General features: G+C 36.4%; 1 long non-coding RNA gene across 1 annotated transcript; it reads left to right on the plus strand.

Annotated features, from left to right (window-relative positions):
* Window positions 28,630-55,958, plus strand: LOC110392573. The gene is made up of 3 exons (XR_002434486.1): window positions 28,630-30,784; window positions 41,551-41,609; window positions 55,592-55,958. It is a non-coding gene; the product is annotated as an uncharacterized LOC110392573 (long non-coding RNA).

Consider the following 72,089-nt stretch of genomic DNA (forward strand, 5'->3'; position numbering starts at 1 on the left):
TCTTTTTTTTTCTCAGAACACACAAGTCTTATTTTTTCTTATCTCACCATACTTTTGGAGCTGGAATCCATCTTTAAGGCAAGAATGGATCATATGTTCTAAGCTGTTATGTTCAGGTTTTATTGCTTCATTTCCATCTCATCTCTTGCTTTCTGCATAAAATCCTGCACAAAGTTTATCTTGGTAAAAAAATTTAAAGCAAAGAGATGGCAGTAAAGAAAGAGAGAGGGAATATAATAAAGAAATATCAGTCTGACTTTTTTCCAGTTCAATAAAGAAAGCTGGCATCCTAGTCATATCAGGCAATTAATTCTGGCAACTACTTTACTACTTTTATGGTCTTCCTGCTGTGAAAATATATCTTCATCATATGTTGTGAGCAGTAGCATACAATTCCAAACTGAACTTGGTTTCAAAGATAGATAACTACTGCAGCTCCATATCTAAACATGTCATTTTTGTTTGGAGTCTGCATGCATTTTTATTCTCTTGCCCAGCTTAGAAAATGGAATGTTGATGGGACTGTATCATGCACACTACTTTTCTGCATCTGCCTATTGCAAAAAGCATGAAATGGAATGCTCTGTTCTATCATTGATTTGTTGCTGGTGTAATCTGCTTTATTCAAGTCACAGTCCAACTATTTCTCCAACACCACATTATTTCACAATTTCTCTTTCCCAAAGCTGATCATGCATTATGAACAAGTCAGATGTGTTCATTCAGCTTCGATTTTTATACCTCTTTTAAATCAATGCTTCAGTGATTGATCTAAAATTTAAGAGTCAGTGGACTGTATAACTGAAATGGCAAAGAAGGTAGGTGGAGGATTTTCAGCTTTGATCGAAATGAACATGAGGTGCTATGCAGTGATTTTAATGATTCACAGAAATTAATTAAATGTGTTGCAATATCATTTATTATTGTACCTGTTCTCTTTAATTAAATAATATATCAGGCCATTCTTACTTCTCTGTCATACTGGGACATGCTGACAAGGTGGCAACAAGAGCATCTAAACACTTATTTAGACCATGTTTTTACAGTAAGTTTATTTCAGTTAGAAATGCAGCAATCCTTTTCTTAAGCTATTTTCTCAAATTGATTACTTGTGTATTGTGGCCACTGATACCTAAACATAGAGAGAGCTATAGCAGAACAAACCAACACTCTACTAATCCAGTATTTTGTCTACACTAGATAATGCAGAGGGAGATTAAATTCTTCCAGTTGAGTAGTGGTATAACATCAAGGAAGATAGGAATTCTTAACCCTGAAAATTATTACTTAACAGCTTGAGAATTCATAATCTGTGTCAATTTCCTGAGCAGCTACAGAAATTCAATCATATTGTTCCTATTGGATGTGTCAAAGTTGGTGGCAAAATTTCTGTCACTCTATCTGATTCACAAAAAGTTCTTTACATGTGTATTTGTTTATTGTATTTATAAAAACAGGAGCTAGAAGAACCTAGCTCAAATTTTGTTTTCTCTTTATGTTATCTATACATGTTATAGCCCTTCTTACTCTTTTCTAAATGGAAATATTTATTCTAAACTAATGCTCTGATCATAATGATGTACCTAAAAGTACACAGATATATTCTGTTTATACTATGCTTCCCTGAATAGAATTTATAAAGCTAAATTAAATAATTATCTCTCTTAAGATAAATGTTTCTTATGAGAGGATTTGTTGTCAGTATCTGATTACTCTCTTTTGATGTTATTATCTCTTTCTTAGACATAGAATTATGGAATTGCTTGGGCTGGAAGGGATCTTAAAGATCAACTAGTTCCAATCTCCTGTCATGGATGGGGTTGCTACCCACTAGATCAGATTGGCCGGGAACCCACCCAACCTGGCCTTTGACAACTCCAGGGATGGGGCAACCACAGCTTCTCTGGGCAGCCTGTTCCATCACCACATCACCTTCCAAGTAAAAAATTACTTCCTAACATCTAACCTAAATCTCCCTTCTTTTAGTTTAAAGCAATTCCCCCTTGTCCTATCCCTATCTACCCATGTAAAAAGTTTGTCTCCCTCCTGCTTTTAAAACTCCTTTTGAGTACTGGAAGGCTGCAGCGAAGTCTCTCCAGAGCCTTCTCTTCTCCAAGCTAAACAAGGCCTGATCCCTCAAACTTTCTTCAAGGGAGGGCCCTCTGATAGCCCTTGTGGCTCTCCTTTGAACCCACTTCAACAGCTCCACATCTTCCTTATGCTGGGGACCTTGTATGCAGTACTCTGGGAGGGCCTCGCAAGAGCAGAGTAGAGGGTGACAACCACCTCCCTCACCCTGTTGGCCACTGCTCTTTTGATGCAGCCCAGGATATAGTTGGCCTTCTGGGCTGTAAGAGCACACTGCTGACTCATGCCCAGCTTTTCATCCACCAGGAACCCTAAGTCCTTCTATACAAGGCTGTTCTCAATGAGTTCTTCTCCCAGTCCATGCATATTTGGAATTGTCACAACCCAAGTGCAACACAGTCGACTGGGCCTTGTTGAACCTCAGTAGCCCATTTTTCAAGCCTGTCCATGTCCCTCTGGATGGCATCCTTTCTTTCAATAGTGTTAATTCCACCACTCAGCTTGGTGTCATAAGCAAAACTGCTGATGGTGCACTTGATCCCACTGTCTATGTCACTGGTAAAGATGTTGAAGAACATCAGTCCCAAGACTCACCCCTGGAAGACACCACTTCAATTTAGAGATAAGGATGTGATATGGAACCATGTTAAAGGCCTTACAGTAGTCCAGGTACTCGATATCAGTTGTTCTTCCTATGTCCACCAATGCACTATTATAAAAGACATTTTCATATCTGTACCAAGACTGTGTTTGTTGTTGTTGTTTTTTAATATTTTGTAATAATCTAATGAAATATAGTGTTTGTAAAGGTACAAGGAAAAGTCTTATAACACAGCGAATGTTTATTTGAATGACATAAATGTAAGTCAGGAACAACAAAGCACTTCTTATTTCTGTGTTCAAAAATATTTACTTAAAGCACTTATGGGAACCTCTTTTTTTCCCATGAGATTTATTTTTTCTTCAACAAATTATTGTATTAAGTAATACCTTCTAAGTATTTTCTTTCAAAACTTGAAGTACTGCTGCTTTGTGTGTGTACTTTCTAAATGTTGGAAGAAAAGAAAACTAGGCACTCTCCTCAGTTGAAGATCTTGTTAACAGATATCCCACAGTTTCTATTTTGTCCATTTAATGGCTCTACTGCAAGAATAATTCGCTGATTGTCAGGTTTTGGCAAGAGATCCTATATCTGATAATATGATGAATATTGTTTTCTAAAGGCTTGATACATCATTGTGCTTTTCCAGTGCCATCTGGAAGCCTTGCCTCTGGGAAACCTATGGATAGAAAGCTATGTTTTAAAAGTTCTCAGACTTATTGTATTTATATGGTCATGTCCCAGTGAAATGCTCTGTGAAACAGAGCTTCTTTATAATTCGAGATAGCCTTATATGCACCTGTTTTTACACCTTCAGAACTTCAGGTAGTCTGAAGAAAGCTTTTTATATATGCAAAATTCTTTTACTTCACAGCTTTTTAATCTATATTATTCTTAGCAGCTTGTTCATTGTTTTACATAGCTGAGGTTTCTCTATATGGCAAACTAGAGAATAGTTGGAATATATGAATAAATAGCTTTTAGAAAATATTGTGAACATCATTTCAGCCATAACATAAGCAGATTCTGAATTTTTTTGTACTGCTCAAAAGAAATGCATTAGATCACTGTACCAGCTGGCAGACACAATGCAGACACTTTTGCTGCAAAAGAATAAAATCTGGTCTTCTCTTATCCCAGGAATATAACAGTGTTCTCATCGGTTACCTGAGGCAGTCACCCATCATGTAGACTACTTACTAAGATGGATAAATGCTTTATAAGTAAAACATATGCAAAATCAGATACTGTTCATCCAGTATAATTTAGAAGTACTGAGATTGCCTATTACCAGCATCTCCTGACATTTTCAGATTTTCATTGCATTCCAGGTAAGTCATGACTGTGGACCAGATGATTTACAAGGATGAATACAACAGTGTACTGAATTTTTTGGGAGCTAGTTTTGGGAGCTAGACATGGAGTATGGAAGCTGACATTAATTTACAGTCAAGAAAATAATCTTTAATAGGTTTGAGTACTGAAGTGAAAGATGCTTGTAGATAGTATATAAAAGGTAAATATAATTAACAGTAATTATGGCTGAAAAGTATGCACAAATCATTTGTAACCACAACAACAAAGTGTGCTTCTAAATAATTCAGAAGAACATTTCAGGATGACATTTTCTCTAGATACCTGTGCTCACAGTGCAATCAAAGATTGGACTTTACCATTTCACCATTTAAGAAGATGGCAACTGTCAACATTATACTGCATTGTTAAGCTTTCCATATTAATTGAATAGATGTCTTTTGTAGTGATGTAGATGCCACTCTTGTTCAGCATCTTCATATCCTTTTTGTCAATTTAACTCCCAATTGCTGCCCTCCCAACCCCTCAAAACCCTTTAGACATTTTGTATTCTTTTATTTTCAAACTTTGCTTGGAATAGAGCATTCATCAGATGCCAATAATCATCAGAACATATATATATATAGTTTTATCCTTGTAATACAACAGAACTGTTTGTATATACATGTATGTGTGTGCATACATATATAAATAATATATATAAGCAAAGGAATGACTAGTGCTGTAAAAAAAAAATCCTAAATATGTAACTTATTCTAATTGAAATTACTTGAAAGGCTATTAGGAGTGTTAACATGCTCTTCAACATTCTTTGGTAGTGATCTGGTGTGCATTTTTTTTTCTTTTCACAGTTTTTCCTTAAAAAATGATGATTTTTTTCCACACATAATTATTTTTAAATAACCAATGTAAAGTGATTGTAAAGTGATCTTCTTACGAATAATGTTTTTATGTAAGTTTTGTCGAAGCTAGATTTGTTTTAATGACAGAAATCATCAGATTGATCACTATAAAGGGCAGTGGCAGAAAAATGTTAAATTCAGATGTCCATTTCAGACTAAAGAAAGATATTTATTTTTAGTTTTACTATGATGGCATGAATATATAAGACATATAAACATAAATCTGCTACCTATGAAGTAATAACAATGCTGTATTTTATTATCTGTTTAAAATTGAGTGATGTAAGAATAGTGTTTTATTGTTTCCTGTCTAGCATCATAATCAAAATCATAATGTCCTGTGCTACTAGCATAAGATAGTTTTCTTCTTGGAACTTAATTCTGTAATAAAAGAATTAAACAGGGAGTAGAATGAGGTATTAAATTCAGTATATCAATAAGATGGAGAAGGAAATGCAAGACATACTTCCTTATCTATAAATGAAACAGGATGTGCTGCTTCTATATTTCTCTGAAATCCTTAGAGCTATGTGGTGGGAGAGCTACCTGAGGCCAGGTTTACTGTAATACAATGCACCACTGCAATTAGTTTGTTAAACTGGCTCAGGAGAAATAAGTTCAAGAAAACACTCAAGAATAAGATCTTATTTAAAAGAAAATCTTCTTAACAGAACAAACATCTGTAATCTATTTATTTCCTATTCATCTGGCTAGCCAACAAGCGCAATTCATTTGAGAAAGGTTTTATTTTCTGATTTCCCTTATTATGATTCTATCAAACAACTAGTCTTCAGACACAAATACAAAATCACTAAAAGAAATTCTTTACCTCCTGTTAACATTCCTCTGCAATCCAGCTAGCATGTCTCTTGTAACATATTCATCTCTTGCATCTAAAATAAACCTGGACAATTCCATAACTAAAGAGACAATTACTTTTCCTCCCTTCCAGCCCATGGACTGTTTGCTTTTGTCTTTTTTTTCCTCCTTTTTATGCTTAACCTTACTGAAAATATTTTTTCACTGTCTAAACAGATTACTGCAATCACTTCTCTCTTGGCTATGTAGAAACTGATATTTAGAAAATCTCCCAAGTAGGCACACTGATTTGCTTACAGCTCTTTTGAACATAAATGCCATGACTGCCAAGTTAAACAGTTTGAATACTATGCAACCATTATTATTCTTTTAGTCATTCATACTACTTAACCTAATCTTATTTATCTTTCCTACTCTGTGCTTCAGTGCAAATAATTTCATAACATACAGTGAAACTCTTAGTTGACTCTTCAGTTCCCTTGGAAACAAAGGTCAAAAGAAAATATGTCTGATTTTGATATCCAGTTTCTGTTATAGTTCTCTTTTGGCACAGAAATTCACATTACTGTGCTACTTACAAGCAGCAGATGAACCAGATTTGTATACAGTCTCATCTGTTCATCTCAGCATCTCCCTTGTATGCCAGGCTTGTGAGAATGAATGAATAAATTAATCCATCCTTCTATCACAGTAATAGTTTAACAAATGTAGCATCACCTTCAGTATGAGCACATGGAGTGAAAGTCCAGGTGAGAGAAACTACTAGAAGTTATCTGGGAATCAGACTTAAAAAATGTTTGAGATCTTAAGAATATTAATGAATATTAACTATTACATTTGAAACAAAAGCAGATATCTTACAGAGATTTCCAGGATTAGCCTACAGATAGCTGCTGCAATTAGAATAGAGGTAACAAAAAAATCAAATTCAGGTCAAGGTATCTGCAGAGCAGAGCAATTCAAAGCTATCTTAAAGAAAGCATTCCTGTTGTAGGATTTTTTGTTTTGTTTTGTTCGTTGTTTTTTTTTTTCCATTTAAAATCTTTGTAGAAAAGGATGGAAAATACTTTTCTAACTGTTTCTGGTTTTAAAATTACAGAAATTATTCCTAAATGTGGCTCTACTAACAAAAGTAACGGATTGTAAGTTTTTCATCAATTGTTAGAATGTGCATGCAATCTCTTGTGGATTTGTGATCCAAATACCTATTTAGCAGAGACAAAATGATAAAGCAGTTCTTTTCAGAAAAGAGTTGTATCATTTACTCATGTGTTTCTGACATCTTTGGCACTCACAACTTCCAGAATAAATTCCCTCTTGTTTATGTAGAGAATTCTAACCTAGTAGATGCCTAATTCCTTTGCATTTTGTATCTAGGCTAATTTGGATGTCAGTCATTGCTGTGCACTTTATTGACAGAATTGAGTGCCGTAGCTCAAGCTTTGCAGCGCTCAGCATCACAAGCCTGAAGGATCTCTTTTGGATTCCTGCCACTTAATGCTTATGGTAAGCACGGGAAACCTGCTGATTCCCACACCATAGGTGGAATACACAATTGGCCTCGACTCATGTTCTTTCACAGCTATTTCATACAATGTTAATGCGGCTTTTACCTTGCCCCGAATTCAAAGGTAAATTGCCAGCTTTCACTGTGGAGGAGGTCATGGAGAAAGAGATCAAGCCAGTCTGGCAGGGCTTGATCTTCAAGGAATACGGGGTATAACTGAAAGCTAACTCCACAGCTACACGGCATCCCAAAACATGACTTAATATTCATTACTGATTTAAAGGCTGAGAGGAACAAATGTCTTATGGTCTGAGCTTCTTCAGAAGTACAACATACCTTTAGCATTTGTCTCTCTTAGGCTTTGTAGGCCCATGAGTGAATGATATGCTGATATGCTAGAGTGAAAAGTGAAAATGCAGGAGTACACTTTTAGACAACTATATTGTTGCATTGCTTTTTCCCTTAAAATCATGACAATGAACATTGAAATCGAAATTTTTTTTCTCAAAAATAATAATTGAATGTCCTCAGTTTGTGTATAAGTATGATGGAGCAATCTTTAATTACAGGGCTGACTAATTACATGGCTGACTGCTTTTGAATTTTTTTATTTTTTTTTTTCAGGAGTTGATTGGCTGAAGTGTTCTTGTGGATTTTTTGTTTGTCTGTTTAAGTATAAAAACTTTTCCTCAGTCAATACATAGGATGGATGCTAGATTCTTTTTAGTTCACAGCTATCCTCTTAATGAAATTCTTGCCTTATTTGCAGCAATATCTTTGATAATATATAAATATAAATTTATTTCTAGGAAGATCATTATCATATCACACGGATAATAATAATTTTCTTCATTTTCCTCATGAAGGCATCCAAACTTGGAATTACCATTTTCAGATAAAAACTAAAGAATGTACCCAAACTCTGAAATGTCTCTGTTATGCTTCAATTTCAATTTATTTCTGTCCTGTATCCCCAGATCTGTCTGATTCTTCTGAGTGTTAACAGATTTATGAGCAATACTGAAATGATTTTTCTATCATTACTGAAAAGTAAAAATACAATTGCATTTTATTCAGTGTGTTTTTGCTTGCTGCTCTAACTTGAAGACTGCCTTTCTGTGCTATTCCCTGACTCATTTACTGTTCAATTTGTAAATGTTTCCTTCCAGTTCTAGTAGTTTAATGCAGATGGACAGCTAAACATCATCACACTTCTCTCTCACTCCCCCTCCTCAGAGGAACAGATGAAATATGATGAAAAAAAATGATTGTGGCTTGTGATAATGACAGGGAGATCACTCACCAATTACTGTCATGAGCAAAACAGACTGAATATAAGAGAGAATAATGCAATTTATTCCCTACTGAAAACAGACTAGAACACTGACAACTAAAAATGAACTGCAAATGTCTTCCCCCCTTAATCTACCTACCTTCTTCTACCTCCTCCCCACAAGCATCACAGAGGAACAAGGGATGGGGGCTGTGTTCAGTCCATGCTACTTAGTCACCTGCCACTCGTTCATCTTCACTCTCTTCATCTGCTCCAGCGTGGTATCTCTCCCATGGGATGCTCTCCTTTCCAAGCTAATCCTACATGGGCTTCCCACAGGCTGCAGTTCTTCAAGAACTGCTCCAACATGGCTCCGTACCTCATGGCCCATCCTTCAGGAGCAGACTACTCCAGCAGGGGTCCTCATGGGCAGAATTTCCCTCAGCCCTCCTGCCCCACTGCAGGCTCCTCTCCAAAGGCTGCAGCTCTGGCCTAGGTCCCATGGAGGCTTTCCGTGGGCTGCAGCCACCTTCAGGCCACATGTACCTGCTCCACTGTGGGCTATTCCATGGACTGCACATGAAGATCTGCTCCACATGGTGCCCATGGTTTGCAGGCGGTCAGCCTGCTCCACCATGTGCCACTCCACAGGCTACAGGGGGACTTACGCTCAGCACCTGGAGCACCTTCTCCCTCTTCTATTTTTCACTTAAAAAATTATTTCATGTAACTTTTAGCTATTAATGAATAAAATATTAAAATATTCAAAATTATTTTTTGAAATAAATTGTAGTTGGAATAATAGTGTAGTCAGCTTACAAAGGAAAAAAGAAAACAGAATATCAAATCTTTCTACGGAATTATATATATATATATTTACATATTTTATTAAATAAATTTAAAGCACGTTGTCCAGTTTTTAAAGTAATGAACAAAGGTCAAGTGGTGACCAAATTTAATGCATCAACAGAATATTAAAAATGTTTATCAAAAATCTATCAAAAATATTGAAAGAAATTTAAAAAAATAGTTTTCAGACCAGGTGGATTCTACTGTCCACTTATATAATGTGTAGTTTACCAGCTTGTCTCTACTGATTTTATGAGGAACACAGTCAAAAGCCTTGTTAAAATCGAGGTAAACATTCACTGTTCTTGATTCTTCACCCATCATCTCATTGTAGAAGGCTGCAGGTTGATTACACATGGTTTCTCCTTTGTAAGTCTGTACTGACCACATCATTCTCCTTCTTGCTTTTCTTGTGCTTGGAAATGTTTTCCAGGATAATTCACTCCTTCCCTGACTCTGGGATTTGAGGCTTCTTGGCTTGCAGTACCCTGGATCCTTCTCGCTCTAACTGAAGATAGGAATGCTATCTTCATTTCTTAACTTTTACATCAAGTTCAGCACGTTATTTCTGCCATCAAGAAGACTGAACAAGGAATTTTCAAATCCAAAACGCATATCTAAACCACATGACCCAGAAGTTAATAGGCAGAAGTTCATTACTCAGCTTTGATATAGCTATAAACTGTCATGTCCCTCTAAGACTTAGTTCACTTAAAATTCAAATTCTTTTGATTTCAATAACCAAATTTCTATTCTAATCTTTGTAACAAATGATCTTCCAGTTTCAGTTTTCCTTCTCATAAATGGGTACACTTAACAATGTTCCAGATATGACTTTGCTACAGTCAGGTGCAACAATACATATATTTTCCTGTATCTGCTAGATACCATTTCTGATACATTCTGAGATTCTGTTTTCCACAGATTAACATTTCAGAACTCCACATTTTGATTGTGGCCAACCATTATATTAAGATCTTCTCAAAAGTTCTTTTCAGTCTGTAAGCTCAGAACACAAGTTTTGAAACTAATCAGTATCCAGAATTCCTAATATCACCGTAGTCAAGCCAGCTGACTTCTACAGCCCTCATAATGATCCTCATTTTCTTTTGTGATATACTAAATCTCACATAAAGCCTTGATGTCCTTATTTTCAATTTCAGCACTTATTCCTATTCACTTAGAAATCTTAATGATTTTTTCTATCATTAGTTCTGAAGTCTTTCATGTTGAAATCAGAGTAAAAACCCTATAGTGGCTGGATACAGTCCTATTATTAATTTGAGGTATTGCATTAGTAATTGCTAGCCAATATTATCTTTTTAAATGATATGACCTCTTATATATTTGATTCATTAAGAATACATTACCAGGTCTGTAATTCCATGTGCTGGTTTTTTTTTGGTTTTTTTTCAGAAGACTGGGACAGACTAAAATCTCTTTTTCTCCTTTTGCCTCTGCTGTATTCCATAAAGATCTTTGAATGTCTTTCTCCAGAGATGAGTTTTCATTCCACTTAATATTTTCAAACTATTTTTTCTTCTATACACATAAATGTTAAGATGTCTAGCAAATACTAAGATAAAATGTTCTTTTATTTTTGGGGCATTGCTTAGAACAACCTTAAAACTTTGTTTCCTTTTTTTGATAATCCATTGATATACCTGCCTCATGGCTCTCTGGTTTCCCTCCCGTCTTCTTGTAAGTTCATGCTGTTGTAAGTTCCACCCTGTTCCTGTACAATCTATACCCATTTTCCCATATAATTTTTAAAGCATTTTCAAAAATTCTACATATCCCTTGATGGGTTTGTTTGTTTTCTTGTTTATTTGCTTGTTTGTTTTAATATACTGTAATTATGCTGATACTGGCAAGGTTCCAGTAAGGGAGGGCTGAGGGAATGACTTCCGTGAGTAGACTACAGAAGCTGCTCCATGTCAGATAAGAGCCAGTTCCACCCAATTCCGAAAGGCTGCTGCTGGCCACAGGTGGTCTAATGAGCCATGCTGGTTGCATCCCATAGAGAATATATTTAAAAAAGAAAAAATAATGCTGCACAGCAGCATCTGGGAGAGAAGAAAGGGGTGGAGGTGTTCCAAGTGCAGAGCAGAAATTCCCCTGAAGCCTATGGGCACCACAGGAAGCATATCTTCACGTGCAGCCATGGAGGAGCCCATGATGCAGCAATGGATGTGGCCTGAAAGAGGTACAGCCTATGGATAGCCCTTGCAGGAGCAGCCTGAAGCCAGAGCTGCAGCCCATGGAGACTTGTTGCTGGAGCAGTGTGGTCCTGGAGAGTGGGCCGCGTGGTAGGGAACGATGTTGGAGCAGTGCTTGAGGAACTGCTGTTTGCAGGAAGCCCACACAGTATTAGCTCAGGAAGGAGGGCGTTCCATGGGAGGGACCCCACAGTGGGAGCAGATGAAGAGAGTGAAGTTGAAGGAGAGACAGAAATAAATGGACTGACTGCAAGACCCATTTCCTGTTCCCATGTGCTTCTTGGGGGGAGGAGGTGAAGAAGGCAGGTGGAAGAAAAATGTTTTTAGTTTGCTTTTAGTTCTCAGTATTCTATTCTGTTATCAATAGGTAATAAATTATATCAATCTTCCAATGCTGAGTCTGTGCTCCGATTACAGTAATTGGTGAATGACCTCCATGCTTAAAGGTCCTTGAGCCTTTTTTTCATTATGTTATATAGAATCACAGAATCATAGAATTAGCTAGGTTGGAAAAGACCTACAAGATCACCTAGTCCAGCCATCCACCTACCACCAATAACCCCACTAAACCATGTCTCTCAACACTTATATCTAAATGTTTCTTGAACACCTCCAGGGACACTGACTCAACCACCTCCCTGGGCAGCCCATTCCAGCGCCTGACCACTCTTTCAGAAAAGTAGTGTTTCCTAATGTCCAGTCTAAATCTCCCCTAGCGCAACTTGAAGCCATTCCCCCTCGTCCTGTCACTAGTTACAAGAGAGAAGAGGCCCACCCCCAGCTCACTACAACCTCCTTTCAGGTAGTTATAGAGAGTGATAAGGTCCCCCCTGAGCCTCCTCTTCTCCAGACTGAACAATCCCAGCTCCCTCAGCCGCTCCTCATAAGGCCTGTGCTCCAGACCCTTCACCAGCTTTGTCGCCCTCCTCTGAACATGCTCCAGGGCCTCAATGTCTTTTTTGCAGTGAGTTATATCACGGTATTCTTTTGAGGAGGGGGAGTGGCAGTGTAACATGCTGGTGTTTTTAGCCACCCATCAGTAGGAAAACATGACGATAGTCTTACACCAGCTTAATTTCTCTGGTGCCAAAGAAAAGTATTCCTTTCTAGTTTAACTGCATAAGTCATCAACATGAAAAATGCATAATGTTGGGAAACTATGCATTTTCTCTGGCTTATTTAAATAAATGTAGATCTAAGCACTTGATGTGAAAGGGAAGTGATTGTCCCTCTCTACTCTGCCCTTGTGAGGCCCCATCTGGAGTACTGCATCCAATAGAAGAAAGACAAGGAGCTGTTGGAGAGGGTCCAGAGGAGGGCCACTAAGATGATCAGAGGGCTGGAGCACCTGTCCTACAAAGACAGGGTGATGGAGCTGGGCTCATTCAGCCTGGAGAAGAGAAGGCTGCGGGGTGAACTCATTGCAGCCTTCCAGTACCTAAAGGGAGCCTACAAACTGAAGGGCAGTCAACTCTTTGAAAGGGCAGATAATGGCAGGACAAGGGGAACTGGTTTTAAGTTGAAAGAGGAAAGATTTAAGTTGGATATCAGGGGAAGTTCTTTACTATGAGAGTGGTGAGGCGCTGGAACAGGCTGCCCACAGAGATTGTGGATGCCTAGTCCTTAGAGGTGTTCAAGGCCAGGTTGGATGGGACCCTGGGCAGCCTGACCTAGTATTATATGTGGAGGTTGGTGGCCCTGCCTGTGACAGGGGTTGGAACTTGATGATCCTTGGGGTCCCTTCCAACCCAAGACATTCTATGATTCTATGATGTTGCATCAGGCAATGAATATAGTTTTACAAGTATGTTTACCTCAAAAGACCTTTCTTCAGAAAGCTGGGGCTTATTTCAAGTATTACAACCTGACTTCATATATAGATAAATGAATTACTAAGTTCAGGTGAGTACTAAAAAATCTGGCATGGCACTTAGAAACTTTTATGTCTATGAAAGAGAAATAGGGCTGTCCGGATGGCCATAACTTTGGAGGAACCATCTCACCAAAACTGATACGGAAGCTATTAACATAAGGCCCTTAGCTTCAACTCTTCACATAGATCTGTAAATGGCATTGAGGAAATGTAGTCCCTCATCCCAAAAAACCCTTTTTAGTCAAGGAAAGTAATATAGTATTTAAATTGGTATTTAATTACAATTTTGCAAAATCCTAAATAATAACTCTGTATGTATAATCCCACTTAAAATATCTGTTTTCAAAAGATCAGTATTTATAACCTGTATAACAATGGAGAATTGGAAGGAAATGAGTGTGAAGGATTTGCTTGTTTATATTTGAGAAAACAAATGAAGAGAACCTGTGGTCTTTATTAATAAGTATGTAACTAAACAGAAGTATTACATACAAAAGGATTTGTTTCTTTAAAGCATTTAGGAATACAAGCAAAATTTCTCAAGCGGATTTTTTTTCTTCACAAAAACAAGACAAAGAAACAAACAAAAAGAAACTGGTATAATCCTTTTCATTACTCTTCTGGCTTTCTTTGTTGGAAACCCTTGCATGCATATTTATATCAGTTAGAAAAATCCTAGATGTACATTTCCACTTGATTTCTCAGGGAACTGCACTGCCAGGAAAAAAAAATCAGATGTGAATTTCTGCTTGATTTCCCAGGCATATACTTAGCAGGAAACCAAATCTGCAAAAAATTCAGAGGTTCAACAGTGAGCAGATGTTGAAGGTGTGAAAAAAGAAATCCAACCCTTGTCGTATAAATTTGAGTACAGAAGGCTGCATTTCTTTGCCTGTTCATGGGACAACAGCTAGTATGGATTTCTCTCTCTATAGTGGCTCTTTTATTATTAATCTGAAACCTTCAAAGATTCTGGTGAAATAGGACTTTTCTTTTTTGTATCTTTTCTTTCAAAAAGGTATCTTCCTTAATAAAGATTTAATACACATTTGAAATTATGTTTAGAAAATAGCACTTTCTGAAGCAATGGTGACATCTTTATATCAAAGGCAAAAGAACCTGTGAATTAATTTTTTTTCTGGGGATATGGTACATTTCTTCTTACAGGCATACCATTTGCAGAGGAAACGGACAGCTGGAGTAAAGCAGAGCCTTAGAGGATCATGATAACTATACTGGGAGCTGTCAGGTAATTTCATGGGCTTTAATCTTCACCAAGAAGTATATTTAGAGAGGTGACACTGTGCACTGAAATCCCTCTGCAGCATCCTTTTCCTCCCTGACCAAAACCAAGGGCTTGGCTGATTTCCCAGGTCACCTGAGAATCCAGATTCCAAAATTGAGACCTTCAATCCACATTGCGCTAGACTCCATGCAACACGGTTCAGAGAAGCTGACCACTCTCTGAAATAAGCAGTTGTTCCTTGTTTTACAGAGTAGCAAAAAGAAGCAGACACAATGAAAGCAGTAGAGCAACATAGAGGTTTTTGGTTGCTGTGTTTGTTTTCACGAAATATCAATTACTCAAAGCATCGATGAGAACAGTGTCTGCTGTTAATCTTAATGGTCTGGGGAAGAATAACCTCAGTGTGTTTCCATTCATTTTTCCAACAACAAGAGAGTAATATAGCCCCAGAAGTCGTTTCTGACCGTTCAGAAGCCAGGACAGTGTTTAGAAGCTGATTAGATAATAATGATAATTACAGAAAAAGACCCATATGGCCATTATTATATCAATTTTGCTGCTAGTAATTATGGTAACTACTGCAACAAACCTACCTTATGTAGTCATACAAACTAATTAAAAAGTAATTTCCACATCTGCAAATGTTTTTGCCATTGGCTAAATTTCAATGGATTTTCTGAGCGTACTACAAGGAGTCCTAAAGCTTGGAGAAATCACTGTTTTAATACTCGAATTGTGCTTCAGGCTCTTCCACTAGCTCTATGTGCCTTTCAGCAAGTAACTACCACTGTGACTGAATACCCATCTGAAAGAAAGAACTTGCTGTATTCAACGTTTATAAGAGAACAAGGCAAGTGTCTGAAGCCTAACAAATCTTAGTCAATAACAACCAATACTTTCATACATCAGTGTTTCAAATTTAGGAGTTTAAAATACAAAGGGAACTGGTTCTCAGTAGCCCACAGCTAATCTTTCTTTATTCTAAGTGCAAGGAAACTCAATTTTGAGAAGTATTAATTCACTGATGTGGTGGTTTCATCCTGATGGACAACTAAACTACATCACAACCATTCCCTCTCTCCTCCTCCTGAAAGGAAGAGGGGAAGAAAATAAGATGGAAAAGAGTAAAGGATTCAGATGAAGACAGGGAGATTACTCACCAGTTACTGATAAGGAAAAACAAACTCAGCATAGAAAGATTAATGTAACTTATTGCCTATTGATAACAGTAGAGACCACTGAGGGACTGAAAGCAAAATAAAAATAGGTTCACACTCATATGGTTTCTTCTACATCTTCCCCACAAGCAATGCAGAAGAAAGTGAAATGGGAGTTGCAATCAGTCCGTAAAACTTTACCTCTCCTTCATCTGCACTCTCTCCCTCTGCTCCCAGTGTGGGGTCCCTCCCTTGGAATGCAGCCCTTCCTGAATTGATCCTACACGGGCTTCCCACAGGCTGCAGATCTTCAAGCATTGCTCCAACATGGCCCTGTACCACAGGGCCCATTCTTCAAAATTGGAATGCAGCACATGGGTCCTCAAAGAAAGCAGCTCCCCCAGCCCTCCTGCCCCACCACAGGCTGATCCCCACAGGCTGCAGCTCCAGCCTGGGCCCTGCTCCTGCAGGTGCTCTCCATGGGCTGTACCTCCTTCAGGCCTTATCCACTGCTGCACCATGGGCTCCTCCATGGCTGCACGTGGAGATCTGCTCCACACAGTATCCACGGGCTGCATAGGGACAGCCTGCTCCTCCATGGGCCTCTCCATGGCTACAAGGGAACTTCTGCTTAATGCCTGTTGTACTTCCTGCCCTCCTTCTGCACTGACCGTGGTGTCTGCAGGGCAGTTTCTCTCCACATTTTCTAACTTCTCTCTCTCAGCTGCTGTCATGCAGCATTTTTTTTCCCCTTTCTTAAATATGTTCCCTCGGGGATGCAACTAGCACTGCTTTGGTCAATGACAGGTGCATTCTGGAGCTGTCTGAAACTGGCTTTTATTTGCCATGGTGCAGCTTCTGGGCTCTCCTTACAGAGGCCACCCGTGCAAATCCCCACTGTTATGTATCAGAAAAACCCTTACCACATAATCCCAGTACAACTGGCTATGGAGTAGCTGGAGTTTAGCATTGATTCTAGAAGATATTCACTCCAGAGCACCGGTCTGTAGGCCAACACAAACACTACTGCTGTGTTCAAGACCTTAAAATGAACGGAGAGATCTGGACTTTGAGATTTCTAATGTCAGTGAAAAATTTGAATGTATCAAAGTGCACAAACCATAAATTCAGCAGCAGCAGGAATGGAAGACTGATATCCTTCAGGCCAAAATTAAAGTTAATACAGTCAAGTCAATGAAGTCAGGACCTGAAATAACTAGGCAAAATCCACAGCAAATATATATGTGATAAGAAAAGGGTAATGACTTTAGATTAAAAAAAATAATAGTTAGATTGAGATTAGATATAAGGAATAAATTCTTTTCTGTGGGAGGTAGTGTGGCAGTGGAGCAGGCTGCTAGGAGAACTTTAGAATGCCCCATTACTGGAAGTGTTCAAGGCCAGGTTAGGTGGGGCTTTGAGCAACCTGGTCTTTTGGAATGTGTTCTTGCTAATGGCTGGGAGCTTGGAATTAAATGATCTTTAATGTTCCTTCCAACCCAGGCTATTCTACCAGTCTGTGATTCGACATAGCTAACAAAGTTATTTAGTCTTGTTTTCATTTTAATTTCTATTTTTACAGAAGCTAACTAAATTGAAAGACTGTTCTACTATCCTGCAAAAGAATGAATGAGAAAGACCGAAAAAGGAAGATTTTCTGTTTGGATTCCTTAAACTGACAAGTAGAAGAATCCAACTACAGAAACAACTAATGGATATACTTTCAAATTATTTGGAGGAGTTCCAATTAGAGGTGATAAGTCAGAGAAAAATAAATAATAATAATACTCATAATAGTAAAAAAAGTTTGATTGTTACTTGAAAATTCTGAAAGCAACTCAACATGAGAAACAGATGTCTAGTTCATGTATAAATACCACACAGAAGCTAAATATTTTTTCTCAGAAAAATGATGGAATGAAAAATGTGATTTTCTTCTTCACTCATATTACTGCACCACATGAGTCTAGGAATAAGCATACTCAAAGAACAGTGAATGATTTCCTTCTAAGTGAAGCCAACAACTGGACCAAATCCCAAAATCCAGCCAATTTTTACTGTCATTGATATGAGTGACAACTACCAAGTACAAAAATAATGGAAAGCAAGAGTTTCTCCCAAATGAATTTGAGGAAATTCATGCTGATAAATACCATGTGGGCTTAGTTTAATCCATACAGATAAGACCATCATTTTCCTCACTTTCCCACACTTTTATCTTTCAAGTTCCATATTCTTATTCAACGTTTTGCCCTGGTTTTCGTTCTGACATTGAGTGAATGAACATTCATGAAGAGCATTTAGGCACATTTCAGGTTAAGCCTCAATTTTTCAGATCACATCAGTAGTCTCATGTGAAACATCCTGCAGGTACTTTTTCCTCCTAAACAGAAGAATGAGGCTTTGGCTCACACACTAAAGCTGTGTTTTGATTGTCCCTCATTTCTTCTTCGAAGGAAGATAAGAAGAGCAGAATATGAACTGAGTAGTAACATGATTCCAAACTGAAAATCAGTATGATTGATAAAATAAAATTATCAAGAGAAAAGCAAATATAAAAATATATATATACAGATATATATATATATATATATATATTAAGAGAGAGAGAGAGAGAGAGAGAGATTTAAAATGAGTAAACTAAAATCTTAGGCTATTCCAACCTAAATCTACATTTTTCCTTAAATTATATTTTTTCTCTGCTGTTTCAATTAATATTGCTGTATTCAATATGCATTTAATATAGACATGTGTGCACACATATGCAAACTTATTTCCTTTGTTAAACAAACATAAACTAGTTTTACTGAGTTTCTGAGTTTCACTATTTTCCTGAGCTTCTTTCTCATAGTGATGCTTAAGCTCATCGCCTCATGTCAGTGATTCTAGGCCCCAGTCAGCAGTCTTAGAGTTTTAAACAGTGACTACGAGGAGAAAAAAGAGTAGGATGCAGGTCCCCACATTGACTAAAACACAATTACTGTTATGTTCTGAACTACTTTCCAGAAGAAATTTTAAGAGCAGTTGCTTCCTCATTGTTATAAGTCAATTGTGTGGACTATTAGTATCAACTGTGCAAAAATAATTGAGGCTGAGAAAGGAACTTCTGAGGAGAACCATGAACAGTGAAACATACTATGTCCCTTCTTTTGGTACACCTTATGAAACACATGAAACTATTGTGTGCCCTTTTTTCATCTTCCCATGTTCTGAAGTTTCTTCATCTTCATTGCTGTCTTCTGCTCTTAGCAGCTGGAAATATATCTGCACACTCAGCTTCATATCTTCATAACCAGGAAGCATAGCAAATCTGAGCTGTAAATCCCTCAGAACTTTATGATCCCACAGCAATTAGCCTGAAAGGGAACTGAACCACATATGAACCTGTTAAATATGCCATCTAATGAGTACAATGCCTTGTCTTAGACAAAATGGGCTGATTCAAACAAAATAATAAAAGTATAATGTTTTTCTCAAAAGTATGCTTCACACTGAAAGGGAAAAAGTTAAAACTGTAGAAGGTCGTATCTAATTAATATAACTGCACTGCTGCATTTTATTGACTTTAGGGAAAATACAGTGTTGTAAAAAATACTCTCTGAACAGTAAAAACACTGTTCATTTTAGAAAATTGAGGAAAACCTTTGATTTATTGCAAAATCCATGTCCATATCTCTTCAGTTTCCTTTTTTTTTTTTTTTTTTTTTTTTTTAATATAAGCCTCAGTTTGAGCTTGACAATTTGTACACTACTTTCAGGAGATCAGGGTGAAATATCATACTTTTTTTCATTGTATGCTGGAATGTCTCTTCTGTTCTAGGTAGTTATTTTATATTTGTCCACGGTTGTGGTAATTTTTGTTTTGTTTTGTTTTGTTTTATTTGATCTAGCATTTCTGTAAAAAAGAAATGTGCGAAGAGGAAAAATGATGAAGGGGGAAGGTTTCAGATTTCCATTATAATTTTCCTGATATTAAGCAATGCATCAAAACACAGAAATAACTTTATAATTTCTGTGTAAAACCATGAACTTATCAATGGGAAGTGCACTCTAAAATAGTTTGCCCTAAATTTTTAGTATTTTAGTGATTTTTATGCTTAATTAAATGTAATGATTCTTTTGATTGGAACAGTCAATATTTGTTACTTTTGCTAATTGCATGAATGCAACTGTGTGTAAATACTAATTTCTCTCTCCTACTAATTTCTCTTCTCCTTCCTCACAGAATCATATGATTATAGAGTAACCAAGTTTGGAAAAGTTTATTTTTACTATGTCTGTTCCATGTGTTCCATAGTGGCATCAAAAGAATCTCCTTACTTTCTAGTGTTCTCTTAGTAAATCAGAAAAGATGAGAAATGTATTAGGAGTAAATGAGAAAAATTCTGGTTGTTTTTTGTGAAAATACATTGACTAGAACAACATAAAGAAAATGAAATGTAAGAAAGGACAGCATTATGAGACAACTTTAAGAGACTCGCCAGTCTGAATTACACTATAGGTAAAAATGTTGGAAACAATGCTCCCAATGCCTTTCCATGAATACTCATGCTCCATATGTCTTGTTTTGAGACACAAGGCACCTTTCTTCCTGGATTACTTGTATGTATCTTTATTAGTGACATTGAGATCCATCTTTTGCAGCTAGTGCTGGCACACTAGCATAGAAAGGTTTTCAGAAAAACATAGGAGAGATGCACCATAAGTAACAGCTCCTAATTTATTATGTTGGCCTACAGCATCAGAAGTGGATGTCAGTGGTATGGCAGTAGAGGCTGAAACATCCCAATATTCCATTACATTTTGTTGCTGTGCAACAGATGGCAGTAGAGGGCAGTCTGACAAAATGGCGTCTGACATGGAAGTGTGTATGAAGCAAACATGTGTCATTGAATTCCTCCATGAAGAAAATATTGTATCCATTGATATTCATTAATGCTTGTTGAACATTTTTTGAGACCAAACAGCTGATATGAGCACAGTGAGGTGGTGGGGAATGCGTTTGATCAGCGGTAACAACAGTGTGGAAACATTCCAGAAGAACATGCAGATTTTTACAAGTGTGGTATGCAGGCTCTTGTTTATCACTGGCTAAAATGCATAGCTAATTGTGGTGAGTATGCTGAAAAATAGTGTTTTTTAGCTGAGAATTTTCTCTATCAAATAGTGTTATTGTGCTCTGTGTATGTGTTGTAGTTTCCATGGAAATAAATAGGAAGTGTTATTTTTGAAGCAACCTACCTATTTCTTTAACACCTTTGGCTTTGACTATAGGTGTTCATCTTATGATTGCTACATACTTGATCAGTAAAGCTCTAATTCTACTACTTATTCTGAATGAGAATTGGGGAGATTTCATCTCCTATTGTGTGCTAACATGGGGGCTATAATTCCTAGGAGCTCTTACAGTCTGTACAGAAGCATTGGGAGCTAAATATTAAACTATGAATAGCGTTAAACTGTGAGTACAGTTCATAGAAGGACTTTCCCAAAGAGTCTTGATAGTCATCTGATGCATTTCTTGTATGTGGCCTGCAGCATTTTCCTTCTCATCACAGAAATGCACCACTGATTTAGTACAATGTTTCTGTTCTTTGCCAGTACTCAGAATATAAATCCCTAAGAGATATAAATTAGAGTTGAGAGTCTTCTTGTCCACTTTTTAATGGGAAGCTGTTCAAATTAACACATTAAAGTAAGCATTTAGTTTAATTTATCTCAATTTGGCATTAAATATTACTTTGTGACAACAAAACAGAGTGAATAATAAATTCAATTACTAGCACAATATATTCACTATTAAAACAACACAAAAAAATTGGAAAAGGAATGATAACACTGCTTCAGACTATTCATAGAGGAGAACAGAAGTGTATTAAAATGCTAGCAAATCTATTTGGATTTATGGAGATTTTATAGGACTAATCATTAAATTTATTTCCCATTTATACCTAACATAGAAGGAGCCAAGATGTCTTGATGGATATTGTTTATCACCGAGTGATTACACCTGAAAATTTCGAACTGTTCAAAAAAATACTGGAAGTACTGAGAAGATTTTCAAAGCCAACAAAACTTTGGTTGATTGGTTTTTCTTCTTCGGGCTTGGGAGGAGATTTTGTATTTGTGTGAGTGAGTTTATGTGTGCTTTATTGCTTTTTCTTGTTTGTTTTTAATAAATTTAGATGCTTTTGATGATGCCAACTGAGTTAGGGCATTTGACTGAAACACCTCTGCTCTGCATAAGTCATATTTAAGGTACCAAGTTCAGTAGTCTTTTCCTCTCAGTTACTGTTGGAACAAGCAATACCCTACACAAGTTACTAGAGAAAGTCTTACTTGTGTGCTATAAAATGATGATTCCTTGTAATCAGAGAGAAGAACCTGTAAAGTCTTAGATACTACTCAATAACAGTGTTAAACCATTGGTGATTTATGACAAACGCAATATTTGCATTTATGGATCTCACATACAGATTCTGATAACCATTCACAGCTTTAGCTTCTGAAAAATAATTTTATGATGAGACTTGAAATAAACTGAAATTGTGATAATTAGGAAAGTGCTTATAAATAGTAACAGTAAAGGTATATCTTCTTCTACACAGAAAAAATTGCATATTAAAGTTCATAGGATAAACTCTTTGTTTACTGCTTTAAAAGCAATAGCCAACACTCAATAAGGAGTTTCAGTATAGCGCCATGGTCTGAAATTAGACTTTGGAAGAGATGAAAACAGCTAGTGGTGCTAATTCTTGATCTCCTTTAAAAGCCATCCTTGTCTGATATCAGTAAGTGGAACTGATGAATTAGAATTACCTCAATTTACATCAGCCACAGATCTGATAGCAGCTACAGCTGCTAACTATGTGCATTTAGAAGGGGACAATTCCATTGCTCTCTTATCTCTTTTCACCCACGGTGGCAAGCCCATTCTGATCTTGCATACTTTTAAACAGTGAAATTTTGCAGTTCCCATCTCCTGTAGCAACCACAATGAAGCATAACTGACTTGTCTGGTTTCCATTCTTATTAGCATTCAAAAGCAAGAAAGATCAGTAACTTCCATGCGATCACATAGAGTCTCACATCAGACTGACACACAACTCCAGCAGGGAAGTGATGAGGAGATGGTCTCATCTGAGGAGTAATGCTGATAAGGTCATCAGCTATCATCAGTCAGTTTTACAAAAGAACTTCCAGTGCAACTGAGCATTAGTCACAGATGTCTTTTTAGACTTTGCTGAATTTTTTTGTATGATTTTATTCAATCTGTGGTTGTATTTTAGGCTTTTGTTTCCACAATCACCTTTGCAAATATTTTCCCTCGATGTAGCAATAAAATAAAATAAAAAATAAAATAAAATAAAATAAAATAAAATAAAACAATAAAATAAAATAAAAATTACAACATGATCACTGCATCCTGTAAAGACAGAAAAATATCATGAAGGTACAAAAGAGAATACATCTTGGCTGTTATGTAAAACAGAGTTCTGACTTGAGTTTATTGTTAAAATGAAGTGTAACCCAACACCTTGCATTACAAATCCCTGTTTTTGTGATGAAATTATGCTTGTTATTGAAGTTCATTATGTAGATTTTTTGCATGACTTTTCTATCATACTATTCTTTAAATGCACGTATATGAAATGGAAAAAAATGAATATTTAGAACATATTTTCTTCTATTCTTAGTCTAAAACCTCTTTAAATTAACAAATACCATCTAATCACAGAATCATTGAAATTGGAAGGAACATCTCAAGATCACATAGTCCAAACTCCCTACGCAAGCATGGCCAGCTAGAGCAAATTATCAAAGAAATCCTGTTGGGTTTTGAATATCTCTGGAGAAATATGGTCAGACATATACACATATGTATCCATACCCATAAGTACCTACATATATATTACAGATATTATGTATGTATAACTGTATATAATATAGTCAATCAAAGGAATCCATATATAGTTAAGTATGTAGAACATACTCTGCCTTTTAATCTTACTTTTGTGCACTGAATTGAGAATTCCTCTCTTTTCTGAGAGTAGCAGGGAACTGTAATCTATTAAAATGAATATGGTGAACACTCGTTTCAACAGTTGGGCTGAGTTGGAAACCAAGATGGAGGGATCACAACCTTTCCAGGATGACACATACACTCAGACAGACCTCTCAAGGAGCAACAGAGCTTCCCGTACCTTTGGATGCAAGGAAGCCCAGAATCTGGACATCCCCTAAAGGCCTGAAGGCAGAGGGGGTGTCATGGGTGCAAATTTGCCCAGCACTGTGAACTTTTTGACAGTTGGCCAGGTTGTATGAGGAAATCACCAGGCAGTCTAGTATTCAGGAACTGAAGAGAGAAATTGATGCGCGGTATCATTCAGTGATATGGGCAGATCTACATCCCTTAATGCTCTGCAAAGGGAAAAAGCTAAGCTAACTCCCAACTTTGAGTAGAGTGATGGCAGAAACACACAAGATGAGGGAGACTGGACCCTCATCTCTGCTTAGAGCAGAAGGAGGATTCTCTCCCTTGCCTCTGAAGTACCACTGAGCAACACATACGAAGCTCTGGGGATGGAAAGAAGAGGGGGCATGGATAACGAGTTCAGACCTGGGAAGGGACAACCACATTAATTTTGTCCAACCAAGGACCTAACTCAGAAGCAGTGCCACCAAAAAATGGCAAAGGGTGTTAGTAATTGAGGACTCCTTGCTGAGAGGTACTGAGGAAGCCATTTGTTATCTGCATATTCTCTCTAGGAAGGTTTCTTGCCTGCTGGGGGCCCACGTTAAGGACTTCAAGAAGAGGCTACTGAATCTGATGAAGCCAGAAGGCTACTATCTGCTTATGCTCCTCCACAGGAGGCTGCAACTGAGAAATTAAAAAACATTAAAAGAGCCTTTATGTACCTTCCCTTCAGAGGATATTGAAAGGATCGGGAGTTCAGGTATTGTCCTCTTTGATCTTGCCAGCTGGAGACTGAGACCAAGGTAAAAGAAGGAGAACAGATAATTTGATTGAATGACTGTGTGAATGGCGTCATGCTTGGGGTTTTGGGTACCATGACCTTGGATTCACATTTGAGAGACCGATTATGTTGACATCAAATGAGACAAAGCTGACCAGGTGGGACAAAAATGTTCTAGGAAGAAAGCTGTCTGGGCTGATCAGGAGAACTTTAAATTAGATTTAATGGGGGAAAGGGAGATACTTCTGAGTGACAGAGAAGAGCCAGGAAACACTGTAACTTTGGGAAAGAGCAAGTGAAAGCCTCAGATTTATCTCAAATAAACTCGAGTAATTATCTAAGAAAGTAATGTGTCTGATAGCCCCAAATGAACTGCCTCTCCACCATTTCATACAGCATAGGAAATAAGCAAGAGGAGATGGAAACTGTGGAATAATTAGAAAACTGTGAACTGATTGCTATCACACAAACATAGTGGGATCAATTACACAACTGGAAAACTATGATTGAGGGTGACAAGCTTTGCAGACAGGATAGGCAAGGCAGGAAGGATGGGAGACTTGCCCTCTATGTTAAAAGTGGATAAATTGTGAAGAGCTGCCTCTGAGAAACAGCCATGATCAGATTTGTTTTTGTTTGTGGGTTAAAATCAGGGACCAGACTAACAAAGGATGTCTGGTGGTCGGAGTCTATTACAGGCCACCTGATCAAGGGGATCCTGTTAACAAAACCTTCTTGATTCAGTTACAAATGGCATTGTGCTCCCAGGATCTCATCCTGATGAGAGATTTAAAACACCCAGATGTCTGCTGGGGAAGCAGTATGGCAGACTGCAAACAATCCAGGAGACTCCTGGAATCCACTGAGGATAAATTCCTGGTCCGGGTATTGGACAGACCAACCAGAGATGAAGTGTTACTGGACCTGGTGCTTGCACAGTCATCAAGTTTGCAGATGACTCTAAGCTGAGCGGTGCAGTTGACACGGTAGAATGAAGGGATGCAATAGAATGAAAGACAGTCTTGAAAAATGAATACAGGTGAATTTAATGAGGTTCAACAAGGTCAAGAGCACCATGTTGTACTTGGGTCAGGGCAATCCCAGATAAGACCGGGAGAAGAACATGTTTAGAGCAGCCCTGCCGAGAAGGACTTGAGGGTCCCAGTGACCAAAAAGCTGGACATGAGCCATCATTGTGTGCTTGCTGTCTGAAAGGCCAGATGTATCCAGGGCTGCATCACTAGAGGGGTGGCCAGCAGGGAGGGGTGATTTTCCCCCTGTACTCTGCCCCTTTGAGGCTCCACCTGGAGTACTGTGTCCTGGTGTGATGCCTCCAGCACAAGAAAGACTTGCAGCTGTTGGTCCAGAGAGTCAGAAAGATGGTCTGAGGTCTAAAGCAACTCTCCTGTGAAGACAGGCAGAGGGAACTAGGCTTGTTCAGCTTGGAGAAGACTTCAGGGAGACCTCACTGCAGCCTTCCAATACATAAATGTAATTTATTATCAGGAGGGGGACTAACATTTTACAGAGGCAAATAATGATGGGATATGGGGAAATGGTTTTAAACTAAAAGAAGAGAGATTTGGATTAGATGTTAGCATGGTGAGGTGCTGGAAGAGGTTGCCCGGAGAAGCTGTGGATGCCCCATCCCTGGAGGTGTTCAAGGCCAAGCTGGATAGAGCCCTGGTCAACTTGATCTAGTGCCTGATTTAGGTTGGCAACACTGCTCACAGCAGGGGGCTGGAACTAAATGATGTTTAAGGTCCCTTCTAACCCAAACCTTTCTATAATTCTATGATTAACAAGATTGATTCAGAATACAGAAATGCATAAGTGGTGTTATGCTTTCAATTTCTCAGACATACCTCTTTCTTAAAGAGTCATACAATTTGACTATCAAAAGACTTCCAGTGTACAAAATTTGATCCTGTAATGCTGAAATTCCTTTTTTATTAGAAATAATTATTCTTTTAATTTCAGTCTTCATTACAAATTGTAGTCCAAACTGTAGCATTAGAGACAGGGCATCCCTTCTACTTGTTGCTGGTCCGCGGCTTTACTTGTATGACGGGGAATGCAGAGCAAGACATTCCTGAGCTGCCCACATTGATGCTGACATCTGCGAGCAGTGCAATTCTAAGTATTGGTTCAGCTTCCTAAAAAGGCAAAGCCATATCAGCAAGTGACTACCTGATCTGACATGTGTTGACTGCCAGCTGACTTGCACTGAACACAATTACTGCAGAATTCTCTGCACTCTTCTCTCTTGCAACAGTGTCCTTGCCTCCTTCTCTGCCTCAATACTATGTAAGCCTTCTGATTTGCTCTGGATTATCATCCTTTATAGTTCCTATCTCCTTGCTGTCCCTTTTCAGGCCATGTCATTTCTACCACTGTGAGAACACCTGTGGAGTTAGAGCAAGAAAAAATTCTCTGAATGCACTCAGTTGATTATGGTCTTGATTTGTGTAGGACAACTTTCATACTAAATGGTACATTGGCATTTGGATTTTCATTTGCCTTCCATTAAGTTTAACAATGCAAGAAGACTCAATCTAAATTACCTTAATCGGAGTTGTATTGCTCTAACACAGAATATAGGATTTTATTAGAATATTCTAAATACATTCCTGTTCTTTCTGTTCCACTAAAGACAATCTAGTTGGATTCTTCTGACAAAACATCATCAACTACAGTGCAGATTTATGCTTCTGAAATTACTGTGTGTCTTTCCTTTATAATCAATAGGGAGAAACAGGCACTTCTGAGAAGTAATCCATCTTATCCTAAAACAAGCACCTGAATTAAGTCAGATTAACTGCATCCTAGAGACATTTCTTTGATTAAAAGCTCCAAAGGAGACATCTACAATACAGAGACCTAGTCAGAATAATCAAACCCTTTCTGTAGCTATCTATCTGTAACTATCCTATCTCTTTTTTTGCTAGCCTTCCTTCTTCTAAGGAGTGCTGAACTTCTCCTTACTGTTGCAGTGTGACCCACTAAGAAAGAGTATGATAAGCTTACCTAAAATAAATAGCTAGATACATGCATGTGTACATACATATATGGATACATACAGAGATGGCAAATTAAACCTTAGGAAACTGTTCTAAGCAAACATTTGAAATTCCTGGCTTAACACTGTAGTCTTCACAGTGAATTCAGTTCCAATTATATCACCTCAGAACTACACAGATGTCAGTGAAGAATTTGAGATCGGTGTTTAGCCTACAAACTCCACTCCCATTTCTGACTGTCACAATAGCTACATCTACAGTTATAATGTATATTCTTGCAAAAGATATTTCTTTATCAGTGTTCTTAGCTTCTAGACAGCACAATTTATGCTCCCATTATTCTAAGTCAGAGAAGTATACTTTGCTATTCTAATAAACAAATGTAGGCTTTGATGTTGTTTACTGTCATTCAAAAAGAAATAATGTATGTCACTACATGAACAGATTTGCAAGAGGTCTTGATAAAATCATGTACAGAAGTATCCTTCATTATATAGACTGAGTTCAGGAAAGAGCAATAATAAATCATAATCTTTCAGCAGAGGCATGGAAACATAATAGTATCTTTTAAAATAATTATTGTATTAAATTCATTTTCTAATAGATGTTTCTATTTATTCAGTATTTTTTAGTATTTCATTTTATAAAAACGTGGCTTAAATTTTTTATCACCTGGAGTATGAGTAAATGAATTTCAATACAGAATGCATCTTTGAAGGGGAAAGACTTTTCCTCTACATGCAGAGCTATGATTTCTTAAATTAGCATCTGTAAAACATAAAGTTGAGCTGATGCTCCAAAAAATTGAAAAAAAAAACGAAATAGACCCATCAGAAACAGTGATCCATTTAAGGAATGATTGTATTTTTATTGTATGAGTTTAATCAGGACAAAAGTAACAGAACAAAATAGAAAGGAGTTTCTTCCCAAAGAGGTAGCACCTGTGTTTGTATGTGTGAAAAAGATACCCTCAAAAACCATTGTAGCTAGAACTGTCAAAGAGACAGAAAGAAAACAAGATATAGATCCTTCTGACATTTTCAAAGCATGATCATCTCATGTTTGGAAGGATAAACATTTAGATATATGGTTTCTGTTGTAATGTTTTCAAAATAAAGCTTTCGAATCTGGGTTCCAGAGATACAACATTGACCTGTCATGTCTAATACTGATTAAATGCTGTACAAATAGACTGTGAATTTAACAGCAAGATATCTATTGACATTTTCTAATGTGATGGCAGTCCTGCCAGCTCTGGCTGTTGTATTTCACAAACTAAATAAAGGTCAGTGCCAGTGGGTGGTAAACCTTCATAAGCAGTAATATGAGTGATTCAGCAGCTGACACTTGGGTATGACTCAGCCCTGAACCAGACTCTAGGACACTCCTAAACTAGCTGATGTGAAACATCATTTACAGATGTAAGCCTGGGCTCATTGGAGTCAGCCTAAAATCACATGGAGCTTTCTATAAGCATTTTAGTAAATATTTTAGTAAATAGAGAAACTGTAGAGTAGCATGTTCATGATTTGTTCTAGAGGAATGTCCAGGATGTAAAATACATTCCTTTAGAGCTGCCATTCCTTTAAAAACGACACCTCTAAAGGAATAGGTAACTTTTATCGTAACTCATACGCTATTGATATGTTGACTAACTTGTCACATAATTTCCCTTTACGTTAGGTGCCATTTTGACAGGGGTAGGAGAACATAGCATATAAACAGTTCCCTGTCCATGATCATGAGCAGAAAAACTTTGTAATCACTTCTTACCACTTTTTTTCATGTACAATGTGGCATAGGAAATGCTATTTTATTACCCAGGAGATGTAGAACTGCATCATAAATCCCTGATTGACATTACTAATAACTGCTTGTGCATGTTCAGTTATGAAGTCAGTAGTTTGCCAGGACTTTCTAGGCTGTTACAGTGATAAAATATGAACTAAAAAGGGCTATATCATTACTATTAATATTGTTATTATTATTATTATTAATAATAATAATAGCAATATCATACTTTCTACTGTTATTTGTAGGGCTAAACCTGATCAGATTTACTCTGAGTTTCACCATGATCCTTCTTTTCTGGATGCAAGAAAAATGAATTTGGATATTTTGAACTTTGGAGACAGTGAATAAAATGTCTATAACTTTCTAACAAAATAAGTTCATCTTAAAATAATAATAATAATTTGGCATAATATTTATGAATAAGTGCTACAGAACTCCTTCTTCCTCCTTCTTTCTTCTTTGTTCTTCTGTCTTCTTTGTTTCTGTATTGGAACTTTCCAGGAACTTCTACTTTGTAAACTATGCATATTGATACTGGATTTCTCCTTTTCTCTGTAATCTTCCTCATAGTAAAACTCTCTTTATGTGTATCAGATGTAGTGGGAACTTGGCTTTATTTAAGATCTTTAGGTTTTAATGTAACACAAAATGTAACATTTCTTCAGTATAAACTAAATTCAGAACCAAACACAGAAACTATCATGCAGTCTTTGAGTTCTGGGAATTGGTAAAATATCTGTTTCTACTTTTCTACTATTAAATCCCATTTCTTGCACTTCTGCAGCAAATCTTGGATCTCACATCTTTCCATTCCAGCACAGCACCTTTCTTTCTCTGTTCTCTCAAGCACATGTGGAGATCAAAGGATACTATGCAAAGGTACAAGGCTGTACAGATCCCTGCACCATGATTTTCCCTGTTCTTGCTTCTGAGCCGTACTCTACTTCAAAATTGTCAATAAATTCATCCCACGATAATGAAGAACAAACAAAAATGATGACAAATCATATACTTTATACATTTAGACTGTGTATATACACATCTCAGCCTCTTTTATTTTTTTTCTTTTCTTTTGTGAGGAGAGTAAATCTGTATTTGACCTGAGACCTTTCTGAAAATGGAGCTGACCCGGAATCATAGACAGGTAAAGCACAGTAATAATAGAAGTTGAAAATCAATACATTGCTTTATGGGGTCATGCTGAAGTCATTTTGGTTTCAGTGATAAAATGATACTTGGATTTTATAAGATCTCTTTCCCTTGCCAATTAACTTCACAACATCTTTGTACCACAGCTAAAAAATTTCTTGACAGGGACTTTGTTTCATCCCTTTTTTTAAAATCTGTGGCAATCTAACCAAGAAACTTTCTGACATACATAAGAAAATAATTGCTCAATAATTAAACTACATTTATCTTTATCAGTTATTCCACTAGATAAGCATAAACAACAGTTTTAAGAATGTCACGTGTAATTTAAAATGTACTACATAATTTCAGTCCATTGCTGATTTTTGCATGTAAACTGAATCTCTTGGAATAGCTTGTTAAAGAGAAATTTGAAACAATAAAATGTACTCCCAGACAAAAATCCAGTAAGTTGAACCTGACCTCTGAAATAGGGAGTGCAGTCCTCCCTATGTACCATGCTTCAGTAAACAAAGCAAGGTGAGGAGTGTGGTAATGTGTTCTGTCTTAAATATCTGTGAGACAGGATCCTGTAAAACACCTTCATAGTCACACTTCTTTTTTCTAGCATGATACAGGCTCTTAAGATTGACCATTAGTGAATAGCTGCGAGACCTTGCAATCATTTCCATCCTCCTTGCTTTCAGTGTTAGACAAAAATGCTGAAGTGCCTTGTGGTTTGTAAAGTCACTTTCTTTTCTTGCTACAATGACTTTCAAAAAGATCTGAAATATTTCTTGCAGCTGGAAATACTTTTTTCTTTATTTTTCTTTTTTTTTTTTTTTTTGTCCCTTTTTGAATATGTGAAGTCCCTAGACAGTTAATTTTTTCCCAGTTATTTCGTATAGGACTAAATTTATATCTACTAGAGTTATGAATATGTCTAGATTAAGCACTTACTTCAGTAAGTATTCTGTCAATAGTGAAGAGTGAACAATCCTACCCTAGATTGTTTCATTTTCAACAGTAAGGTTAATTTAGTGATTGAGTTTATTTATCCTATATTCTTAGCAAATTATAGCAGAGCTTTTTATTCCATCTTACTATTTCTTTGTGTTTTTATGAAAATACAGAACATAACAAAACATCCAGAAAAATATTTTATAAATATATATTTGGATTCCGTATTTTTTGGAGGGGAGATTTTTCTCATAATTCTTGTCTACTGATAGACAGCATTGTAAGTTTCTTTTTCCTGAAGAATTACATTAAAATGACATTACTACTGGTAAATTGAGTCCTATGAATAATGTGGATTCTGCTGAAGCAGGTATAATGTTTATATAATGGTTATAATAGTAGCAGCATTAACAAAAACATTCACCAGTGCCAGACGGAGAAAAGTAGCCAATAAGTATCACTGACTTTGACAATACTGGATTCATTTTCAAGTGTCCATGAGCAAGTCTGAAAAAAAAAAAAAGTCACGTAATTAAATTAAGACACTATGTTTTTCACTATTTTTTTTCTGAAGCTCAGCTTCTAGAATTACAGAATACAAGTGAAAAATCTTTACTTTGTTTGCAGCAACCAGATAAGTGTCAAGTTTTATACAAAGCTTTACATTCTGCTACCTTAAGCAGATACAAACTACTATAAACCATGAAATTTTGACCTTTTTTTTTTAAATACTGTTAAATAATAATGGTTAGAACTGTTGGCAAAATTTCTACTTGATGATGAGATGGAATACTCTACATTTTTTTCTATGAGAAATCTAGTTTTCCAGATTCGTAACACTCAAAAGTATGCCTTTCTTTGAAGGAAATTATGCTATTTTTAAGTTCAGATTATCTGAGACAACAACTTTAGACCTGTTCTTGATAAACCAGAAAAAATATACCCAACACCCACATTCCACTATCATGTTTATTCCAATCACTTTTGATCTGAGTAGTAAGTGAGGATTTAAGTAAATAGATCAGAAGAAGCCTCAGTAATGGAAAAGAAAGAGGAACAAGTAGAAAGTATTTTTGAATGTAATGTTTGGCATAATAAAATGACTTTGGTGGCAAATTTAAGGTGTTTCATTGGTGGTAGTAGTGTTTTTTATTTTTATTTATTTATTTATAATAAGAAACAGTTTCAGTTTCTCTGTGAGACTCTCCATACTTTTGAGAATTAACCACAAGTTGAATAAATTGCAATTTTTAGTATTCAGTTCTCCTTGTTTAGAAGGGAGGTGGTATTTTGGTATGTCAAAATCAACACTTTTCCGCTGTCTAAGAACTTCAGTCAAAGTGACCTGTTTGGCTCCACCATTGGACAACACTCAGTATTTTCAGCCAATATTATATTGGATAAAGGTTCAAACTTCTGAGGGGGAAATCAGTTTCACAAAAGACTGTGGATTTTTGATTCCTTTAAAACTTTTCTTAGTATTTTTCTTTCATGACTTGTAATGGCCATTTTACCTTTTGTTGTTGTTGTTGTTGTTGAAGGAGATGATTGAAAATTGCTCCATGCATTGTGTTCTGGCAAATTTTTGCTACATCTACTCGTAACTAATACACAAATTATCTTCATGCTATACATGTTTACTGGTATTTATATCAGTGAGTAAGAAAACTGTTAGTAAATTGGACTCGTATCAACTTTATATGAGTCACCTCATTGACAAGCTGAATTTTCATTCTAGTATTACAAAGATATTTTTTTTTTTATACACAACAGGAATAAGTAATTCCATTATTTAGAAATCTAAATTTTCAAAAAAAAAAAAAAATTGAGCCTGTATTCTATGGTTTGAAAATATAGCTTAATATTCCCAATGTTTATTTGCTTTCACAGAATTGGCTTATTGAACCAAGATCTCATAAGTCATTTGATAATTTTCACACTGTATAATGATTTGTATTGTTCTGTAACTTATCACCAATATGAAATTCAAATGTTGCATCTGTAAACTTGGAGAAGTAATCAGCTACAAAAGCCATTATTCCCCAACTTCTAATCTGAATAGTAATAATAATAATAATTACTATTGTTAATAACAATAATAACTGCTGATTATTCCCTTGACTTGACTTCCAAGGAATCTATTAATACACTCTATCCCTAAACCTTCTCTACTTGTATGTACTCCTGGATCATTTTGAAATATAAAATGTAATTTTATCCTTAAATTCAGTTTTATTAAACCAGCACAAAATATGAAAACTATGAAGTTACAGAAGGGATACCACAAGCATAATTTGAGCTGTGTTGTCAATTACATACAAATAGGAAGTGACATGCCTTAATTGTCAAACTGTACACCAACTAATGGAATATTCAATTAATGGAGTAAAGTATCATTTTTAAAAAATTGTTTATGTGGATGATACTAAAGTACAGTAAAGATGGAAGAAACCCTGCCATTTTCACACACTTATTCCTCAAAACCTGCAGATTGATAGCTGATCTCAAGATCATTTGACTCATTCCTCTTCTTCCCTTGTGAAAAAAAAATTCTTAAACCAGTTATATAAGGAAAAGAAAACACTTTTAGTTTCTGAGCTTGTCGCTGCCACTTACAAAGATGAAAAGCAACCATTCTAACACACACCCATACACACACAATTTATCCACAGACTGCTTCTTTCAAATACCATAATATTGAATTCACTAGTTCCAAGTGAATTCTTCTTATTTTGTTTTTGTTTTGTTTGACAGCCAGAAAGACCCTGAGTAATATGAACCTCTTCAAAATACACAAGTAAAACTCTGCAGCAACTCTCATTCAATATTACATGTTACATTAATATAGACTATGTTAGTAAGTCCCAAAGAATTAGACTTAATACACTGACTACATAGCAGTGCCTCATATTGCCCTTGCCACATGAAAATATCAATAATCTCTGGCAAATGTAGCTACAGGCTAGGTCATCCATGAAAACAAGAAATTTCTGTGTGAAAGTTTAACTTATCATATAGAATCTGTTTAAGAGAAATCAGGACTATATGACATCTATAATGATTATTATTTATATTTTTCTAGCAGATAAAAAGGTCACAGAAATCTGTTCTGTTTGAGGCAAAATTATAATTCATTTTTACAGTGGGTGGCAGACTATTTTAACATTACTATAAAATACTAAAATAGTAAAACTGCTCACGTTTCTCTTCTATTTACTCCCATAAATGTACATCAATTTTCACATAATGTGAACAGGAATTTTCTATGTTTACAGGAAAATAAGTTTGTGGATAATAACAGATATATAAGAAAAGGTCTAAAGGTTTTGAGGATTTTTTTGTTCTCTGTTTGGACAGCACTTCTGCTTTTCTTTCATGGATGGCAGAAGAGTGAAACACATTCTCAGTCTAATTTTTATTTTAGAAATCATCAGAACAGCTTTATATTGTGGGGAAAAAAAAAAGAGCATGCATATACCACAGTTCTCAGATTATTAGGTTATTAGGAGAATTAGGAGAGGAAGATATTACATCGTTTGCTTTTTTTTTTTTTTTTTTCCCCAAGAAAAGTAAAAACTTACTTTATAGACCATTGAAATAAAACATCATCATTTTTAAGAAGTGCTTTGGAGTTCTGGTGTACAAAAAGCTGGACATGAGCCAGCAATGTGTACTTGCAGCCTAGAAATCCGACAGTATCCTGGGCTGCATCAGAAGAGGAGGGCTAGCAGTGAGAGGGAGGTGTTTGTCCCCCTCTAGTCTGCCCTCATGTGGCCCCATCTGGAGTACTGCATCCAGACCTGGGTCCCTCAGCGCAAGAAAGACTAACAGCTGTTGTTCTACAGGAGGGACACAGAGACGCTAAGAGGTCTGGAGCTCCTCTCCTATGAAGACAGGCAGAGACAGCTTGGCTTTTCAGCCTGGAGAAGTCTCCAAGGAGACCTCATTTTGGCCCTCCAATGCTTAAAGAGAGCATATAATCAGGATGAAGACTGACTTTTTACATGGGCAGATCATTGTTACGTTGAGCAATGGAAAGTTATAGAGTGTGCAACATGACATCTCCAAAGATATCTATGTAAATAATACAATCTATCTGAGTAACATAGATTGTAAAAATAGGGCCAGGACCGAATATTTGTTTTCAGCAAACATTAGCTTCAAATACTGAATTCATAGAATCATAGGATCATAGAATTACCAAGGCTAGAAAAGGTCTCCAAGATAATCTAGCCCAACCATCATACCAATATTTCCCCACTAAACCATGTCACCAATATTTCCCTACTAAACCATGTCCCATGGTAAAACATCTAAATATTTCTTGAACACCTTCAGGGACTGTTACTCAATCACCTCCCTGGGCAGCTCCTTCAAACACCTAACCACTCTTTCGGGGAAGAAATTTTTAGTAATATCCAACCTGAATCTCCCAAACTAAGGAAACTGGACAATGCTGAGAGAAAGTACTGTGTTAGAGTTGGTGAGGAAACTAATTCTGGCTCATTACCCTTTGCTTAATGCCTATTCCTTAAACAACGTTTTGTATCATAGCCATTGTACCATATCCATATCTTACATATAGCGTTTTAATTGTATTGAAAGTTACCTGCAAAACTGTTGGTAAGAGAACAAAGATTAGTTGCCAAATACCAGAAAATATTGTGTCTTTAGTAACAGATTTACTAACAGATTTAAAGACTAGGAACAGAGAAATGAGGATTTTGTTATTATATTTTCTATTTATTCAAAGGGAAATCCAGAAATGCTGGAAAGATTTCAGTATTTCTATACAGTTCATGATATATCAGGAAAATAAAAAATAAAAATAAAAAAAAACCTCTCTGCTGCTGATGTGGAATTTATAACTTGAGAAGTTACTTGGGAAATTTATTTGCAAATGCAGTAAAGGTTAATCTGAATCCTCAAAGCAAATTAGAAAGTGAGTAAGGTACAGATAACCTGGTATTACATAACTGCAACCGAGTTACAATGACCAGAACAACAATGACCAACAGCCGTATCCCAGTCCAAAACCAGTCTGCAATATCAATAGGGGAAAAAAAAGTACTTACTGAAAGTTTTATTAAATCTGCTTTAAAAAAAAAAAATCACATTAACGTGTATGAATTTATATAGAAATGAAATTATATCTTAATTGGAAGACACTTTTTGGCTAATTGCACATCTCTCTAAATGCAGTCATCTCTGCCTCTGAAGTATCACTTAGTACACAGTGTGGTGAAATAATCTGTATGTAATTCTCTTTCAATAGCTACTTTCAGCAGCTCAGCACATCGGTGAAAGACAAAGTTACTAGGTTCTTCACTGAATTAATAGTTGAAGTGATGACAGTGGTTCTCTGAATATAATTATTATCTCCTGTTTTATTAAATAATAAATGTTGCAAAAGATCTAGCAGAAAAAGCAGCTAATCACACTGTGCTTCACAGAGACCAGAAAAACAGATGTACTGACAGTAATTATTCAGCTCTAAAAGTAGGTGGATTCCAGCTTTTCTCTCTCCCTGACAGGTTGAAAGTTACTGTCTCAAGATGCCTAATAGGGCATTAAAACAACAAGGATTAAAGAGATACAGTGTTTCCAGTGACACCCTTACTTCATCCTTGGTCTTTCCAATTTTTGGCTCCCAGGCAGAGCAGCAAAAGAGCCACCAGTTCTGTACTGTAATGCTTCAGGAACTGTATGGCCTGGCAGGGTGCACCTGTGATATCTGAAAGGTACATCATGAACAAGATGTCTAAAGAAGGACTGCATATCACAGTTCCACGCATAGAACAGAAGCCACCTTAAACTTCACACTTGGAAATGATGAATCAAGGATGAGTCCCAATCTTGAATTGTCCAATGGATCAAAATTTCTAACTGGTCGAATAAAATAATGCTCATCCCTCCACTGAGATGTCACAGTCACGAAGCCTTCTTGAAGTTTACCTTAATCCAAGGCAGATAAGAATTTATTTTGCAGGGCAGATAAGAATTTCAGAGCTGAGAATCAAAATTACTCTTCCGCATAAACAAAAAACAGGATTCCAGCACAGATCACCTGCTGCTTTATTAGAAGCTCTAATCACTATTGAAGAATCATCCTCTCTTAACCTGTTCTTTCAAAGATGTTCATTTTGTGAACAGGTATAATTCCTGAATGTCATACAAACAGAGAGGGGGATCCATATCTCAAGACAAATATACAACATGTTTTTTATCAAAGGTTCTTTATATATATATATATATATTTCCACCTTAAATGGCTAAACAGTCTGCAAAAGTAAATGATTATGCCATGTGTTAAGTACATCAGAAATCTATGTAGAGTGCTATTAGACTTTTATATCATACAGCATTAAATACTTGTCAGATTCTTCACGTCCACTCCTTTGGGAATGCATTGCTTTCAAATTTTGAAGATAATTACTGCTTTTGATCCTGCTAAATTTCCTTTTAATACTTAATTCAACTTTAACTTGTATAAACTGTGTCACTGACCCAAAGGGTGTTGGAGCCCTAGATCCATTTTCACCTTCCTCAGAAATATTTGAACCTCAGAACTGACTTTATCAAAACAATAATTAAGGCTCTCCCTTATGGACAATGTTGGGATTCAAAGTGAAAATCAAAACAGACTGTACTGTTACTACATTTGCTCCTAAGCCATTTTTCATTACAGACATGACATTAAAATCCCCACAAAAATCTTTAAAGGAACAAATACAGCTCCATTTTTCATCTAGACTGATTTTTTCTTCAAACGCCTGAAGTCATTTGACTACAGAAATGATCTTAGAAACATAAGATTTCTGATTATTTTTTCTTCCTTCTTTGCCTTTCCTGCATAACATTCCATTAATTCCTAAGTATACCATAATGCATTATTTGAGACTTGAAACACATACAGTTTATGAAGCTGTCACATGCAGTTTAACTTCACTTTGTGGCATTTAAATAATTTCTGAAATAGGAGACCAAAAACATTAAAATGTTTATTTGATCAAATAACTTACTTTCATAAGATCAAAAATTCTTAGGCCCAGCTAAAAGATATTTGAACTAGATTAAATAAAGAAGCAAACTTAAAAAGAAAAGTATAGGTTATTTGAATCTTTTAAAAATCATCAGCAAAGAATAAGCCCTGCTAATGTGATGCTGAGAAATGTATTCAGGTACAAATAAAAATGTCAATTTCATTGGGGATTAAGAAAAACAATGTCTGATTCTCTTAATCAATGGGGGGGGGGAAAAAAAAGCTATTTAGAAAAGCTGGATTTACTGTAAAGAATATCCAGAATTTGAGACAAAGTGATACTTTTTTCAAATTAGTGATATTGTTTGTATTAATCTGGGCATCTGAATATAAAAATAGAAGCTGTATCTTAGCATTTCAACTACAGGATAAACAATTCACTAGAAATAATAAATCATATTTAACTCATATAAATTGTTTATTCCACATTCAGCAATTTTTCATTCATATGTTTGAGAAACAAGAGTGGGTGTGTCAGAATAGCAAAGTGAATCTGTTTCAGACATAAAATACTATTTAGAGAAGTTTAAATGGCATGATGTTGTTTAGAGGAGATGATGCCTAGTCATGCAGATTCTTTGCAATGAAGTGAGAATCAAGCAATGAAACGGAGTGACATAATGACTTGTAATAGAGAGCTGGTGTTCACAAGACCCTAAAAATGAGAACCAACTGACAAAATGAAGAGAAAAGTTAATAACCATACTAAGTACAATTTCAGGCACAGCTGCTATTTTCTTGCAACTTATTATACTTTTTAAGCTCATATTTTCTTTTACCTAAGATAAACTGTGACAGAAATATTGCAAAACAGACACACACAAAATAATACACTTTAAGTTAGTTGCTGTTTATCACTTTGCATTTGCAACACTGTCTTCCTGTAAGATAAAGATAACAGAAAAGTTTGATTTTGCACTAAATTTGACTATTACTGGAAAATGAGAGTGTATACCTATTCGGAACAGACCTTTTTTAGATATCAGAGGTAAATGTTGAGTAGAGATCTGTGTTTAATATTGTTTGTATAAAAATGCTCATCTTCTAAAAGCACTATACAACTATACTACTATGACTTATTTAAACTACTTCATCTCAACAAACTACTTACATATAGGTGTAGAGCACGAACCTATTCTCGATCATTTATCCGTCCTTCCTTTATAAAACTTGCAGGCTATATTTTATCAGTGATAAAATGTAATTTAAATGTAAAAGTTCTGTGTAAAGTCTACTCAATTAAAAAACGGTTTTCAGGGTCTTCAATGCTCAGTTTTCAAAATATTTTTACAATTTCATAACACTGATTTTTTTTCCATGACAAAAAGATACTACTCATGATTTATTTAAAATTATCCCAACAGAGCTGTATTCTACAAAGTGGACTAGCACGGAAATCACTCTTTTCCATTATTTTTTTTGAGATCTGCAAAGTAGAAAAGCAATTACATTATCTGATTTGGTTCATATTTGTTTCCGAGGACTTCAGGGTTTCTGGACAATCACTGGACTTTCCCAAAGAACAAAAAAAGACATGTTCTTGTTATGAGAGATGTATCTATATCTGTTGAAATTTGTCAGGACTTACTGCTATACTAACTTATGACACAACATAACTCAGAACATGACATGGTGATAGATGTGGAAGCAATGGTGAAACAAGGCATCTATCCAGCTCATTTATCAGAGAACTTACAGGTTTCTTTTGCTTGCAAGGCAAGTAACAGCATAATAAATGATGAACAGTAAAAGTTATTCTGCTTTCCTTGAACCTTACTCAACAAAAAGGAATTGTGCATTCCATATGCAATTTCCACCACCAGTTTAAAAGAGTACCAATCAGCCAACATGAGATAATTTGAACTACCTTGTCTGTACATTTCAATTGCATAAGAAAGTGAATCAGGCTTTCAAGACAGAGAAATTGCCTATCATGTCACTTTAGCCCATAATTTTGCTAGTACAGTATAAACCCTCTGTCAATAGATGTCTCAGGGACTATCTCTGATAGACGACAGACTATTTTGGATTTTTTATGATTTATTTATCATATATGTTACTTACTGAGGCAGGAACATCTGATTATCACCTGACACATTTCAGCAACTCACCAAAATGCCTTTTGCTCACCAGAGTATAGATCTTAACACTTTGGAATGCTTTTACTAAAACTATTAATATCTGAGTGTTATACAAACATGTCTCTGTATAATTATTATGTTTCCAATAGGCTTGGCCAGCAATAACAATTGCTTTAATATTTTAATAATAACCAACATTTATAACATTTGACTTTCAAGATTTCAGAGACCAGGTGCTAGAATTTTGACTCAAATTTTAGAGTCGAATTGAAGAACAAAAAATTCTTTTTAAAGAGACGATTGTATCTAAAAGTGCACATTCCTACAAGTTTTACCTTATTAAAAAGTAATATAAAAAGTTGAAAACAGTAAGGAATATAGTCAATAAATTGTCCATAAGATTGAGAGATAGGGAGATTTTCACTGGAGACATAGAGTGTTTCCACATAGAATATAAGAACAAGCTTCCACGTCTCAGCATATACCCATTAATAAGATCTGACAGTAAAGAGTTAAATGGGAGACATATGCCACTTAGGAAAATCTATTCAGAAAAAATAATAATATGCAGTTAAATTAGACACTGAATAATAACAGCAGAAGTTAGAATATTTTCCTACTCAATGGAGTTCAGAAAGTATACATAGTAAATTCCCTTTAAACTAAAACTTACATGAATAATAATTTTTTTTTTAAAAGGATATGATCAAAAATATCATCCTGTAGAGGAGTCAGATTGAATCTTCAGTCAGTAAGAGGTAAGTAATAGATTTTAATTTTAATTTCATATACACAGGAAAATTCTGTCTAATGGGGAGAATTCACTGTATCTCTACTCCAAACTTAAACTGCTTAGATTAAATTAATTGACTAACTTCACTGTGAAAATGAATCATAAAAGTGTTAAATGACTGCGTTATTGTCCATTCCGTAGTTCACATCTGGCAATGATATTTAAACATGAATATAGAATTTAATAAAAATCACCTTTGTTGTGGCAAGGCAGAAGAAACATAAGCAGTGATTAATTAGTAACAATTCCATTTGATTCTTTAATAGCTACTAGGGGAACATCTATGGTTTGTTTTTTATTGGTGCTAGGAATCACCAGCTCCTGCACAGTTGTTAATGCTCAGTACTTCCAAAAATAATAGCAGAAATGACCCTAATTACAAAGTTACTGGTTCATTTTCTCTTTTTTTTTTCAGTTCTGTTTTTTTTTGTTTGTTTGTTTTGGTTTTTTTTGTTTGTTTGTTTTTGAAGATGTTTGGTCTGTTTAAAAAAGTTTTGTATGCTTTATATGTAAATATTATATCTTGATGGTATAACCCTCCAAAAATCCCTTCTCATTTGAGAGCATTTACCTCCTAACCGTTTTAGTATCCTTTGCTTCTTAATTTGGGATTCTAATCTTGCAGATTTGGACAAAACCTGAATTTCCAAATAAAAATGCCAAAATAAATCATCCCAGTAAACCAAAGTTTTGTCTCTGTGGACTTCTTATGAAAGTTATAAGAAAGTTTTCTAGCTTAATTCATATTTTCTTTCTACTCACTCCTACTTTATTATTATTGTTATTTTTTGAATAAAACCAAACAATTGTATCCTCTGTTAAAATAATTCTGCTTACAGATACAAATAAGTATTTGTGTCCGTGTACTGGTGTACTATTTCCTAAAAGTGAATGCTTATAATTTGAAAATACATTTCACAGTTTAGAAAATTCAAATTCACTTGAAACCTGAAGTTTATTTTAACAGAAAGATAAAAATGTTGAAAGAAATAAAATAGGAGTAGACAGCATGTAATTTGAAATATTTTCCTTATTTTAAGTCAACCAATTATTTTGTGAGTCTGTTCAGAATAACAATTTTGTTTTCAGGATATTTGCTCTAATTTCTAAGCCACAGTCCTCAACAAAGCAATACTGTAATTTAGTTTAGTAGGAGCCCTGCTTGAGTGGTGACAGCTGAGTGCCCATTTACCCAGAGCAAAATCTTCTGCAAAGTAGACTGACTTAATGCTTAAGGATAATTACCTCAAATTCAATACAGTAATTGATTGCAGAAATGAATAGTAAGAGGAGTAAAACCAAAGCTGGCTGCGAATTTGCCAGAGGATCTCTTTGAACAATAGAAGAAAAAAAATTAGTGTTGAAAAAATGAAAATATACAAACAAGGAGATAAAACACTCTCTATATAATACATGTACAGTTATGTGCTCTAAATTACCTATGAACAACTTATGGAGCTAATTTTACTAGTTCTCACAGAGGTCTGAGGTCACGAGTAACAAAAAAAAAGAACGAATGACAGGAAAAGTGTCTTGCTTGGAAGTAAACATTATTTCTTACAACATAAAACTGAATGGAAGAGAAACAAGTTAAATGATCACTCTTCAACTTTTTCCACATGATGTATGGTTTACTTATAGGTCTCATTGCTCACTGTTGTTTGTACCTGAAAATAATGATAATTAAAAAAAAAAAAAACTAATATTGGAACAAAATATCAAGTATTAAACACAAAAAGTAGAAATAAACTATTTTTCAATTAGTCTCTAATTCACAACTTTTTAAAAATTTGTTATATCACGCTTCATGTCCCACTCATATATATATATATATTTGCATAACTTTTAATGTGAATTTTTCTTAAAGCACTTATGTTATACACCCCATTCACACATTTTTGCTCAGCCCTCAGTCTTAGGACTGAGGTATTCTGTATGAATTTCCTGCCATACTGAATCTTAGAAAACTAAATAGGACACAAGGTATGATAAAGAGAGTTCCTTGTTTTCCGTGAAGGACAAGTTGTGCAGCTTCACTGTCTCCATCATATTTCAGACAGCAATTAGTCATCAAGATAGAATCAAATATCAGCATTTTTCTACTCCAAAACTCAAAAGTGTCTCCAGAATGTTGCATTTTAAAAGTATAATTCTTGATCAAAAGTTAAACAATAGTTCAGTTATCTTTGTGCTTAGTGTTCTTTTATACTTGTAGTTATTCTGAAACTCTGATTTGCATCTGGACTACAGTTTCTTGACACATAGCTCTAAGAAGTGTTTTTGTAGTTCAATACTTGCATTATTAGGTGATTTAAAGGGTACTCAAATCTAGAAAGCACCGGTTCACTGAATTGTTTCCACGTAATTTTTGATTGTATATGAAATAAATGGCATGTTTTATTCTCATATCAAAGACAGCAATGGTCAACAACAATCATTTAGGAAGAAATAGAACAAGTTTTTTTGCAGGTAAAACAGAATTTTAAAAGGAGCCCTGAAACCCAAAGAATTATTCTCCAGCTCAAAAGGCCCTCGTATCAGCTTTCCTTCCAGCTACACAGGATCTTTAGAAATATACATTGCCAACCCTTACCTGAACATTTATCTTTATGCCAAAAAGATAGGTAACTAAAATACAGTGGTATCTCTCACATGGGGAAGTTTTTCCTAAGGCGTGCGTACTACAGAGGTGCTTGTACCACTTGAACTAAGCCTTCCAGAGAGTTACTGAGAGCAGGATCTTAATCTCCACTTAGTCATTCATTGATCAATATTCTCTCTTCATTTACTCTCATAAGATCCAGTAATACTGGATTCACTAGGCTAAACCTAGACTTGGTGCCTCTCTTCTTCTCTTAGAAAAAAAATGCAACTATACACTACTATGGAATTTGGAAAAAAAAAAAACCCACCTATTATCTGGTTCTTCATTATGAGTTTGAGGGTGCAACAGAAGGAAAGCAAGAGTCAAGGAAATTTTTCTTACACTCTTCTTTTAACCGCCATCAAGAACAGTTTTCTGACAATATGTTTCATGTCAGCAGCTTGTAAGATTAAGTTCTTCTAGAGATGGGACAATCATTCAGTTCTGGTACGTTTTATGATGTGGACATCAGGATATGCCTAGTGTCTGCCAAATTCTGCTACAAATGTTGAGTGGCATAATATAGAATTGACTGACAGTTACCTTAACATATTATTTTAGTTTTCTGTTATTCTTAAAATTTTAATGAGAAAATTCTACCTTTGTTCTGGGTTAGGAATTCACTATCTTTTCTGTTAGCTACTCACGACCCTTTTTTTTAGATGTGATATAATAGAACTTCTGTATTGTTATTTTTCAGAGAGCTGTGGGATTCATACATCAAAAATAAACTTTTCATGTTAATGCTAATGTTTGCTAGCAGGGTTAAACAAAAATATTTTCCTAAGTTTGGTTCTGTGTTTCTGTTTAAGAGATTGGTTTACTCAAACTGCAAAGAAACACAGAAAGGATTTAGAGAACAAGTTATATATATATATATATACACGTTCTATATATAGAGAGAATAATTAGCAAACAAAGGTTAATTGTATCAATCAATGAACTTCCAGATGGTTCTGATAGTATCAAAGCAAGTATTAAAAATAAATAGAAAAATGAATACATAAATAAATTAAAAGTAATTGCCTAGCTTCTAACTTGTCCAATCTCATGGTTAGTCATCTTTGACACTTTTAGAAAATCTTCTCATTCTTTTCAGGATGAGTTAGTTAAGCAATAGAATTTAAAAAAGACAAAAATACAGCATGTAAACACACATGGAATGTGTTTAGCAGTTATGACCCTCCCCCCCCCAAAAAACCAACTTCATTCTGAAGCATGAAGTATCGTTACTTTCATTAATTAAGGGAAGATCCCTCCAGGATAGAATTGTATGCTGTTGTTGTTTTCACTAATTAGAATTTTGTTAAGAGCATACTAGGTTTTAACTTACCATGGATACTCTATTCAACTTAAGCATAAACAAACATTTTAACATGGATTCTAATTACCCTTTTCCACACACAAATTACATTTGTTTTGAGTGGCATTACTCTACTACTGAGAGTTATCTATGTTAGATCTATTCTTTCTGCTGGGATTTGTACTTTTAAAAAAAAAATCTGTTTGAAATCTGCTCCTCATTCACATGCTGCAGGACACAAACACATATCACAGATGTTTCCCTGAGCCTGGGTGAGTCACTTTTAGACCTAGCAGTCTCTTCACTTTTCTCTTAAGCCAGTTTTAGAGAAATACTTGTTTATTTGAATAAGGATATAATTTGTTCTTTTAGTGAGACTGCTAAAAAATTGTGAACTATGGCTCACAGACACATGAACTTAATTTTGTTAATTCTCCGATGAATTTCAACCACAAATAATGAGTATAACCTTACAGGTAAGAGAACGTGTTAAATTTCCTACCTGTAGGACTGGGAAAACCTCAGAAGGTCACCTAGTTCACCTCATGTTTCAATGCAGGAGTCCCCTGTAACTAGATCATTATTCTGAGTTCTTCTTATTGTGTCATATAATACAGGAGACCTACAGCTGTACAGGCAACCTTTTTCAACACTTAATTAATAACATTAGAGGTTTTACCCACTGTCTAACATACATCCGTCTTGTTGCAAGTTAAAGTCAGTACTACTTGCTTTGTCTTTCATAGGAATGGAAAGTGGTCATCATTTTCTTTTCTCTTCTTGTCTTCACAGAGAAAATAACTTATTCTTTCATGTTTATTGGACTTTAAATCATTCACATTATTCTTTTGCAAGCTATCTTCAGTTATTCTACATCTTCAAGTGCAAAACATAGAGCAAAGAACAGTGTGTGAACTGTTTGATTCTATGATATGATATGATTCTATGAAGCGATACTATGATTTCTATGACATGTATATGATACTGTGATAGCTAATCAGACCTGCTTTGAGAATTGCAGGGTTCAACTGATCATGTCAGAGAACTTCTCTATGTCCTTAGATATTGAAAATAGACCTTTATATATAAGAAAGCTATAAGAAAACTGCCTACAGAGAAAAATAGTAGGTGATTTTTAGAAACATATCTAGAATTTTTGTTGAAATTTCATAGAATGGCATGGCTTGGAAGATACTTCAAAGATCATCAAGTTCTAACCACCCCACTGTGAGCAGGGTTGCCAACTACTAAACAGGGCACTAGATCAGGTTACCTAGGGCCCCATCCAACCTCACCTTGAACACCTCCAGGGATGCACCATCCACAGCTTCTCCGGGAAACCTGTTCCAGCACCTCACCACCCCCTCAGTGAAAATTTTCCCCCTGACATCTAATCCAAATCTCCTGTCCTTTAGTCACCATTGTCTCCTTGTCCCACCACTGTCTACCTGTGTAAAAAGTCTGTTTCCCTCTTGTATACAAGCTCCTTCTAAGTCTTGAAGGACTTTGATGAGGTCTCCCCACATCTTCTCTTCTCCAGCCTGAACAAACCCAGTTGCCTCTCCTTGTCTTCATTGAAAAGGTGCTCCAGCCCTCTGATCATCTTCACAGCCCTCCTTTGGACCAGCTCTAACAGCTCCACATTTTTCTCATGCTGGAAACCCCATGTCCTTGATGCAGTACTTCAGGGTGTCCTCATGAGGGCAGAGTAAAAGGAGATAATCACCTCCTTCACCCTGCTGGCCACCTCTGTTTTGGCACAGCCCAATACTGTTGGCCTTCTGGGCCAAATAATATAAAATAATTACTATATATACTATGTAATAAAGTTCCCTGAAGACATAGAATCAAATGCAACCGCAGCAAGTTTGCAGATAACACCAAGCTGTGTGGTGCAGTCAAAACACCTGAGGGATGGGATGCCATCTAGAGAGACCTAGACAGGCTTAAGCAATGGAACCAGGAGAACTTTAAGAGGTTCAACAAAGCCAAGTGCAAGGTCTTGCATCTGTGTCGTGGCACCTCCTGCTATCAGTACAAGCTGGGGAATGAAAGGATAGAGCATAGCTCTGCTGTAAAGGACTTGGAGTGACTGGTGGATGGGAAGCTGGACATGAGCCAGCAATGTGCCCTCGCAGCCCAGAAAGCCAAATGTATTCTGCATCACGAGAAGCGTGGCCAGCAGGGTGAGGGAGGTGATCCTGCCCCTCTGCTCTGCATTAGTGAGATCTCACCTGGAGTACTTCATCCAGATGAGGAGTCTTCAGTACAGGAGAGTTATGGACCTGTTGGAGTCTGACCAGGGGAGGACTACAGAAATGATCCAAGGCGTGGAACACACCTCCCCTACAAGGCCAGGCTGAAAGAGCTGGGGCTCTTCAGCCGGGAGAAGGGAAGGCTCCAGGGAGACCTGATAGCATCTTTTCAGTATGTAAAGGAGAGGTATAATAATGTTCTTGGTTATGATGTTATTTTCCCCAAGCCTAGTCATGCTGGACAGGGCTCTGAGCAACCAGATCTAGCTGTAGGTGTCTCTGTTCATTGCAAGGGAGTTGGAGTTGGTGACCTTTTCAGGTCCCTTCCAGTTCAAACTGTTCTATGATTCTTCTTACTTCATAAAATACAATTTTAAAAAATGGAACAAGCTATTCAACCCAAAGATTTCTACAAGTTTACCACCGTGATAATTTAATGACTCCTCTGATTCTTCTCATCTAACTTGCCGTAATTTATAATTGATGGTAGTTCTAAAGAATTTGAGAAAAATAAAGCCTTCATTTGAAACAAAGAGATAAAACTCCCCCTTCTCCTCCTTTTCTCTATTACTGTCCTGTCTGCTTTCCCCAAACAATATCCCTTAAAAAGTCTCTCATACACAAAACAATTTATCTGCCACTGTGATCCTCTCTAATGCATTTCTTCAGATCATCCAAATAATGGAAAAGATGTCTCATCCCTATCAATATCTCACCAAAACTCTGTACTAGAAAAATACAGATGGTATGAGATTAAACTAGGCTGTAGAGAGATGACAACTTTTACTGTTAATCCAGTTCTTAAAATCCTGTGATAAATTGGCCACTGATGGTCTCCACATTAACTATTTGAACTCTCACCTCTCTAGGAAAGTGGAAATCATATATCCTTACCAGTATAATATAACATAGAGCACATACCAATATTCACATAAATCTTTCATGAGGCTACCCCTTTCTGTCAAAGTAATATCCTGCATTCTGCATCAGAGTCCCTGAGGTACCACCTACAAGCCCATAGTGAAATGCGCAAAAAAAACTGAGAGACTGTAACTTCTGTCTTCTTTTGAGAGTCTCCGCTGAGCTTAAGCAGCTCCTATACTGACACTTCATGCTTTCCATCTAAATAAATTATTGTTTTGCTTAGAAATTATAGTTTTTCTTCTTCCATCTGATTTTTTATTTTTTTTTAAGAAAGGATTGCAGCAGGGAAATCTATTAAAGTTATGGAAAGCAGAACTTCTGAATAAGTCCATGATAGCAAAGTTATCCCATGGGACAAAAAAACCCACAGCCACGTAGAGTTTGTTCCTTTATTCTATTTAAAGAGAAATGAGTAGCAAAAGCATTTTCATAATATTTAAAAGTAAGAAAAAATATTCATTTGAATGCAATAAAGCATTGGAAAGTGCTATATTTTCCAATTTATAGATGCTAATTTTGAATGTTAAGCTTATCAGCATACCTGACAGGGATATAGCCACAAAAGGGAAAAAATATACCTAGTCTTTTCTTACTGTTTTGGATTAATGTGGTAGACAGCTATGCACCATGCAGCTCTTCACTTAGTCTTCCACAGGTCGGATGAGGAAGAGAAGTGGAAACAAAATACAACTCGTGTTGAGATAAAACCTATTTACTAAGACAGAAAAGGAAAATAGGAACTAAAATGCAGTCATAATACATGCATATAGACATATGTATCTGCAATGTAATTAGTTGCTGCTGACTGATGCTCAGCTACCAGTACAACTATTTGTCAGCTGGTGCCCTATTAGCAATGCAACATCTCACCACCTGCTGACCAAAACCTAGCCAATCCCTTCCCATGCAACAGCTCCTCCGTAGGTGTGTTCCTCCTACCCAGCAGCCACCAAAACATGGGTGTGCTATTAACACTGCTTCAGGATGCCTACATATTGGCTACTGTCAAAACTGGAAATATACCGCCTTTTTTGTAAATGTTTATATGCATTTATTTGAAATGTTTTTGCTGAGTTTCTTGTAATTTTGTTGCTTTGAGTTTATTTCTTGCCAGGTTCTACATTACTTCACTAGATTATTATGAGATTTTTTTTGTTATAGATTTCTGTCTTTTTATTTGAAATGTCCAATTCCCTGTCACTCTTAAGATCAAAGTTCTGACACCTAATTTTGGGATTTAACATGTTACAACCAAATGCATTCATCAAAATGAAAATCTGCAATTTGGAGAGTCACAACACTTCTTTCCAAATTATTATTATCTAAATTTTATAAAAATCTATAAAAAATCAAATATCTGCTACTGCAGTATCTATCTGTGTATAAAGATCTGTTTAGGTCTATTTTCAATTTGACAATAATACAGTATATGACTTGTCCATCAAGTACCACTACTATTCTTAGAAGAATATATCTTGAAAGTTTTTTAATCTGAACAGAAACAGGCAAACATCATGTAAAAAATTGTGTTAAAAAGCTTAAACTACTTTTTGGTCAATGTTTTCCCTGCAGTAAGACTCGCTGTGGGAAGGCTAGCCTCCTACAATAAACAGTAATTTTGGAAAGCTTTGTGTTAATCACTTCACTGATTTTATCCAGTCCTGAGAATTTGTTCCCACGAGTCAAAATTCAAAACTAAAATGCATAATGGATACAATTCAAATTAGCATATTAGTACATATGTTTATAACTGAATCAACAACATTTAGGTTGAACGAAGGTCAACCTCCTTTAGTGCAGCTAATGTGAGGGAAAATGAGAGTCAAGTACAACCTAGTAGACTCCTGTGTTGTTAGTATCCTAGCATCTTTCTAAAACTATGCAGCACTAAAGCAAATGCCTAGCAAAGCAATTTTATTATACTTTGTAAGGTTTTATGTTTAATATCTTTAGTGATGTTTTGGATGAGGCAATTGAGTCCACCATCAGAAAGTTTGCAGGTGGCACCAACTTGGGGGGGAAGTGTCATTCTGCCTAGGGTAGCAGGGCCCTACAGAGGGATCTGCGCAGACTGGATTGATGGGCTGAATAGGATGAAGTTCAACAAGACCACATGTTTGGTCATGCACTTTGGTCACAACAACCCTAGGAAAAGCTACAGGCGTGGGGCAGAATGGCTAGAAAGCTGCAAAAGGATTTTGGGTGTTGGTCAACAGCTGGCTAAACATGAGCCATCAGTGTGCTCAGGTGGCCAAGAAGGCCAATGGCATCCTGTTTTGCATCAGAAATAGTGTAGACAGCAGGAGCAGGGAGGTGATCATTCGTCTGTATTCAGCTCTGGTAAGGCTGTACTTTGAGTACTGTGTTCAGTTTTGGGCCCCATGCTACAGCAAAGACATTGAGGACCTGTACCATGACCAGAGAAGAGCAACAAAGCTGGTGAAGGGTCTGGAACACAAGTGTTATGGGGAGCGGGTGAGGGAATTGGGATTTAATATCGGGAAGAGGAGGCTCGGGGAGACCTTATTGCCCTCTACAACTTCCTGAAAGAAGGTTGTAGCAAGGTAGGGGTTGGCCTCTTCTCTCAAGTAACTAGTGACAGGATAAGAGGGAATGGCCTCAAGCTGCACCAGGTTGGATATTAGGAAGAATTTATTCTCAGAAAGAGTGGCGACGTACTGGAACATACTGTCCAGGGAAGATGTGGAGTTACTGTCCCTAGAGGAATTCAAGGAAGGGGTAGATGTGGTATGTAGAGATATGGTTTAGTCGGTAACATTGGTGGTAGGTGGGTGGTTGGACTAGATGATCTTAGAGGTCATTTACAACCTTAATGTTTCTATGATTCTAAGGCGTACAGAGTACTATTCATTGTGAACTGCTAGGGTAGAACCACGGACAGACAAAGCTAGAATTCCCCTGACAATTTCTTTGGCAATTTAAGATATTAATTTAGGCATTACAGATAGAAAAATTTTAATCACATCAAACCAAATTCTTAATTTCATCCCAGCTGTTAGCTTCTTTACTATCAGAAAAGTCATAAGATGGAAGTGAAAAAGCAAAAATTTGCGGAATATTGCAACTCCATAGACATTAGAACAATGCCAAAGACTAGCGTTTTGTTTTAATCAAAAGGAAGATACAAATTTGAATGCATCTGATTGAAAGGGACAAATTAAATTAATTAACACCTTTTATTCATTGTATCTATTGCATTTTTTTTATTCAGACAAATTTGGATATCATGTGTGATTTGGTCTAAGAGGCTTAAACTTTGTGTACCAAATTAGTTGCCATTTTTAACCCATATAAATCTCCATGTAAAAATGGTCTAATGTGCTATCTAGAACAAATCTTACTCCTTACTGTACACTAGACGGCTTTTCCAACTCCTAGACACTGTGTTTAAGGAATTAATCATAGAATCATAGAATCATTGAATGGTTTGGGTTGGAAGGGACCTTTTGGGATCATTTAGTTCCAACCCCCCTGCTATAGGCAGGGATACCTCCCTCTAGACCAGGTTGCTCACAGCCCCAACCAGCCTGGCCTTGAATGCTTCCAGGGAGGGGACATTCACAACCTCACTGGGCAACCTGTTCCAGTGTCTCACCACCCTCACAGTAAAGAATTTCTTCCTAATATCTAGGCTAAATCTACCCTCTTCTAGTTTAAAGTCATTTCTCCTCATCTTGTTGCTACCTGCCCTTATAAAAAGTTCCTTCCCAGCTTTCCTGTAAGCCCTGTTCAGGTACTGGAAGACTTCTATAAGGTCTCCTTGGAGTCTTATTTTCTCCAGGCTGAAAAGCCCCAGCTCTCTCAGCCTGTCCTCGTAGGGGATGTGCTCCAGCCCTCTGATCATCTTCGTGGCCCTCCTCTGGACCTACTCCAACAACTCCATGTCCTTCTTATGTATTCCATGTCCTTCTTGTGCAATGTATGAGATCCTATAGGAAATGGTCTTGAGGGACACAGGAACAGAATGGAGCTAGCAGTACTTTAAGGACACATTTCTGAGAGCACAAGAGCTCTCCATCACCCAGATCAAGAAATCAAGCAGAGGAGGAAGAAAATCAGCATGACTGAGCAAGGACCTGCTGGTCAAACTGAGGGATAAGAAGGAAATGTACAGGCAGTGCAAGCAGGGATGGGTGGTCTGGGAAGAATATAGGGATGCCATCTGAACAGGTAGAGACAGGATCAAGACCACCAAGGTCCAGATGGAAATGAACTTAGCAAGGGATGTGAAAAATAACAACACATTGTATGGGTACATTAGAACCCCTAGGGAGTACTAGGAGAATGTAACTCTTCTGATAAATGAGAAGAAAGAAATGACAGCAATAGACATGGAGAAGGCTGAGATACACAGCACGTTCTTTTCCTTAGTTTTCATTGGCATTCAAGCTTCCGATGCCTCTCATGTCCCTGAACTGTAGGTGAGAGTCAGGGGAGAAAAATCTCTCCCACTGTAAGCAAAGAGCAAGTCCAAAACCACCTCATTAGACTGAATCTGCACAAATCTATGGGGCTGGATGACATGTGTCCCAGGGTTCCAAAGGAACTGGAAGGTGCAGTTGCCAAGACACTCAAGATCATATTTGAAAAGTCATGGCTGTCAGGTGGAGTCCATGATGACTGGAAAAATGGAAACATCACTCTCATTTTTGAGAAAGGAAGACCCAGGAGCTACAGTTCATTGAGACTCATGTCTGTGCCTGGGAAGATCATGGAACAGATCCTTCTGAAAGACAAATTAAAGCACATGTGGGATGAGGAAGTGATCTGAGGCAGCCAGCACAGCTTCATGCCTGACAAATCAGGTGTGCTATGACAAAGTTATAGAATCAGTGGACAAAGGATAACATAGTCCCACATTACTCTTTATCTCTAAATTAGAGAGATATGGATTTGAAGGATGGACTATTCAGTGGCAAAGGAATTGGTTGGATGGTCACAGCCAGAGGGTTGTAGTCAATGGATCTGTCTCCAAGTGGAGGCCAGTCATGAATGGTGTCCCCAAGGGGACTTTCCTGCGACTAGCACACTTCAACATCTTTATCAATGACCTAGATAGTGAGATTGAGTGCACTCTCAGCAGGTTTGCTGATGACACTAGGCTGAATGATGCAGTTGATACAATAGAAGAAAGGGATGCCACCTGATGAGACCTGGACAAGCTCAAAAATTCAGCCCACGTGAACCTAATGAGGTTCAACAAGGTCATGCACAAGGTACTAGGTCAGAGGAATCCCATATATGTATACAGTCTGGGAGAACTCATTGAGAACAGCCTTGTGGAAAATTACTTGAGGGTTCTGGTGAATGAAGAGCTTGACACAAGCCAACAGTATGTGGTTGCAGCCTGGAAGACCAACTGTACTCTGGGCTGCATCAAAAGACGAGTGGCCAGCAGGGTGAGGGAGGTGATTGTCCCTCTCTAGTCTACCCTTCTGAGGCTCCATCTGGAGTACTGCATCCAGGCCTGGAGTGCCCAACACAAGAAAGACATGAAGCTGTTGGAGTGAGTCCAGAGAAGGTCCACAGAAATAAAGGGGAGCTGAAGTACCTCTTCTTTGAAGAAAGACTGAGCTGGGCTTGCTCAGTCTGGAGAAGAAAGGATTCCCGAGAAACTTCACAGTGGTCTTCCCATACTTCAAGGGAGCTTACATTCAGGAAGGAGACCCGCTTTTCACGCAACCTGATAGTGACAGGTCAAGGGGAAATAGCTTTAAAATAAAAGAGGAGCAATTAAGGTTAGATGCCAGGTGGACATTTTTCACTGAGAGGCTGATGAGGCACTGGAACAGGTTGCTCAGAAAAGCTGTGGCCCTGGGCAGCCCGATCTAGTGGTTGGCAGGTATTTGGTGCCCATAGCAGGTGTTTGGAATTAGATGATCTTTAAGGTCTCTTCCAACTCAAGCCATTCTATGATTCACTTCCTATGATTCTATGAAGATGTGTACCACCATGCTTTCGTTGACTCTACTTGTTCAATTATAATACATGTTTCCTGCATTTAACTGTCTTTGATACTCCTTTGTCATGGTTTTGTGATTTTTGGTTATTGGTATTCCATATCATAACATCATGTAGTGGATGTACCTGGTTCTCAGAGAAGGACTACTACATTCCCCACGGCACTTTGCTCCTCTGTTACCTTTTTCCAGCCGGAGGGAAAAGATAAAATCTTGCAGTATAAAAACTTGCAGATCACAAGACCTCGTCCCTTTTTCCTCCGTCTCTCGTCTTGGCAGCACCTCGCTCTCCAGCCATCTTATTGTCAGTAGTAGAGTAAGGCCTACCTTGATTTTGGGACATTCTCTCTCTCTGTATTGGATTTATCAGCTTAAATTGTAATTATATTGTATTATAGTGTGTTGTTTTGCATTCTGATATCTTATTTAGTAAATTAGTTTGTTTCTCCTCAGATTGTTGCCTCTGTTCTTTGCTCTCAGGGCCATCTCCTTACCCTTTTCCCCTTTTCCCTTTTCCCGGGGCGTGGGCCCGTGGATCCCCCATCCCCTTCGTCACGGAACCAGACCGAACGCCCGTAAACCGTTGACATCCTTTTAAATATCATGGCTTCTGTGTCGTTGAACTGTACTCTAAGGTTCTGACAGTTTTAAGCTTTCTTTTAGCAAATAAGATCATGAAAAACATAACAAATGTTTGTTTTGATTTTACTTACTATATGTTCCCTATTTGCAGTGCTGATGATCAATATATAATCCACAACAGCAAGAAAAGTTAATACAGAAACTGTTGGAACCACCTTTCTCTGATGAAGTGCAGTTCATTCTATGCATATTTTTCAGGACAAAAAGAAGATTTGATGTCATTGGAAGAGGATTTCTGGATCATTAACATAAATCAGAAGGATAATCACTTTGATTAAATCAGTGGAAGCTTGGGAGCTTTCAACACCCAATAATCTGATACATTCATTGCATCAGTGCAACCACCATCACTGTGTATGTGTGACAAGTATGAAGGTTTGCAATATGCATCTTGCTTAAGTCTATCAGTTATTAAAATCAAGAAAAGATGAAAGAAATTGAATATTTACAGCCTTTCTAGGAGCTTGAAAGTGAGAAGTAATAGTGACAATCAAAAACATCTGCTAGAAAAAAAAATAAAAAATTGAAGAAAAAAGAAATATAAACTATTCTATTTAACAGTTCACAGCTTATTTTTGAGGTTAACACAAAAATGTAAGAAATGATTATATACTGAAGTTACAGCCCATTGGATTTATCTGTCATCAGATACAATTCTTGTAACTGAGGATACTATCATACTCATCATCACTTCGCTGCCTTTGGTTTACACATTATATTTTTCATACCTTCAAACATTCTTCCTGAAATGCTGTAAAATGAACATGGAGGGTTCACACAGAATACCTTAGTGACTGGTACATTAAGTTTCTCTGTGGGTTATAATTGTCACGGACAGATAGAATTTGTTCCAGTGTACTCCTATGAAGGGACTGCTCAATACGTAGCAGTGACCTGGAAGGTTTTACATCTTTCTTTATTTGCAAGAGACAAAAATCAACATTATAGTTCAGAGGCAAGCTTCTGCATATTAGAGGATTTTGTTCAGGAGATGCTGAAGTTTCGCTGAAAGATTAGTACAATATCCCCCTTTCCTCCTCAGTTCAGGAACAGGTATATTCAAAGGACAAAATGTAAATACCTATTGTATATATTTATCTCCAGAATAATTGATTAAATTTTCAGGCAAACAAAATTATGATAGTCTGCAAGTCTTCGAAATGTCAAGAACAGCTTCCTTTCAATATTTGTATAGATGCCACTTGACTGCTTCAAATTCTGGGTAATTCTTTACTCAGACAATATCTGTCAGTCCAGTGGAAAGGGATTCTAAACACATTACTGAAGCCCTTGAGCAAGTCTTTTTCTATGTTGATGGCTGAGAAAACTGAACAGCACAATAGAATTTGATAAAAACAGCAATTATCATTGTCAGGAAGAAGTTTGCTCTGTCACGTGCTGAGCCTCTGAAACAACAGATTGATGAGAAACACACAGGAAACTGATAACTGGTGTTGTGGGAAACTGCTTTTCAAACTGAGCTTTAAACTTCATTTAACATCTGTTCAATCACAGAAAGTTCTAGAGCCTCTAACATGTCAAAAAAATAATACCAGTATACACATTTTAGCATACACTCGCTTCATGGTCTTGCATGCCAGGAGGCTCCCATACTTTTACCCAATTCCTACTGACGAAAGAGCAACTCAGTACTATCACCACTATTTCAACAAGTGAAAGAATGAATAGTAGTACTTGCTTTATTGTGGGATCAGGTATTCCCATTGAATTCTTCAGCAGTGACAAATGTGTTCATTTTGATTGCCTAAGTTTTCAAGTTGTTGAGCCAATTAATTACATACCAAGTGGTGGCAATAAGAGGCTCATAGATAGCAGTTATATTTTGTGAATTCTAGTGGCTCCAAAATGCTGAACATAAGTATCTAGGTACTTAACTTATGCTATTCACCCTACTTCTCTCATCCCTGGGAATGTAGCCATGTTTTCTAACTGTATGAAGTAAGCCTTTTTCTTAATATTTTTCCTCAGAAAGATTTATTATACTCCATTATCTCGAAACAAATATAATCATTTGCAAATATAAAAACCAGCCTTTCAGTTACCAAGTACACACCACAAAATAATGAAATATACCTTATTTTCATTTGATGCTGAAGTGCCATTACATTTAAGTATACCAATGCTTAAAGGAGTGTATCCGCTTAATGGTTTTTTAATCAAGGCCCAACTGTCCTATCTAGAAAGCATTTAAACACTGGAAATTCTTTTCACTTGCTTTAGTGGGCTTTGGATAACTTCCAAAATGACTAGACAAGATGACAGTTAAGCAGCCTGGCCCTGGGCACACACCCATTGCTCAGCAACAAACAACATCAGTGTGTGATTGGCACTGTCTGAGCTGAAAACAGGAAAAGGGGAGGGCAGAGTGCAGTGCTGACTCAAGTTATGTCAAATAGGGTTATGCATTTTGATACAAAGGCTCAACATAGTCCTGTGAACAGCAAAAAATATGCAGCTATACTTTCTGATTTCATAAATGAATTTGAGAATAGGTTTCAATATTGCAGAAGAAAAATCATCAATTTTTTTGTATATTTGTGACTTCATTTTCAGTTGATTTAGATACATTACCTGTGAAATTTCAAATCAAATGTATAGAGCCGCAATCAAGAATTCAACTCAAAAATTTGATAATGCCTTTTTAGTAGATTTCTGTAAGAAATTAATACCACAGAAAAATATCACTGCATAAGCACACCTTATTCACACCATTGCTTTTTGGCAGCGTGTACATTTTTGAGCACCTATTTTCAGGGATGAAAGTGAAAGTAAAATTAAATCGAAAATCTCTTATAAACACCTTGAGAACTCACTAACAATCGCAAGCACTTCCATTGAACCAGACACCGACGCATTCATTTCACAAAAACAAGGTTACATATCCCAACTGTTTGTTTCTCTATTTTCTTTATTTTTTAATAAAAATACAAAAATAAAGATTTCGGGGGGGGTTATATATCAACCAGTATATATTTTACACGTGGCCCAAGACAACTCCTTTTCTTCAATGTGGCCCAGGCAAACCAATAGTTCTGACACCCTTGTTGTAAAGTATCTTCTTTCATTCTCAGTAGTTGTTCAACAAAATAAAAAGTAGGCTTTTTTTCACTTGTCTTTCATCATGATTACTACTTTCATTTATCTTCATAAATGCTTGCTCACAGATTAATTAAAACTTCTTTCCTTCCTTCATATTTAAAATTCATTACCTGTTCAGATATTGGATTGTGGGGAAAGACAATGACTATGTAAGCTCATGTGTTCATTCTTATAATTTCTGTATCTGAGCATCCTCAAGATCAAGATTAAGCAATGAATCTACATACTTGCCATATACAATTCATGCTCTTTTTCTCTTCCCAGGGAAATGAATTACATACATAGCAGTGTTGTGCTTTTTTTCTGGTACAGAATTCACTGCCAGAATTTTATATTGGTAATTTTATTATTATTTTTTGGCAGATTATTACTTACTTGTTCCTCTAGAGCTACCATGAAATTAATTCCTTCAAGAATAATGGAAAGAAACCCCCTGTCCTTTCAGGCTATTCTCTTTGCTTTTTCCTGCTTTCATACTCTTTTGCAGCAATCCATCAAAGAGACATACAGCTTAACGTAGAAATGGAAGGCGCTGATAAATTTATTTTCATCAAACCAAGATAAGGACTTGATTTCTAGCAAGTGCATTAGAAAGTTTAATTCTGATTTTTTAAAAAATTGACAAAAGAAGGTAAGTCTTTTTCTAATTACATAAATGCTTACTTATGCTCACTTCACAGGACACTTCTAGATTCACTTTTTCATCCCACTGAAAAAAAAATTGAAATATGTTCATATGAAATAGGTATTTTGACAATATGCTATTGTAAGAATAAAATATATTCTAAATAACAAATTAAGCAGAATTCCAATTCTTTTCTAAGACTATTTAGAACTGCAACATTTCTCTGTAACTGCAGAGCTGAGAAGGTAAATCAGTTTGATCTACTTTCAATGTAATTTACAGTTCGCTGTATTTCGTACTTATTTCACACACAAAAAAGTTACAGTTGCAGCTCAGAAAAGAGACCAACGTTTGTACAGTATTTTCTGGGATATGTTTTCAGACTTTTCTCAATCTTTTAGAGACCCTACCTGAGATTGTTAAGAGACCCCCAGAAATGCTTTAAGGACCCTGAAGATACTGCTACTCCAAGTAATGACAACAATCAGAACATTTACTTGTGGCAAGTTTCTCAACAAGCTCAAGTGGCTTCTGACAAGCTATCCTCTGTTCTTAATCAATGAATGCTTAAGGATTTGGTCCCAGCTGACACCTGATTAGGGACAGTAAAACACATTTTTAGCTGATGTTAGGAGGAGATCTCTGTGGGAATTTTAGGTCTTAAGTGTCTCTGTAATTTTGGGAGTTTTGTCCTTGATGGTATTTCAATAAGAGGGTGAAGCTATCCAAGTTGTACAGGAATGTTATTGAATGCAGCTTCTGTCCCAGGTGAGCCTGAAACACAGGATAGAAAGAAATAGCCAGTTTTGTCAGTGGGAGACCTTGCAGCAGAGGGTGGAAGAACCCTATCAACTGACCTGAGCTGACATCTAAGGAGGATTGCTACTTTTCAGGGGCTTGCATGTAAGATATTCTTGTGTTCAAGAAACATTTAGATGTAGTGTTGAGAGACATAGTTTAGTGGGGTTATTGGTGGTAGGTGGATGGTTGGACTAGATGATCTTGTAGGTCTTTTCCAACCTAGCTAATTCTATGATTCTATGATTCTATATTTTAGACAGGTTACTAAGGGATCTAGCTCTCTGTTATCCTTTCCTGCTTTTCTATATGAACATTCATCAACACCGTCACTAGAGGTGACAAGGAAAGCTTTAAAAAGGACTTCAAGACTATGGGAGTAATGATCAAGTGCATGGTAAATGAGGCGACATGTCTTGAATTCTTCCAGTGAGGGGCAAGAACTAGAAAGATCCTGAGGATCAACAAATGTTTGTTCACCTGATACCAGAAATCTCCGAGGATTGACAACTGCTTGGAAAAATAGTCTTATCAAGAGTGGAAGAGTCTCTCTGCCAGTGGTCTGATCATTTTGAATAGGAATCACTAGAGAAGGAAGAGAATGATCAACAATCAAGTAAAATAGTGATGGACAAAATTATGTGAGTATTGTGGTTTAGCCCAGCAGGTAGCTCAGCACTGCACGGTTGTTTGCTTACTCCCTCCTTCCCAGTGGGATGGGGAGAGAACTGGGGGGGGAGAGGGAAGTAAAGCTTATGGGTTGAGATCAAGATATTTACTAAGACAGAGAAAAGGAAAAGGATAACAGTTATGACTATATCTATCTATGTATACACAAATGTATATAACAAGTGATGCATAAGCAATTGTTCACCATCCCTCCCCTCCTGCAACTGATGCCCAGCTAGGCCCCCAGGCAATGGAAGAGATAAAGATCAACTCTCACCCCCCTTCAAAACTCCTTCTGCATGCTGTCATATGATATGGAATATCTCTTTGGTCAATTTAAGCCAGCTGCCCTAGTTTTGTTCCTTCCCAGATCCTTGGGCCCAACAGCCTTGGCTCTGCTAAGCAAAAATCATAAACATCAATGTGTTATCAACATTGCTTTCTTCCAAGTACCAAAAACATAGGATCATACGAGACACTCTTTGTAAAGAAAACAATTCCATTAAGATAGTAAGTGGAAAGGATCTCAGAATTGACAAAACAAGGCTGAAGTAGTGTTATCTTAAAGGTACAGGTGTACAACTGGGTTCAAGGCCAAGAATATTCTGACTGATCAGTAATTCTTGCACAGGTGTATTCATCTGACCATAACCATTTCAAACACCTGCTATGTGTACTTCTGTCACTTAAAGAGCTTCTACATAACTGAGACTGGTCCTTTGAGGGATGTTTATTTCATTGGTGATGGTTTTTTGTTTGTTTTTGTTTGTTTGTTTTTGTGATAAGAATCATAAAATGGCTTGAGTTGGAAGAGACCTTAAAGATCACATAGTTCCAGCCCTTTGCCATGGGGGTCTGCGGTTTCCAGCCACTAGATCATGTTGCCCTGGGCCCCCCCCCAATCTAGTACAGGTTCCATTTCTCCCTTCTCATTTGTCAGAGGGGGTACACTCCCCTTTGCCTGTCTCTTCTGACTAATTTACTTATAGAACACTTTCTTATTATTTTTCACACCCCTCGACAGTTCAGTTCCATCTGAGCCTTGCCTTTCCTGATCCCATGTCTGGACGTCATCCCTGCATTCTTGGCCACACATCCCTCCTTGCACTACCTGTACATTTCTTTCTTACCCCTCAGTTTGACCAGTAGGTTCTTGTTCAGACATACTAGTTTCCTGCATCCTCTGCTTGATTTCTTATTCTGGGAAATGGAGAGCTCTTCTGCTCTCAGAAAGGTGTCAGCTGACAGCTCTGTTTCAGTCCCATGTCCCTCAAGATGGCTTCCCATCGAATCGAATTCAGTAATTCCTTAAACAGATGGAGGTTCTCTATTCTGAATTTCAGGGTCCTGACTCTATTTTTTTGCCAGGCCCATACTCCTTGAGATCACAAACTCAACCAGGGCATGGTCACAACAGGCCAGAATGCCTCCAGTCTTAACATCTTTAATGATCTACTCTGCAGGCGACAGCCTGTGAGTATGACACATGTTATAGCTGAAGTATGAAAACTTCTGCACAGGCACCCCTTGATCAGGTGGCCTGTAGTAGACTCTAACCACCAGATGCCCTTTGTTGGTCTGGTCCCTGATTTTAACCCACAAGCTCTCAGTCTGATCACACCTATTTCTCAGAGGCAGCTCTTTGCAGTCTATCCAGTTCTTGCCAGGGCAACTCCTCTGCCTCTCCTGCCCTTCCTATCCCCTCTAAAAAGCTTGTAGCTCTCAATCACAGTATTCCAGTTGTGTAATTCATCCCACTGCATTTCTGTGATATTATGTCATATACCTTCTGAACTTGTCTATACTCCTCTATTTTGTATGTTTTTCTCAGTCTTACCTTACACTTCAGCTCATGTGAGTATTTTATTCCAATTTTTTTTGTGAAGATTGAAATATTTCAGAAATCACCCCTACGTACAATGATAACTTTAAAAAATTAACTAGAAAATCTCTATCTTTTCTTTTTTCTCAGACAAAAGCAGTCATTTACACTGTAAGGAAATAAAAAATGACTTCGCAGATTGGTCTGCTGACTTTCCTGTTTTATGCCAAAATACACCCATTTGGCCAGGGCATTTAGAAAATCAAGTGATTAATGTTGAGACTTAGAAAATAAATGAAGAACAACTATGAGTTTTTAATATTTTCATTTATGTTGGTGACTTGCTTTTCCCCAAGTTAAACTTCATTATGATATTAATTGGAAAGCAGTTTTTGACTGCATTCCTAGAGATTGCAGAAGACATTTGTATAATAATAAGTAATTACTTAAATGCCAGAAGTTTCACTTTGCTCCTTCTTGAAAACCTAGGCATTCACTGAGATAGAACAACCAGAGCATAAATAGAAATATAACGTGAGATCTTCACTGTCCTGGAAAAAAAAAGCATACAACTTGAATCTTCTGCTCATATGTGTGTTCAGTGGGCATACTTGCAATTGGGAAGCAGTAAACATAATCTCTTATCAAACCAGGGAAACAAAATTTCACTTTATGAGAGCTGCACTTATTCAATGCATAAAGGACAACCACTATTCAACTTCTATTTAGTCAAGTTTTGGAAGGTACTCGTATTCCAGAATAATATTTAAAGAAGTTTCCAGAAACTTGAGAGAAAATCCAAAAGCGTGCCTAGTCATCCTCAGTCAGTATCTTCAAATTACTTCCCTGTTAATTTAGGTGCTAATTGCTATGGGACTACTACTGATCACTACTGATTAAAATATTTCACATAAAAGCCTATTTCAATATTCCGCTCACTGGGAAAGAGCTTAGGAATTGTTTGGAATTTCTGTATAGAGCTTAACTGTCAAAGGAGCCCAGTTCACATTTAGTAAACTAAATTATGGTCTGCAGCATAATTCCTTTTCTTCATAACAACACTCCATAATGAAAGATTCACACTTGAATTTTGTCTATTCTCTTTTATTAGTACAAAATGTCAAAATGAAGGATTTGTGGTTTTATAAGTTCAAAGACAACAGGGCCAACATTGCCTCCAAGTGGAGGGAAGAAGGAGGCAGCGTCAGGCAAAGAAGTTTTAATTTACTGAATCCAGTGACAAAACTCTGCAACTTGGATCATGAAGTTAGATTGAAAACCTATGTCTCTATTCTTTGTTAAGTCCTGAATCCATTCTTTATTTGAGCATCATTCTCTCTGTTAAGCCCTTCTACAGTAATAGTAATTTCTGACTAAGAAATTTTTGGTCTAGAAATCCTCCTGAATAAATCTATTTTTTAATTAAAAACAAAGCTTTATACATTTTTCATAGTTCTTCTGTGATTATGTGAGGCAAAAATAATATGGATGTAGTTTGAGGTGATTTCCTTCTTAGAACATTATCTGATATTGGGTCTTTATTTTTCCATTCATATTGCAGTTAAGGAAAATTCAAGGAGGAAAGTTTTTTGGAAAATAACATTACTAAGAAAATTTTTACATTCAGTAGAATGTTTGATGTGTATCATATTCTACTGTGTCTAAGACTGGGTGCCCAGCACAAGAAGGCTGTGGAGCTGTTGGAGCAGGTCCAGAGGAGGGCTACAAAGAGGATCAAAGGGCTGGAGCACCTCTCCTTTGAAGAAAGGCTGAGGGAGTTGGCCTCTTTAGCTTGGAGAAGGGAAGGCTCCAGGAAGACCCCATAGCAGCCTTCCAGTACTTAAAAGGAGCTTAAAAGGGGGAGGGGGATCGAATTCTTACACAGTTTGATAGTGACAAGACAAGGCAGGGAGGAGGTGGCTTAAAATAAAAGAGAGGTGATTTAGGTCAGATATTAGGAAGAATTTTTTTTACTCAGAAGGTAGTAAGGTGCTGGAACAGGCTGCCCAGAGAGGTTGTGGATGCCCCATCTCTGAGGCTTTAAAGGACAGGTTGGATGGGGCCCTGGGCAGTCTGATCTGGTGGTTGGTAAACCTGCCTATGGCAGGAGCATTGAAACTGTATTAGCTTTCAAATCTCCTCCATTCTATGATTCTATGATCAGCATAAGAATACATTCTACTACAAATTTGATGAATCCTGTACTTAAGGATGGATTTTCAGGTGCAGTGATAAAGCCAATTCCATTTAGTGAGGCCTAAAGTTTTCTGGAAACTGACCTTAGCAGGTCACAGTTTCACACACAGTAAAATTATTAGAAAAGTGCAGACACGAATGAGTGTTGATATATTTTACCTTTCTCATGATTTCCAATTTTTCAACACCAGCATTTTCCATTAGATTTACTAAAGTTTATGTAGAAGAAATTTTTCAAATGCTCATCATGAACAGGCTGTTACAAGGCTACAACTAATGATCAGATCATAAAGGTAATGCCACTATGAAAATCTTTAGATGTTTTTATTACTAAGAAATACAAAAGACAGACAAATGACAAGGCAGATGCTGCAGAAAAATTCAGTTTTATTCATAGTCTTTAAAAAGCTCTTTTGATTGTGACAGCAAATAAAATATTGTTGTTTTCCAAGATGTAAAGCAACACATGTCAATAGTAAGAAATATTTGTACATTTCCAGATTCAATTATGAAAACAAAGGCTTTTTTTAAAGGGCTTTTTTTCCCCTATGGACATAGATATCTAAAGTCACTGAAATATCACATAATTTAAAATAATTGTGTGTTACTAAGGAATTGATGCCCACCGTCCACTAGATTATTTTCACAGATACAATCAAAATTGCATTCAGAGTGGTTGAAAATATAACTTTAAAAAAAGGTATATTTCTAACTTTGGTGTATGAATATTTGGTACTATTTTGTATTAAAATAAGGCAGCAATTGCAAGGTAAATTACAAAAACATCACTGATAAACCATTTGACAAATATTACAACATGTAAAGTAATAAAATTTCACACAATCCCATGAAATATTTTCCATGTACCTGCATTTACATTTTGAATCCAAGAAAAATCATGAAGCAGTAAAGTGTTCAATCAGTATTGAAGTGTTGATTTTAGACAAGAATCTGAAAATTGATTGTAGTATCTGTTAATATTTCAGGAGTCTTTTGTTAATAAAAATTTTATGAATCAATTAAACATAAAGCAAAGATTAATAAAAGACACTGAAATTGAATCATATTCTATAATAAACTTTCATGATTTCCTTTATGAAAAGGAAAAATGTATACTCAATGGAAAACTGTGATATGTTAAGGTAACTGAATTCCATCCAGAAATTCTTCTCTGACACTGATATAGAAACCTTCATGAAATTAATGTAGGAGTATAAAATTAAGAAAATCCATATCAACTTAACATGCTTCCTAGCCAACAGTTTTTTGTACTTCACCTTTATCTGGGTGGGAAACTGTTTCATCCATATGATCATTACATAAATTTTCACATAACATTTTTACTATTCTTTGTAATAAGAGGAAGTGCCAATTGTGGGAAATGTCTGTATCTGTGCTGAAAGCCAGTAACTGACTTTTAAACTCTGTTTATACTTACCACATGAATATCTAAAAATGTATTCAATAAGTCCATTCCAAGGCTTATCACTGAATGTACTGGGTTTTACCCAATATAATTCAGATACAGATATGTATGAGCTGAACCCAGTTAATATAATTTAAGATTATGATATTAATTAAAATTGTGTATGGGATTTAACTCCAGATTATGTTTTGTGGCCAGAAGGGGGGAGCGAGACAGGAGGGGAGTATGTGGATATCAGACAAAGGCACACTGGCTATATTTCTATTGCAGTTAAACAGAACGTGATTAGTATAATTTTGGAGTAACTTTTATCAATGTGTTTTTATTCTCCTTGGCTCAAACTAATTAGACTAGGCTAGTTAAAAAGTTACTAATGGTTTTCATGGCGCCAGTTTGGGAAGTTTACATTCAAGATGGGAAGTAATTGATCCTTTCTAGAGAGTACTGTGGTTTTTGGAAATCAGGCCACTCAGACACTTCCAGATGGGGCTCAGCATGTAGCACAATCAGATTCACTAGTCACATTTTGAAAATCTTGGTTAGAGGGGTATAGAACTCATTAGGAGCACATTTATTAATCAGAAGCTGACACGTCATTGTAATAAGCACTGTGAGTGCAACAGGTTTTTCAATAGTGCAGGTTATCCGCTGAACAGCAGCAGCAGCAAAACACTCTGCCCTTGGTGGCTGCATCTTACAAAGTCATGGCAGATGAAAACTAGCAAAATGAATTCATGTCTGATGGACTCTTTCTGCCACAACAGCTGTGCTTTGGAGGTGGGCAGGCCAAGGAAGTTAAATTTGGCTCATGCAGAGTATTTGACTCTGAGTCAGTTCTGTGCCCGTACATGTGAATAAGCTAAGCCAGTAGGAATATTTTGGCATTACCTTTTGGCTGTTGCAGTGACCTTATATATCACTTCACACGTTCTCCCTTTTGTATACATATAATCAGTTCCAATGGATCAACTAGCATTTTGGCACAGATTTGCCTTGGCTCTGGCTTCAAATTTTCTGGCTTGTTTGTACAAGTTGCATCTAGCATTCCTGTGAAATCCATTAACATGCATTTAAGAATAACTAATATACATATTTATGTTCTTGGAAATAGGAAAAGTGATATATTTGAGAATAGGATATTAAAATAAAATAAGCAATTAATTTGACACTAGAATAATATTAATTGCTGTTTGATCATCAACAAAAGTCAGTGTACTATTTAAAAACAAGTTTTTTTCTGTTTGCTACATGTTATACACATCAAATTCATAAGGTTACGTATGTATTCATGTGCATACATATATTTATTAGACTGTATTGAATGATAGTATAAGAAGGGGAAAAAAGTGGAAATAATATTGTCAGTAACTTCTTATCAAGAAAACAATGGAGTATAATGGCTTTTGTTAGAGGATGATGTTTCGATATCTCATTGGAATGTTCTTCACTCAGCAACAGTTTGCTGTTGTTTTAGGGAATGTTCATTTACATAAGCAATGTATTTTTGACAAAATACTGTCATAAATAATGTTTTCTAGTGTTGATCTATTGAAAAACTGCTATTAGAAATACATAACACCTTGATCACACATAGATTATTAAAAGGACAATCTTTGTGAGTTCTAAGTTTTTTCACTGAGATATTGCTAATAGAGTTACTGGGATTAATATTATTTTTCATGGGTCTCATAAATTGGTAAATACTCTGAATTTTTTTGTAATTAAACATCAAAGCAAGGGCACAAATCTTTGCAAAGTCTAGTTGCCATAGTCTTAAAATGACAGTATAACTATGGCATGAAAATCACCACTTATGTCATCTGAGTAATGAAAAGCAATCCATTATCCCTCAGAAAGATGTGTTTGCTGCATTTGATATTTCACCTACAGTTCTTATTCAGATAATAAGAAAAATGAAAACTACATATAAAACTCAGAAAGGACCGTTTCTTTAAACTATTTCATCTATTAAGATCCATAAAATGTTTTTTTCACAATGATGACAATAAAATAATATTCACTACATAAAGGAACTAGTCAGAAATATTCTTTGTATTATTGTACACTATATTTTAACTCAGGCCTGGATGAAACATTTCTTGAAAAGTTAAGTCTCGGGGTCCATTTAGTGTCTCTTCACTCTGCTGAATTGTGATGAGCACACACACAGCAGGGATTAGATTGAGGTCAGCCATTGATTTCATTTAGGATAATTCACCGTCAAATAGCGCTAACTTTACTGTGACCTTGAGATGGACTGAAACCAGGAAGCTGATGGCCAAGGAGAAAAATAAAATGAAGAACGCGTCCTTTCTCACAAAGAGAAGCCAAAAAACAGTGAAAATATTTTAAGCAATAATAATAATAATAAAATCTTACTTTTTGAACAACTTTGAAATTCGAGAAAGTTAAACATTGTGCTCTCTGAACTCACCAGGAAAACTTACTTTTTCTTGCATTATTGAGACAGAATGTGACCTTCAAATATCAAATGTGACTTATTCAGTGCTGTAAAACATACATTGGTAAACTGGTGTAAATGCATGAAATTTGCTGATGATTAGAAATTGATGGGTAAAAGAATATATTTTAAAAAGAGAAATAAACTGATCTAAGGATATTTGAAAGGTTACAGCAGGCTTTCTAGATACTTTTAAGATGTTTTAGATGTTACAAATACTTTACTAATTTTGAGTTAAAAGAATAAATGTTGGCCCATGATGTCAGAAGCAAATGTTGATGATATAGCAGAAGAGGTTGAACCTTCCCACCAATATCCCATTACATTTTGTTGACAAATGGCTGGAGAGAGGCAGCCTGACCAAATGGCATCTGCCATGGAAGATCATGCAAAGCAAAGATGTGTGATTGAATTCCTCCATATGGAAAAAATGGCAGCCAGTGACCTACACTGAAGCTTGCTGCACATTTAAAGATACAAAACAGTGGATGTGATCGCAGTGGGACAGTCAGTGGTGTGTTTCAGCAGTGGTGGCAGAGTGAAGGATAAGCCATGGTCCAAGCAGCCATCCACAGCTCTCACACTATGAAATAAAGAGCATCTCAATCAGCTGATCCATGTGAATCGGTGGATTATGACCAGGGAACTGTGTATGGAGCTGAATATCAGCTTAAAGGCATAGGAAACAATGGTGACAGTGTTGGAATATCGCAAAATTTGCACCAGATGGGTCCGATGAATGAATATGAGGCTGAAGGTGACAGTTTCCCAGATCGCATCATTATTGGTGGCGGGATGTGATGTCATCACTGGAGTCAAAACAGCAGTTCACGAAGCGGTGACATGTGAATTCCCCAATGAATAAAAAGTTGAAGACACAGCCCTCAGCAGGTAAAGTGATGTGCACGGTCTTGATAGGAAAGTGGCAATCCTCAATTTCCTGGAACCTGAATAAACCATCAGCCATGCCTGCTAAATCACGACACTGACTAAGCTCAAACTTTCAAAGTCAGCTCAGAGAAGAAGACAACCTTTCTCTTGCAACATAATAATGCCAGTTCAAATATCAGTCTGAAGACTGCCCTACTAAAGCCGCTATATAGTCCAGATTTGGCACCTTCTGACTCTCACCTGTTCTGGCCAATGAAAGATGGACTGTATGGGCAACATTTTCCTGCCAATCATGTCATCATAGCAGCTGTGAAACAGTGGGTCACTTCTGCTGGTGCAGCTTTTTGTGAGCATGGCATGCAGACTCTTGTTCATCACTGGTGAAAGTGCATAGTTAATGATGACTATATTGAAAAATAGTGTTTTGTAGCTGAGAATTTGCTCTATCAGAAAGTGCTCTTTGTATCTGTTGTAGTTTCCGTGGAAATTAATAGGAGGCATTACTTTTGTAGTGACCTGCATATATTGTTACACTAAACAAGGGATGAATGAGATGAAAAACTTACAGTCTTGCGAGCTGCACCATAGAGGAAAAGAGCACCCTAATTTTATTTATTTGAATGGACAGATCTATTGTGTATGACATTATGGTTATGTAAAAATACCAGATGAAAGAGGATTGTTTCACAAGCATTTGTATTAACATTACCAGAAATATATCCATCCATCTAATCCTACAAGTCAGGAACTGTAAGTAGTGAAAAGGAATTACAAGGCAATGGTATAATTCTCCCAAATTTTAAACAGAAAGCTCACAATCAATCCTTTCCCAGGAGACATAAGCAAAATTTCTATATGCTTCAGAACTGTATCTCTTAAATACTAAAGTTTAAGTTTTTACTTATGGTTTTCGTTTTCTATATAGAAGTGGTTTTCCACATTCCTGATCAATAGAGTGAGCAGAGTTTTCAGTATTCTTAGTCCACAAACTTGCTGCAGATCTGACCATTATTATTACTATATAATATTATCATTTGTTAATAATGAATTAACAAATCAGAAAATACATTGCTGAAAAAAGCAGTGCTATCTTAAAATATCTACAAATATTGTATCACTACATGTTTCTTCTTCTTTCTTTACAAATGTAGACTTGCAGAATTTGGAGAGGACAAAAACTACTACAGAAGAGAAAGGTAGTACATAATAGGGAAGTAATTCAGAGGCATTGAGGAAGAATAATTGAAAGTAATGACTTTTCTGTACTAACAGAAAACTATTTCCATAATGGACGAAAATATGTTTTAATGCAGTGCTATGTTTTGTTAAGTCAGTACACAATTGCATGGAATACTTACAGCATATTTTGAAACAATGTGATTCACACTGACTTCTTGAATTCAGTTTAGCACAGCTGATTGCTGGAACTTGATCTAGCATTCCATTATGTAAATGAAAAAAAAGTTGCTTTTAAGATGAGTGAGAGAGAGTTATTTTATACATCTAGAATTACTTAAAGATGGTTAGGTTTATGATTGATTTCACTTTTTTTTTTTTTTTTTTTTTTTGTACGAAGAAGTGGTAAAACTATTAGATGTTACGGTCATTCTTTATGTCATATTACACTGAAATATGACAATGGACATATGAATTTCCTTTCAAATTAAAAGCTTTCCATTTTAGAAGACTGACCTTAAGTGCCTCTGATCAATGTTTTATAATCATGAAGTTCAATACATCCCCTGCCATAATTCCTCTACAATAAATTAAATCAAATCTGAAAAAGTCAGTATAGTAAAAATTTCACATCTACTTAATTCCTAGCATGCTTAAGAATTTTTTTTGTAAGCTTTCCTATTTCCATGTGTAAAAAAAAAAAAACACCTGAATGTGATTTATGTAAATTGCATGCATGTTAGCCCCTGACAAATGAAATTTTGTCTGTGAATAGTGTTTGATTTGATAGATTTCTGTTTTCCATCTGGATTTGTTTTTTATTTCTATTGTATAAATAAAAGTTGTATCTGCACACCATCTCTATGCAATTCAGGTCCTATTATGAAATGTAATGTATATTATATGGAGTTTTAAATGTGAATTACCTGCCTTGCAAATTTCCTAATTAATTCAAACAATTTCCTTTCTCTTTCTAGGTATTATAAGCCAATGATCTGAATCTGATATTGTTAACAGAAGAGAGTGCTGAACAAATGTTTTAGGTCACAGTCTGTTTATAGCAATACAAAGATTGCCTTATTTGTTCTTAACCTGTGCATTTGGATTTCTTTATTAATCAGAAATAAAGGAAAAAAAGGGACTTATTAGACATTCATAATGATTCACATCTGTTTCAGAGTATCCATTCACATGACTGTCAACTTTCAAGGGAATAGCAATTTTAAATTATAAGATTTCAATATCAAAAGACAAAGGTATTTCTAATGCAATGTCCACAAGTCTGCCCAGCTATCTGCCTTCCTGAAAACCACAATTTTTAAAACTGTAGTTTCATTTCATCCATGTTGGTTTTTACTATAGTCTAAAACAATTTAATTCAAAAAAAATCACTGATGAATAGAACCTGAATTTAGAACTCTAGCCAGTCACCTTTCAGAATACACTGCATGATTTTTCTTCTGAAATGCAATTCATATCATGTAATGGAATATTCCTGAACAGAATCACTGA

The sequence above is a fragment of the Numida meleagris genome, chromosome 1 (genome assembly GCF_002078875.1).
Source record: "Numida meleagris isolate 19003 breed g44 Domestic line chromosome 1, NumMel1.0, whole genome shotgun sequence".
NCBI lineage: Eukaryota > Metazoa > Chordata > Aves > Galliformes > Numididae > Numida > Numida meleagris.